At 41.2% G+C, this 72,089-nt stretch overlaps 1 protein-coding gene across 2 annotated transcripts; it reads right to left on the bottom strand.

Moving 5' to 3' along the window:
* Positions 1–13,746: 13,746 nt before the first annotated feature.
* Positions 13,747–59,842, bottom strand: MTPAP (mitochondrial poly(A) polymerase). Of its 2 annotated transcripts, XM_089668658.1 has the most exons (9): positions 59,671–59,842; positions 52,765–52,934; positions 50,371–50,589; positions 39,124–39,345; positions 38,142–38,353; positions 37,167–37,393; positions 21,104–21,196; positions 16,280–16,353; positions 13,747–14,308 (listed from the first exon to the last, which is right to left on the bottom strand). In XM_089668658.1, exons 1-9 carry the CDS (start codon positions 59,804–59,806, stop codon positions 13,970–13,972), a joined length of 1,692 nt encoding a protein of 563 aa, XP_089524784.1. In that variant the 5' UTR covers positions 59,807–59,842; the 3' UTR covers positions 13,747–13,969. The 2 variants fall into 2 exon arrangements, with proteins under 2 accessions (XP_089524784.1, XP_089524785.1); XM_089668659.1 differs by lacking the exon at positions 59,671–59,842 and having other exon boundaries at positions 50,371–50,479; positions 52,765–52,929.
* Positions 59,843–72,089: the final 12,247 nt, after the last annotated feature.

Here is a 72,089-nt window from a genome sequence, read left to right as displayed (position 1 = left end):
CTGGGAGGACATCATATGACGCCCTCCCAGAACTGGCCGGCCGCAGTGTAGCCGTCATTCAGCTATCTGCGGTTGGCAAGTAGTTAAACAAACAGTTGGGCGCAGGAATTTTTTTCTATTACAAAATAGACATACTGGGTTGATTTAATAAAACTGGAGAGTGCAAAATCTGGTGCAGCTCTCCACAGCAACCAATCAGCTTCCAGGATTTATTGTCAAAGCTTAATTGAACAAGCAGAAGTTAGAAGCTGATTGGCTGCCATGCACAGCTGAACCAGATTTTTCACTCAAGTTTTAGTAAATCAACCCCCTATTTCTCTGTTTTGAAGTAAAAGCTTCTTACTTTGCTCCTTGCAATCTTCTTTACACTGTACAATGCCCGCATCTTCCAGATGCTGGAATGAATTAACTCCCATGTGCATGCACGGGAATTACGTCATCCCGTAGTGGCCAAGGCCCTGCACCCTACAGAAGCAGCGAGTAAGCTCACGGACGTTGCATCGCTGGGGTGGAGGTATTGGCAAACTTTAGTTCTGCTTTAAGTTACTAAATTGTAAAATCTTGGAAGGCTGCATTATAATGAGGTATAACAAAAACACTGGGACCTTTATTAGGTTTAAATCCTTTGACTTTCTGTATGAAACTTCTTGATGGGATGTTTGATGTGTAAGCAGATTCACTTCACACTAATACATTAGGCCCAGAGAACCAAACAGATGAAGTTTTGTCCAAATATGGGAACTTCTGCATAAATATTAGTGACTGTTATAAGAAGCTTATATTACACCTATGTAAGGTTCATGACAGAAGCATTCAACTGGCTTGTGCTTCAAGAAGACTCCAACTAGGTTCTGCAGTGCACAAAGGGTACAGTAGAAAATAATGTAAATGGAGTGCCCTCTAGTGGAAAAACACAGAAATACAATTCAACCTTGTGGCTGGTACTTTGCTCTTTAAAAGCAAAAAAAAAGGCTAGTTTCACACTGATCATACAAAATAGGAATTTTTACTGCGATTTTGCCACGGTTTTTACAGGACATGTGACTAAAAAAAACCCTGCTGGTGCGTTATTACATTTTATGATGCATTTTCCATTTATTTCAATGGAGAGGTGCATTTTTGATGCATTTTACCACACCAAAAATGCAGCAAGCAGGATTTTAAAAAAACGACCTGCAATAGATCAGTGTGAAGAGTTCCATAAGAATACATGGTCACATGTTTTTCTTTCCTTTTTTTTTTTTATTAACAAGAAGAAAAACAGATCAGTGTGAAACCAGATTAACAGATTACATCTGACAAGCTCCCGTGAGCAACACATTTCACTAGTCCCAATGCACCTAAAACTACTATTGGTTTTGTAGTGGACAAAAATAATGGCCACTGCAAAAACCATTACTGAGTGCAGTGCAAATGAAATGGACATTTTTCATAAAATTATGCCCTCATTAAGACTGTGTGTAGGTCACATGGACGTTTTTTTGCAGGTTAAGCTTCCTGCAGTCCATTCATTTCCATGGGTACCCTACATGCGATGAACACAGCAAAGAGGCTCAAGCATATTTTTAACCTTGATGCATTTTTTCAGCCACAAGTTGTGCCATCGTCTTTTTTATGCGCATCTCACTTGCTGTGTGTGTGGGGTACCATTAACAACAAAATGGCACCACAAGCGCAACACACACTTTTGATGAACATGCACAAAATCGCTTGATTTTACACAGATTCACAAGCTACCCAAATGTGACCTGAATTACAACAGGACTATGCACACTATATCAACATTTAAAGTGACACCAATTTTCAGTTAAAAAAAAAGTTACACCAAACTCAGGTTTAAAAAGAAAAAAAAAATCTAACTCAAAACGTGCCTTCTATTGCTCCAGCCTCCTTCAAATCTCCAGATTCCTTTTTAATGCTGCTGTGGTCTGACTTCCAGTTAAAGGGTGGCTCCATTGGTTCTCCATGGTCCCGTTGTATGTAGGAACTTTGCAACCCTCTCTCGCTTGCTCCTAACAGGGACTAGGGACAGTGCAATATGGGACTTGTAGTGCACATAGAACACCACAAACAGGAGCGAGGGGAAAAGCAGAGATTCAGAAGCTCATGGACGAGGCAGAAAAATAAAGAAATTGTTTCATTAAATACAGATTACAGGGCCACTTAGTATATGTATATCTAGTATATATAGTATATAATATATATAGTATATGTGTATGGATTTTTTGTGAAAATAAGGATATTGTTAAGTGTCACTTTAAAGAAAAACTCAGCCAAAATGAAATCTGCAATTTTATGACATGATATTCTGTACCTGCTGAGATCTGCCCAAGTCCTCAATATACAAATGAATATCTAGGGCAACTCAGCTAGACCACTCATCGGCACTTGAGTCATAAAAAACATGGGGGAGGAGGTGCTGAAAACAGATCCTTAAAAAACTGGAATCAGTTAACAAGTCAACATAAAAACTATTAAAAGAAAAGAGTGCCAAACAATCATTTCAAGAGTCTAAATTGTTAATCACATGTGATGACAGGACAGCAATAGAAAGGGCAAAACGTTTATGGACCAAAAGTCCCCCTTCATCAGGGCTTAGACGAGAAAAAAAAAAACAAATTATCGGACTCAAAGCAATAGCTTTTGGATATGAACCTGACAGGAGAAAGAACGGATGTGCAAATGTGCCTAAGACTAGGACCGATTGATTACTCAGCCGAAGAGGCAGGATCAAATACACATCAATTCTTTCCCTCATAAGAGAATTATATCCAGGAGCTTTCAGTCCAATGGATGCGCTGTAACTCCACTGTCCAAGCGATAAGTCTAGGTTCACACTTGTGCGGGTGGTTGTTGGTACAGCACAGTGTGTACATTGCATCTGTTCCCGCACCCATAGCCAAACCGCACTACTCCTGGCAGACACAGAGGGCTGTCAGTCATTCTTACATGGAACCTCATGCATCTGAAAGCGTAGTGCATTTTCAATGGCAGGAAATCGCATGGTGCAGAAGCACCATGCAATGTCCCTGAAGCTTCTTTTTTTTATTAAAAGTGCAGGAACCTTTATCCTGCATTAAACACAGGCACAGCAGCCCATTCAAATGAATGGGCTACCGTGCCGGCGCAGATGTGGCGTGCAGGGCCATATAGATGTGAATCTAGTCTAATAAAGGGGCATTTTTCTTGCCCCTGATATATATGTTGGCTGCCTTTTGTCAAGTGTAATTAACAATAAAGGATTTCAGGCTCTTAAGATGATTGTTTGGCGCTTTTTTAGTTTTCACAAAATATGAGTCTTTTTTTCTGAAGATATATTATGTGAGATTCAGCATCCAAGCTTTAAGGCTTGCTATTGGTGCTACACATCTCATACTTCCTGAAAGCCCTGCACCCTCTAGTGGCTAAAGTGGTGATTTACATTTCCAGGACAGCAAGGGAACCCCTGGCTGTATCTATGCTGGCATGACTTGGAGCACACATATACCTGTATATTCTTCCCTGTCAAAGGACTTTGAATTCTGTACAGCCACTTTTGTTTTGCATCCTCTGCCACCCAATAATGCCAATTAATTCACTATGCTATGTTCTCCCTCAGCTTTCCTGTTGCTTAGGTCATTCCTATGCTGATCAGACACAGGTGATGATGCCAATACTCCATCCAATAAGCAGTCTGGAGGTGAAGTGATGTTGGAAGCTCCACAACTAAACTAGGAAAAAAGTGTCACCTCCTTGTCTGTATTTAATAGCAAATGTTTGTAACTGCAAGACTGGCTAGACAGAATTATAAGTCATTTGGTAGACAAAATGGTAAACATACCTTTTATATGTAATTGAACTGTGAATCAATTTGTCTGGAGTTCCACTTTAATGTTGGAAACCATATTCCTTTCCATGCAGCAAACTGTTTTTGGGGGACCCCGCACCATCGAAACACAAGTAAGTATAGCCATATGAGCCTGCTTTGTCATAACTAAGCAGTGCTAAAAACAGCAACATTGTATAATGCAAATTGGACTTCCAGTGTGTTTTTGCTTCATTTTCATCCATTAACCTGCAGGGGATGTACCTAACATTTCAAAAAGAACTAAATAAAACTTTACTCTGTATAAATCTGTTCCTTTTATCGTTCAGTATAGAAGTGCGTAAAAATTCAAGTAGGCCATCTGTTATCTGTAACTTTCCTGTTAAAATCACTTTCAAATGTGCCATCATCGTTTTCTGTTCCATAATCTATACATCTGTCAAACCTGCCAGCACGCGTTATACATAAAGAACTTTTTTCATAAAAAAATATTTTCTATTTGATTGAGTAGATCAGGGGTTTCCAAACTTTTCCAAGAGCCAGTTTACGGTCTTTCAGACTTGAGGGGGGCTGGATTGTGGCCAGTAGCTGTAGAAAATGTCCCCAGCCCAGCATCCGTGAGAATAAACATGGCCTCAGGGTTTGTGGTCAGCAGGAGGAATAGTACCCCATCATGGGTATTAGATGGAGGAATAATGCCCCCATCGTTCGTGTCCATGGGAGGGATAATGCCCCCATCGTTCGTGGCCGTGTGAGGGATAATGGCCCCGTTGTTCGTCTTCGTGGGAGGAATAATGCCCCCATCGTTCGTGTCAGTACCCCACTCTTGACATTCAGTGGGAAAACTGTGGCTCAGATTGTTGGGAGGAAAAGTGCTCCAAGGGCTGAATAAAGGCTAGCAAAGGGCCGCATCTGGCCCTCAGGCTGCAGTCTGGAGACCCCCTGGAGTAGACCATACTGTTTGAGGAATAGTTACAATTTCCATAGCACTTCCAAAGCCCAGATTCACCTTTTTTTTTTTTTTTTTAAAACATGTATTACCTGCAAGTGGAATTGCAGGTGAATATCTAAATTCATAGTTGAAGCACATGTATAATCTCATTTACTTGCCAAAAGGAGGGGGTAGAATAACTCAGTCAGGCTCAATGCATTGCTCAGTGCGATTCGTCCAGTACTGTGAGTGGTTTACGGAGGCAAGAGTACAGGGAGGAATGAGGCAGCACAGGTATAACTTGGTTCACCACCCCCAGTCTAAGATTGGACAATCAATAAGCAGCCACTCTCCGCTGTGCTCTCTCTTCTAGTAAGCAAGCTCACAGTATTAGACTGGCAGCACTGACCAATGCATTAGAGCCTAAGGCCAGCTTCAAATGGAACGATTTTCTTTCCTGCAACCATATCCCCAGCAGGAAAACACAGTGATTACTGCAGTGGTTATAACAGCCAATAGCAATAATCAAATGTAAAATCCAACAGGCTAGTTGTACCTAAGTTGATCAACTTGGGTACATTCAGCCTGCCCATACATGGTTTGAATCTTGGCCAGTCCTTGTTGAACCAGCCGAGATTTGAACCATCTATGGCCAGCTTTATTGACTTATACTTCCCCTTCATTCTTTCAGTGCTGTTGTGTGTGCGCTACAGGAGACTAATCTGTAATAAGTAGAGATGCACCAATACCTCTTTTTTTTTTTAAATCGACGAGTACCAATACTTTCAGTCAAGTACTCGCAGATACTTTGTGGTGCGATTTGCGTCCATACAAAATGAATGACAAGCCTGGGTTCACACAGGAGCACTGGGGAAACCACATGTAATTTATAAGGGAATCACACCGAATTCCTGTTCAAGTTGCATGCTATTCTTTGCAGTGAGATTTGCGCCCATTCATTTTGTATGGGCGCCATCTGCACTGCAAAGTTTCAGGTATCGGGAGCATTTTCACGAGTAAAAGTACTTGTGAAAATACTGAGTATCGGCACCAATACCTGTATCAGTGCATCCCTATTAATAACATTTTTGTACTTACAGTAAAATCTTTAGTCCATCAAGGGACATAGGAAGATGTTAATTCTTAGACATACATACAGTATGTTTATACTGTCGCCTTCTGGAAGTTAGACATAGCCTTTAACATGTTTTGTTTGCCAAAGTACACCTTTGTAAGGAAAAAAAATATATAAATGAATGCTTATGTGCATTTATTTATTTATTTTTCTACACAGGAGCATGCAAAGCAGTGCACCCGTGATCAGTACAGCATTGGTGCAATGTCAGGCTACTTACTCCAACTTTCTGCCCATACAGAGGTACGGGTTTTCAGTTAGAAAGCTAGAGGAAGTGTCAATGGACTACAGGTGCAGTGATCAGATACTCTCAGTCCACTAAGAACTACAAGCCATCTGCCACAGTGGTAGATGAGACTTGTAGTTCATTAATTCAAACCAATTGTAAATGTAACAGCAGCTCCAGGGGAGAGGAACCCCCCACCCACTTGGAGGGGGGATTTTGGAACATGTTGCATGTTATATCCCAAATATTGGTGAAACGTGTTCCAAAAGTTGAACCAGTCCTTTAAGCCAGCCTCCATAAAACAAAACCTCCTCCAATTGTCATGCCTCAGTTTTGTGAGAAACAGAAGTCTGTAACACAGAGGGACATTACCTGTGTCCCACAACCTCAAAAAAAAAAAAAAATGATTTTATGGTAAGTACACAATTTTATTTTCCTTATCATCCAATGAGGGACACATGAACAGTAATTCTTAGACTTTTGGGATGTCCAAAAGCAGTCCAACTGAAGGGTGGGCAACAGCCACTCCAGTTAATGTGGAATCTTAGAACACGATCTGAAGCAATCAACACCTGATGAAGGCTAGATGAAGACAAATAATAATATTGCCATGACCAAGGTAAAGGTTACTCAGGGTTGACCTGGTGTTCCAGTTTAGAGAGCTAAACACCACTAAGGGGAACCTGCTACTTGAAATAATGATGAGCCCAACTGACATGTGGAGGGCAACAAAAGATCTACCATATGACAAAATGGTGGAACAATAAATTACCTCAACAAACTGATGGTCAACAAAAAAGGGAGTTTACTGGGGAACAGGCTGAAGCCTAGGATACCCAACCTTTGTATGCAGGGAAAGGAAGAGTGGACAGACAACGTATGTTTAGGCAAAAAGACCAACCAGCTAACGGCCAAAAAAAAGCTGAAAAGCATTAAAGTGGCACTAAACAATATCCTTATTCCCCAAAAATAATCCATATACAAACATTTATTACTTAATGGTCATGTAATCTATTTTTCATGAAATTGCTTCACACGGTTTGTCTCCTTGTTACATCCACTGTGAGCTCTTGAACCTCTCCTTTGTCTGGAAGGAGCAGTGCATGTTCATTGGCAACATAGGCACAGCTCTATGGACACTACAAATCCCACAGTCCCTAGTCTAAGAGCGGCTGGCTATGTTCCTATATGAAGTGGGACCACGGAGAACATATAGCCACCCTCAAACAGGAAGTTGGATCAGAGGAGCCAAAAACAGAAATTAAAAATATTTGGAGGAGGTTGAGTGCAAGAAAAGGTACTTTTTGAGTTAAAAATACATACTTGAATATAATTTTTTTTAAACCAGAGTTTAGCGTCACTTTAACCCTTGACTAGTTGGACAAATGAGGTATCACCAAATAAAATGATTAACCAGTAAACATCCAAAAGGGATAAGTGAAAAAGGGGAGAGGGTGGATAAAGTTCCAATAAAACAATGAATCCCTTAACAGCCGTAACCCTTAAAGTTGAACTACACTCCAAAAGTGCTATTTAATTCATTTTTAATATTCAAAGCAAACTCACCCATCCATCCATTTCTCCATGCTTTATTTTACTGAGAAATCACTTTGAAAAAACAACCGCTATCATTTCTGGTCATGGCCATCTTGAGTTAGGGCATAACGATCATCATATAGCAATTACTTCCTAGAATCCATCTGCCCTTGGCTCAAGCATGCAGACAGGAGGCTGTGTTTAGTTGAGAAAACCCATCCTCCCCTCCTGAAGACTCCTGGGATGTATGAAATCATTTGCCTAGGCATGGATTGAGAGAGTGAAGTTCCTCTTTAAAGAGGAATGCCAGGCATGGTATATTTTTACATAATTACATTAGTCCAGCTTGGACCATTGTAACTATGTATATACCATACCTAGCTGATGTCCCTGAAAGCTAGAAATCATTGAGGAATACACCACTACTTCAATGAACTACACTTGCTTCAGTGTCCCATGGTGAGTGGTCTGATGCATTGTGAATACAGGAGGTCAGGTGCTCAGCATGGGCGCCATTCAAAGAATGCTTAAAATTTTCTCAATGAATGGAAGGCATTCTCTGATTGGATGAGGCGGCGATATGTATAGATAAGACTCTCAAAGAGAAATCTAGAGAGAAGGAAAGAATCAAAATGGAAAAGAAGAGTATTATTCCTCAATCCCTTCAAAAAATACTCTGCAGCACTAATATAAAAGTGTAGACAGAGAAAAGGATGAATTGTTTAAAAGGACATCAAGACCAGAAAGGTGAAGAAACCTTTCAACTCACACCCAGGAGTGTGTCAGGACAGTGGGGACCATTGTTTAGTCTCCTTAACCTTTTATCAAATACATGATCATAAAATGGAGCCTTGTAATGGGCAAAAATAACTTTCCCAATAGGAGCCAAGAGGAAGATCGATGTGCTAGCACTTGGGGCAATTAATAGAGAACAGGAAGAGATTCAATCTGCCAGTGATTAGGACCCTAGAAGGTTTCTGACATTATATCTATGCAACTGGGGGAAACTCAGTAGCTGGGTAACAGTGTCCTGTCTGGTGACCTTACAGGAAGGTACAGGACTAATAGATGGATATTTCTTCATGAGGAAGGAGACACACCCATGTGCAATATACCCCCCACTGTTCTACGTGGGGAACAACAGATGCAGGAGTCTGACAGAAACATTTCAGTTTAGAAAAGGAAATTGTGTGGATATAAAAAAACGAGTAACACCAGGTAGAGTAGCGAGTCAGCCATTCAGTCAGTTACAAGGGGGGTTCTCAATTTTTTCTGAAGGTGAAAAATCTTGCAGCCCTCAGATGAACAGCATAAATAAAATCTTAGAAACTGACCAACAGAGAGAATCCTCAAAGATGGGAAATGGAATGTGGTGATGAACTAAACTTAGGGGAGTAGATCCCTCTGTAAGGAAAATCCTCCCAGGAACGAAAAAGAAATAAGCATCTCATAGGGATGATCCTGGAATCTCTTACGGATAGTACGGATGGTCTTGCCGACATAGAATGACCCACAGCTGCACAGAATAATGTATACAACTCCACACGGGCCATAATTGGCTCTTTGTCTGCACTTGAGGGTCCTGCCAGTTGGCAAGGTCAAACTATCACCCTCAACCACAGAGGGGCAAACAGCACAACATCCACACCTATGCATACCTGATAGATGACGCAACTTGGGGGGGACCAATTAATATCACTGTGGACCAATAGATCTGCTAGGGATTTAGCCTTCCTAGAAATCAGGTTAGGATGTTCATTTACATATTTCTCAACCGAGGAATTCTCTTTAAGAATGTGGCAGTGTTGGGCACAAATCTTTTATATTTTCTGGTTGTTCTGTATATTGTATATTAAGCTTGTTTCTTGATTTCCAGAGTCTCCCCTTAGATCCAAAAATTATTTTTCTTTCCTTTGGGAATAACATCTCTTTAGCACCATATTTACTTTTATGCATCTTGATATTTTTCATTGATTATTGTAAATTGTGCAACATCTACTAGATGGTGTATTGGACACTTTTTGTGACTCACCACTATTTTAAGTATGTATGTGTTTTGTTCACTGCGCGTGATGTCATTGCGCACATTTCGTCATGACGTGATGACGCTATGCGCAGTTGGAGTGGAGCGGCCATTTTAGGCACCCAGCCAGGAAGGCATGTCAAACAAACTTGAGCCTACCTTTAAGGCAGCCGGTTGTACCAGCGAAACCGGTCAGGAAAGGGCTATCACCACACTCCCAGTTCTCTCCAATGAATCTCCACAACACAATAAGTACCTTCAACTCTGCTCTAATACTGTTCTGATGTTCCAATTTCATCAACACTGGAAGAACTCTTTTGCTAATATCCACTAAAGGGGACTGCCACTATTACCTTCAACTCTGCTCTAATACTGCTTTGATATTTCAATTTCATCAACATTGGAAAAACTCTTTTGCTAATATGCATTAAAAGGGATTGCCACTTTTACTTTCCATGGATGTGAAGTTGGTCATTTCCCGGATCAAGACTACTTATTTAAAGGAGGTTCACCTGATATATACGTTCTCACTTGGATGGTGCTTTAAGTGTTGGGCACCAGAGGGAGGTGAAGCTACCTCTGAAATATATATATATATATATATATATATATACACACACACACACATACATATATATACACACATACATACACACACACAGCTTTTGTTAACGGTTTCCTCCTCTGGACTACATGTATATTGGTGTACTGTCTGGGACTTCCTCATGGCTATTCCCAATGTGATGTGTCTGATTCATTATCCAGTGTAAGAGGGAGGTTTACAGAGCCTGCAGCATCCTCCTCTGGACTACACAATTTCCCTTAGACATGGGATGCCAACTACTTTTCCATTCACAGTGATCTTCTTTGGGTGGCAGATATAAACATATACATGATGCAGAATGTGTTCCCTTCAAAGAGGATTGTAAACGAGCAAGCTTTTGAACCTTATGCATTGAGCAATATATTTTCTCTAGAAAGAGCTATCAAATGTCATCAACTGCTTATCTACTGATTTGATGGGGGATCCCCTTCAATCCCCTAATGGGGGATATTATATAGGACCCGTGGAGTGTGGTGTGATTTTGTTGTTTTTAGAGATGTCTGTCTAATAAAAGAATCGTTGTGTGCCTTTGACCACCAGCCATTCTATTTATAATAATTCATTATTTATTATAATCACATACATAAACTAACCCAATATCCTGGTTGAGTCCATAACTAATCGGTTTTTGTTCAGTTTGCCATTGTGCTGGAGATTAGGGACTCCTGGATCACTGAATTAATATTAAGGACCTTGAGGCTCCAGTTTGGAGGTTTTGCAATAGGATACTCGGCTTAAACGGTAAGTAAATCAAATGTTCCTTTTGCACATCCGTAGCATGCCACACAAAGCCAAAGAGCTCTGCACATCTAAACAGATAAAATGCTTATGCAAGTCCCAAGCTTAGTTGCTTGCAAGAGGCCATCACAGTTGAACCGCAGGGCTCTAGACAATTGACCCAAAAGCTCCAGCATATGAGGGTTCAGCCTTGGGATGGAGCAGTCACGTAAAGGAGAACTGATCCACACTGACATGGATTCACAAATCTGAGTCACCACCAAAAAGAAACAGACAACTATAAAAGATAACTCAAACTGACACCCAAGTAGTAAATCTGATAGTGAAATTACTAAATGGTAAAAACCATCATCTAGCGGTTTGAAAGTAAGTTTGTTGATGTGAATGACTTGAGCGTCATTGGTCGGCAAAGCCCAATCAGTTCCCTTTCAAAAGGAAAATGCTCCTTCACATTGACAGTAATGAGCCATGATTCCACAGGTTTTCCAGTTCCCATTGAAGAAGGCCTTACATAATTGAGTGCATCAGGAAGGTCTTTGGAGCAACATCCCTAAAAGACCCTATACCTGCAATAACAGGCTGATTCTCCAATTGCAGGGTAGAATGCACTGCATCAGTCAGAGTATCAAGGCCTCGTTTGTAAGGCTAAGTTGAATGGAATTTAACCCCTTCATGCCTAAGGGTAAAACAAATCTAAATGCCTAAGCACTATTTTGCAATGTTGACATGTGTTAGAAAAACCGTACATATCATCACAACTACTTTGTACATCCAGGTGAATTATACCGCGTTTTGTTTCAGGACAAATTAGGCTTTCATTTGGTGGTAAATGGTAATGGATATCTCCTGATTTTTTTTTAATTATCAAAGGAAAACTGGCCCCAAATTTTTTTTTTATTTAGCTTTGTGCTTCTTGTTACTACCATAACCTACCACCAAAGAACAACCCAAAATAAATTCTCCAGCTCTTGACGATCGCAGCGATACCATATATGTTGTAGTACAGCCCAGAAACAACAGTGTGCATTTTGTTTTTGTCTTTTTTTTAACCTAAAACACACTGACATTGACACTAACACCAATTTTTTTTTTTTTAATCCTGACCTTAACCCAGACAATAACCCTGGCACTGAACTAGATCAAACCTTGATCTAGGTATTTTTTTCTTTATTTTTTAATATCTTTTTTTTTTACAAACATTTTTTTCTCTCTATGCCAGGAGTTAGAGTGATACAATGTATCTCTCTTCTCCATTCATAGAGAGAAAAAAACAAGAGGGCCGGGCTGCACAGTGACTGATCACAGCAATCAGAGGCTATCACAGCGATCATGTGACCCACAATCGGGAGACCCGCGTCCCGATAGTTAGAATGGGACCCGGGGCTCTCAGTGACACTGCGGTCTTTGTGCTGGGAGCGCGCAGTGCGATGCGCTCCCAGCACAGAGACATGTACGCAAATATGTGGCCCCATGGAAAAAAGCCCAGTTCCATGAGGCCGCATATTTGTGTTACGTCGGTGTCAAGGGGTTAAATAACAGGGATACTGAGAAACTGCCCCTTTGTACGATAAAATATGAACGTAGGTCACCTGTTGCAGCAGGACTGTCCTCTATGTCTATTAAGTGACATATTACACTTTGCTAGGAAGAGCATGTAGTCTTAGAAGGAAAGGCCTTGGTCACTCACAAATCTGGGCAGCTTATGCTAAGGATATTCAGAGATAGACAAGGGCACCCAAGTCATGGAAGGTGGGCATTGGAGTGCGACAAGAGAATGGTGAATCCACAAAGCATTAGAGCAGCAGTGGGAAGTTGCTTGCTTTAGGCTGAAGCGATAATGCCTAGAACATGTATGCAATCTCGTCCTAGCAGATGATGTCAGGGCTCAGTTCTTTCAGCATTGACTATTACCATGGTAAGATAGCAGTGGCAGGTTATTTAAAATGACATCAAAGGGTACCAATTGTGAGGTAACTCCCAGTCCTTTAGCCCAATTGGCTTTACTCACTATGTGAGTCTGCAGAGACTAGGTCTCAGCAGAGGCTGTGCCACAGCTCTGGATCTAGAGAGAGCCCTGTGGGCAGCTAGTACAGTACACAGAAGTCTAGAAACACCTTAATGCACAGTCCAATTCCCAAAGGTCACATTCCAGGTTAAAGCGGAGCTCCAGTAATTTTTGTGTTTATTAAAAGTCAGCAGCTACAAAAACTGTAGCTGCTGACTGTTAATAAACACACACTCCCAGGGTCCAGCAATGTGCTTACCCGTGCCATCCCTTCTCTGCCTGACGCCAGCATCTCAACTGTGGGCACCAGGCTGTGACAGCATGCGGCTTCACAGTTGGGTGCCCACTGCGCATGCACGAGGCGCGTTTCGCATCCTGATTGGTCCGGCAGTTTTCTAGGACCTGTGAAATGTCCCAGAAGACTGCAGGAGGAAGGAAGGGGGCCGAACTTCCGTCTCACTTTGCCGCAGCAAACTGACCCAGAAGTGGGAGTGGGTACCTGTCAAACCCCTCCCAAAAAAAGTGCCAAATATGACAATGGAGGGGGAGAGGAGGCAAACAAGTGGAGCTTCCTCTTTTGGGTGGAACTCCGCTTTAACCCTGCAATCTTCAATCCAGTGTTGTTCGGTTAGAACCTTCAAAAATATAGAAACACCAGCTCAATGGCTGCTGTGCAGAGAATAGCTACAGCGCATCTTCACAACAGCCCAAAAGTAAGTATGCCATACAATTAAATGTACTAATCTTTTTCCCAACAATTTTATTGGGCTCCTATAATCCAATTTGATTTAAGTATAAAATAGATATTTAATGTTTACAAATCCAAGACAGTCTGTAATGTGTTGATGTCAATAAACCATACTTTATCAGATCACTTGCACGCGAAAAAAAAAGGTGACGTTCTTCAGGATTCTAAAGATGTTTAAAATTTGAGTGCAATATGCACAAACATGGCAATACTAGAAGTTAGTGTTTTGTCTGCTTCTGGGTTGTCGTTTTTCTGTTGTTATTACTGACTTTTAAAGAATCTAGGATACTGCCTAATCTATTAGCGTCCAGTCTTTTCTTTGAGCGGAATAATCCATCAGAGTCAGTAGGGAATAGTATTGAGGCAAGTCCCCAGTGTTCTTTCCCTTTCTCCAATGGCTGACTGGCTTGCTTCTGCAGAGTCCAGGAACCCTCCTGAACTAAATGGACAAATCGCTCTAGTTGACACTTGTTGACATTTTTACTTATGTTCAGCGACTGTTCAAAAGGATTCTGGATGTACAGAGGAGAGGAATCTGGCTTGTTTTTCTCTACACCCTAGAGAAAAACAAAAAGAAAAACCTTGGATTATACCAAATATGGCAAAACGCTGATGTAAAAAATTTTTTTCATTTCACAGAAGTATGTGCCGTTAAAGGAAGATTAAAGATCATACCGCAAAAGTCCCCACACTGATACACAACTAATGCATATAGTTCTTATTTTTCAATAACATTTTATTTTATCCATACAATTAACAGTAAAATATTTCAGAAAAAGTGCATATACAGTACTAGTACTGCATTTTACAGTCATAATGTGGTATCTCTTTCACATGTATTCTATTACATCTGAATGCATTTGTGTTTTGTGAAGGACGTGACATAAGTATCTCAGAACAAAGGGAAATAGTTCTTCAAACCTTGTACATTTAGGGCTAATGCTCATGGGTGGTTTGGCTGATAAAGAGTAAAATTACAGCATTTTTTCTAGCAGGAGCCCACTGCCAGCAGTCTGTCGAAATCCATGACAGGCTGAATTACACTGCGGCTGTAGGCGACTGGGACTGTTCCAGGGCGTAATCGCTTTTGGGGTCGCATGTTCTGAATCCACTAATTTTGGCATACAACCCTGATCGCATACAAACCCTAATGCTCAGGACAGCTTACAGCTGCACGTTTTTCAGCCTGTCACGGATTTTTAACATGCTGCTGGCAGTGAGCTGTTTTTTGCACTTGTGCTTCCCTTGCACCCAAACACGTTGAGACATTACGCTATATGGGCCAACCGCCCATGTGAACAAGTCCTTAACCACAAAGATGGTGGGAACACAAAGTAAGGAGGGGCGCAGAATCTGTGCAATAAAGGATGTCAGTTGTTGAGTTTGACTGTATTCACAGCGTGCTTTAGTAGATTTAAATACTTCCTATCAGTGACCAGAGCGGAGTTTCCTCCCTAGTGTGCCTTCTTGTTGGCCAATAAGGATGTCCATCATAATGTGCCAACAGAAAGGTGCAGGAAACAGAGGGAGTGTGTCAGCTTTCAGCACACAGCATCAAGATACAGCCAGTAAAAACACTTAAGTAACTCGAAATACTGAGCCAGTAGATTGGCCCGCAACTATCCATGTATTTCTCTCATAGCTGCATAGTCCTAGCAGAGATTCTGATCTGCTGGTATGTGGTATCAGCAATCAATCTTTGTCCCAGCCAGGCAAGGAAAGAAGCTTCACTGCTGACTTCTGACCGTCTGCAGTCTTGTCAGATTTCAGAGGCAAAAGACAGTCCAATGCACAAGGAAAAACTTATCCTGCTCAATGTACATTCAAGATATGGCAGACACTTTATGCAAGAGGAAATCTTATCCAAGAGCTTGTGCACACCATGTGAGCTGAACTGTATTGATCTGCACAGATCAACACAGGCTTAACACAAGGGCACATAGAAAACTACTGTGCCCTGTTCACACTACACATAAGTGTTGATGTGCGTTGAATAAAAATAAAGCAAGTCTGCATTTTTGCACACGGCAACTCACTGCGCTACATGTCACTGCACCGCAATATGCAATGTGTAGAGTTAAAGGATAAGTTCACCTGTGGAACACATCACATCTGTATTTAGGTTGTAACATGTTCCATTACCTACAGCGCTCACTCTCGATCACTGTCACAGAAAACTTTGCTAGCCCCTCTGACATTACGTGGTCCTGATTTACTAATCCTGGAGAAAGAAAAGAATACGGATGTATATAAAGCTTTCTAAGGTAACATATGCTGAAAGGTTAGTAGGGGGTGACAGGGAGAATGAATTTTGCCTAGAGATGAGCTGTAAGTTGACAAAAGAATGTTTAGATCTGATTGCTATAATAGATACCTTCACATTCCTTCCTGCCACTTTTCATAACTGTAGATATAAACATACTGCAGATAAATGCTGAATACTGCAAACCTCAGGGTGCTGCACTGATCATCAAGCAAAGTATGTATATTTAGCTTTGTACACATAGAACACAGCAGATGATATTTACCTTGCGAATATCTATACAATTCTTGCTGAAGTCAAAAGTTCCATAAAACTCCATAAACTCTATTAAGAGCGTATCTAAATAAAACAAAAAAATACATACATGTGTAAATCTAACATTATGGCTTAAAAAAAAGAAAAAAGAAAAAAAGTTAACTCACCAAGTTAATAATACAAGGCAACAAGACAACAATATTGCTTCTTACGGGTCAAAGCAGCTTGATCTATGCCTATTTTAACAAGTCTCTATACATCCCATTGATGCCCTTAGATACATTATTATACCGTGCCCTGAAAAAGTATTCATATCCCTTGAAATTTTCCACATTTTATCAAATGTAAATGTATTTTATTGGGATTTTATGTGACAAACCAACACAAAGTGGCACCTAATTGTGAAGTGAAAGGAAAATGAAAAATGGTTTTCAAATTTTTTTTACAAATAAATATCAGAAAAGCATTGCATACATTTGTATTCAGCCCCCGAGTCAATACTTTGTAGAGCCACCTTTCACTGCAATTACACAGTAAGTCTTTTTGGAGATGTCTCTACCAGCTTTGCACATCTAGAGAGTGATATTTGTGCCCATTCTTGTTTGCAAAATAGCTCAAGCTCTGTCAGATTGGATGGAGAGCGTCTGTGAACAGCAATTTTCAAGTCTTGCCACAGATTTTCAATTGGATTTAGGTCTTGACTCTGACTGGGCCATTCTAACACATGTATATGCTTTGGTCTAAACCATTCCATTGTAGCTCTGGCTGGATGTTTAGGGTCGTCCTGCTGGAAGGTGAACCTCTGCCCCAGTCTCCTGTCTTTTGCAGACTTTCTTTCAATATTGCTCTCTATTTGGCTCCATCCATCTTCCCATCAACTCTGATCAGCTTCCCTGTTTCTGCTGAAGAAAAGCATCCCCAAAACTTGATGCTGCCACCACCATGTTTCAAAGTGGGGATGGTGTGTTCAGGGTGATGAGCAGTGTTAGTTTTCTGCCAAACATAGCGTTTTGCTTTTAGGCCAAAAAATTTAATTTTGCTCTCATCTGACCAGAGCACCTTCTTCCACATGTTTGCTGTGCCCCCCACACGGGACTTCTTTTGGCTTTCTTTCAACAATGGTTTTCTTCTTGCCACTCTTCCATAAAGGCCAGATTTGTGGAGTGCACAACTAATAGATTCTCCCACCTGAGCTGCGGATCGCTGCAGCTCCTCCAGAGTTACCATTGGGCCTCTTGGCTGCTTCTGATTAATGCTCTCCTTGCCCGGCCTGTCAGTTTAGGTGGACAGCCATGTCTTGCTAGGTTTGCAGTTGTGCCATACTCTTTCCAGTTTCAGATGATGGATTGATCAGTGCTCTGTGAGAAGTTCAAAGCTTGGGAAATTTTTTTATAACCTAACCTTGCTTTAAACTTCACCACAACTTTATCCCTGACCTGTCTGGTGTGTTCCTTGGCCATGCTGTTTGTTCACTAATGTTCTCTAACAAACCTCTGAGGGCTTCACAGAACAGATGTATTTATACTGAGATTAAATTACACACAGGTGGACTCTATTTACTAATTAGGTGACTTCTAAAGGCAATTGGTTCCACCAAATTTTAGTTAGGAGTATCAGAGTAAAGGGGGCTGAATACAAATGCACACCACACTTTTCAGTTATTAATTTGTGAAAACATTTTAAAACCATTTAGCATTTTCCACCCACTTCACAATTATGTGCCACTTTGTGTTGGTCTATCAGATAAAATGCCAATAAAATACATTTACGATGTTGGTTGTGAGAAGACAAACTGTGGAACATTTCAAGGGGTATGAATACTTTTCTAAGGCACTGTACAAGTCAAACACAACAATTAGCCACTAAATGCACATACATTTTGCCACAGATCAAAAAGGGAACTGTAGAAAGTCTAACAACCTACAGGCCTGCCTATTGGCAGGAGTCACATACTGCATACTAGGTTCACTATTATAACTTTTCTAACTTGTCTTCTTGATCATTACTGTCCGTCAATCACTGGAACTGCTGATGTTCACCATCTTGGGAATTCTAATGCAGGTAAAATCAGATGGAACTGGCAATGATTCCCCTTCTCTATTTCTAGCACATAGCTGCCAAACAAACAATAGCTCTGGCACACTAACATTAACTACTTCCCTGCTGGGCCAATTCTAACACTTTTCTCCTACATGTAAAAATCATAATTTTTTAATAGAAAATTACTTAGAACCCCCAAACATTATATTTTTAGCAGAGGCTAAGGAGAATAAAACAGTGGGTTTTTTCAATTTTTTTATGTCACATGGTATTTGCGCAGCGGTTTTTCAAAAACAATTGTGGAAAAAAGTAAAATTTAATGAAGTTTAGTGCACGCAAACAATAGAATACCCTTTTTAAGTAAAATATAAAAGATGATGCTGTGCTAAGTAAATGGATGCCTAACATGTCGCCCTTTAAAACAGTCTACGTCTGTAGAATGGTGCCAAGCTACAGCATCCATTGGCGACACTTTAAAAACCTCTAAAAACCTCCATTGGCAACACTTTAAAAAAACATTTACAGGTTACCAGTTTAGAGTTACTCTGGAGGTCTGGTGCAAGAATTATTGCTTTCGCTATAACATTCACAGCAATATCTCACGTGTGATGCGAACACCATTTACATATGGGTGCATGACCTATGTATGCAATTGCTTTTGCAAGTGAGCAAGGGGGGACAGGGGCACTTAAAAAAAATATTTCTTATTTTCTCTTTCTTTCTTATGTCTTTAATTTTTTCTTTGATCACTTTTATTGCTATTACAAGGAATGTGATAGCAATAGGCAGTAACAGGTGTTCTTTACTGAAAGATCAAGGGTCTATTAGACCCCAGATCTCTACTCTGCCCTAAAAAGCATCTGATCTAACCAAGATCAGTGTGATCAGATGCTTTCCCAAGCCAAAAATGGCTTTGTTTACATCTGGTGAAACCAGAAGTGACTAACTAAATACTCATCGCTTCAGGTTTCTAATACCATAGAGGCAATTAGGGACATTCTGGTCCATATTAAAGCTCTATGGTAAGCTCGTGTCAGTGCTGCCTTCAGTCTCAGGCTCCCCAATGAAACTATAGAGCAGGGGTGGCCAACCTGCGGCTCTCCAGCTGCTGCAGGACTACAAGTTCCATCATGCCTCTGCAAGTCAGTAACTTCCCATCTTTGCAATGCCTCATGGGAAATGTAGTTCCACAACAGCTGGAGAGCCACAGGTTAGCCACCCCTGCTATAGAGCCTGGGAAAGCACCAGAGCGCCCCCTCCCACCGCTTTTAAAAGGAATCCAGCAGCTAATTTGCTACTAGGATTGCTTTCACATTACAGTGGATTGGCCGCTTAAAAAAAAAAAAAAAAAGATACCAGGATTATCCCTGTAGCTGCAGTCATCATCCTGGTATTTCCACTCAAAGTCCAGGACGTCATGTGATGTCCTACGTGCGGGAGGTGGTTAAACAGCAAAGTACAAGTTACCAACAGCACTGGTTTCTATGGAGTCCTGCTTTTTGTCTTAGTAAATAAGCATGTTTATGTCTTTAAAGTGTTGAAAAGGTTAAAAAGGTTTTTTACCTAAATGCATTCTCTGCATTAAGGTAAAAAAAACCTTTCCATGTCAGCTCCCCTCAGACCCACCATAAATACTAATCTGACCCTGATCTCGTCCAGCACTGTGCACATCTGCAACAGCAGGAGAAATTGGCTCCAGCTGCTGTCAAAGAAATCCTGTGAGCAGAAAGCTGGGGTGGGGCTGAGCAATAAGGTCTCAATAGACACACACAGTGCGGCTCGGAATCAATCCCGCACGAGTGCCCCCATAGCAAATGGCTTGCTATGGAGGGACTCAGAAGGCATGGGGAGCCAGGAGAGCTGGCAGGGGGCTTCAGAAGAGGAGGATCGGGGTTGCTCTGTGCAAACACAGAGCAGGTAAGTATAAAATGTTTGTTATTTTAGAAAAAAAAAATTCAACCATTACAATCACTTTAACCACTTGCCTACCGGGCACTTTTCCCCCTTTGTGGCCAAGCCAATTTTTAGCTTTCAATGCTGTCGCACTTTGAATGAGAATTGCGCAGTCATGCAACACTGTACCCATGTGAAATTTTTATCATTTTTTCACACAAATAGAGCTTTCTTTTGGTGGTATTTAATCACCACTGGGTTTTTATTTTTTGCACTATGAACAAAAAAAGAGCAAAACATTTTTTAAAAAAGTTTCTTTGTTTTTATTATAAAATTTCGCAAACAGGTAATTTTTCTCCTTCACTGATATGTGTTGATGAGGCAGCACTGATGGGCACTGATGAGGTGGCACAGATAGGCAATGCTGATGGGCACTGATGAGGAGGCATTGATATGCAGCAATAATGGGCACCGATAGGCGGCACTGACTGGTGGCACTGACTGATGGCACTGCTGGACACTGATCATCAGTGCCGATCTGCTCTGTGACATTTTCTGGATATCAGCAGTACTTTCCCCATGCTGTGACAGCGTGAGGAAAGTGCTGCCGATGACCAGCAATGTATTTACTCTGTGATCTGCTGTGTCATTGGACACATCTGATCACATGGTAAAAGGCCACTGTGATTGGCCTTTTATGTCACCATGTGATCAGCTGTGTCCGTAGGACACAGCGATCATGGAGATCGCCGTGTGCGCGACGTGCATTCTGGGAGGACCTCCCAGAACTGGACAACCGCGCTGTAGCCATCATTCAGTTGTCGCGGTTGTGAAGTGGTTAAACTCTTCTTACTGACCTCGCTTTTAGTTCAGGTCTGCTTGCCTATTTATAATGACTTACCTAGTGGTTCTGTGTTTTCCAAAGGCTTAATTTTGCTCAGGTCACTGACAAATGTGCAGTCGTTGTCTTCAATGATGCGTTTGTCATTTTTACCTAAAATAAGAATAAGGTAAACATATTTCAGTAAACTGATGGTATCCTTACCTGAACATATATACATTGTTAAAAAGCAATACAGCCATATACACAGTGTTAATACAAAACAAATGAAGCCTTTTCAATGGTTGAAACAATACCTAGAGATATGCTTAGCACAAAATAAATTACAGCTATGATAAGAGGTTATACTTCACTGGCTGGATTTAAGAGACCCTGTCACCAACGTAAAAAATTGCAAGTAAAGCAAGTATCCTAAATTCTTACATACAGAGTTTTCCGTAAATTATTTTTTAATTCACTTGCAATGAGCACGTGCTAGAAAATTTTACTACACCAGGAAGAGTCAATTCCTTAACATGGCTTTAGTTCCCCCTTGTCAGTTTGTCTAATTCTTACTGTACTGGCCCAGCTCCTCTGCCCCTCCTCTCACCTCTCTTCACGACCTTTTTTTAGCTGTCAGGGGAGGAGAGAAGAGTACTATAGAAGAGAAAGGAATGCTATAGACGGTCACTTGATTAACAGTTGAGTCTGCATGAACTGCTGACATCACATACAAGATGGTGGCACCCAGTGGCAGTCTCAGGGCTTTTGAATGTATACACACTTTTACAGGTAAATAACGTGCAAAAAATACACTAAACTCACATAATTGAAAACAATCAATAATGCTGTTCATACTCAGTCACAATGGGATTCAGTTTTGGTATTCTACAAAAAAAAAAAAAACCTGATAGAGAACAGCAGAATCAATCTCCCCCTTCTGTCCATGTCCGCAGTGCAATGAGGGTTTCGCAGAGTATTGTTGGTTATTCCACGTGCTCAGTTTTCAGTGAATTTCTGTGCTGAGCATTTCCTCCCTATCATATCTGAGCAGCCTATGTGACTATAGAGTCACACAAGTGGGTGTATATACAGTGCTAAATGACAGCCCACTCCCTACCTCCTGCTCCATGTCCACTAACCAATTAAACACAATGGGGGTGGAATATTACTTCTTGATTGATGGAGACTTTACCTCCCTGTTAAACACAGGCTGGAGGGGCGTGACACAGCTTGTGACTGGCAGAAATCTGCCCGCACCATGTTATTGCCAAAAAAACATTAAAAATTTCAAATAAAACAGTTTATTAATATTAATTTTATATTTTTACTTTGTACAAAGGATGTGACCAGCAGTAGAGGACTAAAAGCTGCCCCTGCTTATGTTTCCCTGCAGACAGGCTGAAAAAGATCTGGGTCATGTGACAGCTGTATAATGATCAGAACATTATAAACCTCTCTTTTCCCCGATTTATAATTCTCTCGAAGATCCTAAAGCAGCTAAAAACAGAGAAATGGGGAGGAGAAAGTGTGTGTGTGTGTATAGATAAGTCTGTCAGTCATAGGAGAACACACTGAGTTAGCACTAGAACACCAACTGTGCTGTGCTCTCATGCTTAGTGTGGTCGGTTTTTAATAGGAAAGCAGAAGGGACTTGCAGGAACACCAGATATTTCAAAAGCAGGCAGCAATACAAAGAGAACAGGATACATTTTCATAAAAATACACAGGTGTCAGTGACTATGTCAGCTCTGCTTACAGCACAGGATCTGTGCGAATCAGAAGAAAGCTGGTAGGAAGGGAGTAATGTTAAAAAATCATAGAAATCCTGCAGCCTAAAGTGGCAATGTGGACAAGGAAACATTCTCATGTAAAAACTCTAAACAGCAATTCACAAGCTAGGTGCTGTGAATACAGGACAACAATCAGCTGTCAGCAGACTTACCTAGATAACTACAGCATTACTGAAGTGATGCCGATCTATGTCATAAATCACTGGTGCTGAGTGCTCGGTCTTGTGATGGCAGAGACCAGCAGGGAGCGGACATCCGCTCCCCCATCCCTTTGCAGTGTATTACATGGAGCCTCATGCTAGTCTCATCTTCAGCACAGCCTGTCACTCACAGGCGAAGGGGAGTGGCGAAACCATTTTTCTGATTGTGTCGGATTTATTCTGTTCAGAAGAGAAGGGAGGATTTCTGGAGAAGGGGATTGCTTCAAGATACCAAACTAAACTCAAATGCTTAGTAAAGGTAAAATCTATTCAACTCTAGGATTAGATGGATTTGTGCTTTTTAGGTTTACAAAAACTTTATCTCAACAATAGCACCTTCTATTGTTCAGTCTTTTTATTTTTGCTGCTGTCAAAATACTTTCTGTTAAAGGGTGGCTATGTTCACTCTCCAGGGTCCCACTGTATATAGGAATGTAGCCAACATCGTATACTCACTCCCAAAAGGGACTAGGGACTGTGGACTATGGCACTGTAGTGTACACAGCACAGTGCACATGACTGCCACTAATGTGCACTGCTTGTCCCAAACAAACGTAAGCAAGGGGGAAAGTAGAGCTTTAGGAGTTCACAGAAGATGTTACAAGCAGGCAGAAAAACACAGTAAGAAACAATTTAATAAAAAATAGAATACAAAGCCAATAAGCAGTGGATGTGTATGGATTGTATTTAGTGAAAGAGAATATGGTTTAAAGTCCCTTTAGGTAAAAGCACAACCCCAGACCACAAGCAAAACCAACCAGTGAACTACTATTCTGGTCAAGCAAACACTGCAAATATGTTTCAAGGGACCCTGCCACAAGACTATGCATTTTAACAACTGCATGGGCCTTATTACATTGTTCCTCACATTACTTGGATGACTGGAGTGTGGCCAGTCAAATGTGTTGTGAACAATTCTTGTAACTGTAGATCTTTATTCAAAAAAAAGCATGGGTGTTGAGGGACAGAAGACAAACCTCTTTTACGTTTTGTGGGAATCATGTTTGAAAACAGTCTATAGTTTTTCTAGATACACTATATTGCCAAACATATTGGGGCATCCCTTCAAATCATTGGATTCAGGTGGTCAAACCACCTCCATGGCCACACACACAGGTGTATAAAATCAAGCACCTAGGCATGCAGACTGCTTCTACAAACATTTGTGAAAGAATGGGTCGCTCTCAGGAGCTCAGTGAATTCAAGCGTGGTCCCGTGATAGGTTGCCAACTGTGCAATAAGTCCATCCGTGACATTTCCTTGCTACTAAATATTCCACGGTCAACTGTTAGTGGTATTATAACAAAGCTGAAGCATATGGGAACAACAGCAACGCAAAATGACAGAGCATGGTCAGTGCATGCTGAAGCGAACAGTGTGCAGAATTCAGATTAGCACAACAACAGTGCGTAGAGAGCTTCATGGAATGGGTTTCCATGGCCAAGCAGCTGCATCCAAGCCTTACAGAACCAAGTGCAATGCAAGGCGTCGGATGCAGTGGTGTAAAGCACACCGCCACTGGACTCTAGGGCAGTTGAGACATGTTTTCTGGAGTGATGAATCACGTGCTTCTCAGTCTGGCAATCTGATGGACGTGTCTGGGTTTGGCAGTTGCCAGGAGAATGATACTTGCCTGACTGCATTGTGCCAAGTGTAAAGTTTGGTGGAGGGGGGATTATGCTGTGGGATTGTTTTTCAGGGGTTGGCCTTGGCCCCTTAGTTCCAGGGAAGGGAACTCTTAAGGCATCAGCATACCAAGACATTTTGGACAACTTCATGCTCCCAACTTTGTGGGAACAGTTTGGCGATGGCGCCTTCCTGATCCAACATGACTACGCACCAGTGCACAAAGCAAGGTCCATAAAGACATGGATGAGCAAGTTTGGGGTGAAGGAACTTGACTGGCCTGCACAGACCCCTGACCTCAACCCGATAGAACACCTTTGGGATGAATTAGAGCGGAGACTGCGAGCCAGGCCTTCTCGTCCGACATCAGTGCCTGACCTCACAAATGCGCTTCTGGAAAAATGGTCAAACCTTCCCACAGACACCCTCTTAAACCATGTGGACAGCCTTCCCAGAAGAGTTGAAGCGGTTATAGCTACAAAGGGTGGGCCAACTCAATATTGAACCCTATGGACAAAGACTGGGATGCGTGTAAAGGCAGACGTCCAAATACTTTTGGCAATATAGAGTATATATTTATGTATTATGTTCAGGAAAAAAATGCATTAACACTTCATATCTTTCCTATTTTCAATTGGCAAGTTACAAATGTGAGCCTGGTACAGGATAGGACGCATCTTCATCCTGCTATTCTAGCAGATACAATGCCATCTAGATTCTCAGTCTGCATGAAAAGTCAACAAGTGAAGGGGCTTTCTTATTAAACATACCAAAATATGCATGCACCCCATACAATAAAGATTTTATATCAATAAAAATATGTTTGAAAATCTATATTGAAAATAAAATTGACAATGGTTTGGTTCTCTTTAAAGACAAACTATAGGGTGCACTTGGTGTGTTGTGAAATGCAGTAGTGCCCTAACTGGTTAGAGTGCTGCATGCAGCGGACTTCATGTTACTTTCAAGACAAACTGAGCAGTTTATACTAGTTCTACGTAAAATATATTAATCTTTAAACACATCCTAGTGTTCTTAGATCTGCACAGAGTTCACCTTCAAAATATTTAGACACAAATTTAAAATATTAAAGGCATGAGACCCCCTTAGACCAAAATAGTAGAGCATGCTCTGCCTGTGCAATGGCTGTATTATTACACAGTGTGAGAAGGACAAGTGACTCATATCTCTGGGGGGTTCCACATGAATGGCCCTTGCACAAAGTGCTTGGCAAACTGTCACTTTCGTTGGAAACATACACTGACAAATGACTCACTGAATGCACACATTCTAAACAGAATTGGCTTGAGATATGTCTGTCTGCTATTCAGTGTCCACTTCCTAGGGAAATAGGCTGAAAAATCTATAAATAGAAGCTGTGTCCAGATAAAAATGTATATATCAGTTCAAATGCTAAAGAGCACTAGTCATTTTTAAGACAGATCCTTACTCCTGTTCAAGACGATAAACAAATGGCAAATAATGTCCCATATCCTTAACCGCTTGCCGCCCTGCCACTGTGTATATACGTGTGCAGGGCGGCAGTGGAGCGCAAAACCACGTTTAAAAATGGGTTCCGCGCTCCCGACACTTTCGCCGGCAGGGGGCGCGCGCGCGCGCTCCCGCCGACCCGCGGGTGACACTATTTGATCCAGGAGGGATCAATCATTAGATTTCAGCCAGTGATTTCTGGCTGAAATCACATGATCGGTCCCTGTCCTATCCTGTCCTGTGTTGACATACACAGGGCAGGATATGATGTCATTCTTCTCTGCCTGGACACATTCCGTTCCAGACAGAGAAGAAGACATCCAAAAAGTGAGTACACAAGCACTACACTACAGTTAGAACACTCTAGGACACATTTAACCCCCTGATCGCCCCCCCCCCTCCAGTTAACCCTTCACTGCCCTGTCACCAGTGTTACTGATCAGTGAAGCGATTTTTACTGATCAGTGTCGCTGGCGACTTCCGATAGAGTTAGCGCCCCTCCCAGATAGCGCCAGATTGCCCGCCAGTACACCAGTAATCCCGTTTAACCCCTTGATCACCCCCTCCAGTTAACCCCTTCACTGCCCTGTCACCCAGTGTCACTGATCAGTGAACCAATTTTTACTGATCACTGTATCAGTGTCGCTGGCGACTTCCGATAGAGTTAGCGCCCCTCCCAGATAGCGCCAGTTTGCCCGCCAGTACACCAGTAATCCCGTTTAACCCCTTGATCGCCCCCCCCTCCAGTTAACCCCTTCACTGCCCTGTCACCCAGTGTCACTGATCAGTGAACCAATTTTTACAGATCACTGTATCAGTGTCACTGGCGACTTCCGATAGAGTTAGCGCCCCTCCCAGATAGCGCCAGATTGCCCGCCAGTACACCAGTAATCCCGTTTAACCCCTTGATCGCCCCCCCCCCCCCTCCAGTTAAACCCTTCACTGCCTGTCACCCAGTGTCACTGATCAGTGAACCAATTTTTACTGATCACTGTATCAGTGTCGCTGGCGACTTCCGATAGAGTTAGCGCCCCTCCCAGATAGCGCCAGTTTGCCCGCCAGTACACCAGTAATCCCGTTTAACCCCTTGATCGCCCCCCCCAGTTAACCCCTGCACTGCCCTGTCACCAGTGTCACTGATCAGTGAACCAATTTTTACTTATCACTGTATCAGTGTCGCTGGCGACTTCCGATAGAGTTAGCGCCCCTCCCAGATAGCGCCAGATTGCCCGCCAGTACACCAGTAATCCCGTTTAATCCCTTGATCACCCCCCCCCCCCCCCCTCCAGTTAACCCCTTCACTGCCCTGTCACCAGTGTCACTGATCAGTGAACCAATTTTTACTGATCACTGTATCAGTGTCGCTGGCGACTTCCGATAGAGTTAGCGCCCCTCCCAGATAGCGCCAGTTTGCCCGCCAGTACACCAGTAATCCCGTTTAATCCCTTGATCGCCCCCCCCCCCAGTTAACCCCTTCACTGCCCTGTCACCAGTGTCACTGATCAGTGAACCAATTTTTACTGATCACTGTATCAGTGTCGCTGGCGACTTCCGATAGTGTTAGCGCCCCTCCCAGATAGGGCCAGTTTGCCCGCCAGTACACCAGTAATCCCGTTTAACCCCTTGATCACCCCCCCCCCAGTTAACCCCTTCACTGCCCTGTCACCAGTGTCACTGATCAGTGAACCAATTTTTACTGATCACTGTATCAGTGTCGCTGGCGACTTCCGATAGTGTTAGCGCCCCTCCCAGATAGCGCCAGATTGCCCGCTAGTACACCAGTAATCCCATTTAACCCCTTGATCGCCCCCCCCCCCCCCAGTTAACCCCTTCACTGCCCTGTCACCAGTGTCATTGATTACAGTGAACAGATTTTTACTGATCACTGTATTAGTGTCACTGGTGACTTCCGATAGTGTTAGCGCCCCTCCTAGATAGCGCCAGTTTGCCCACTAATGCACGGGATTTTTTTTACCAAAAACATGTAGCAGAATACATTTTGGCTTAAATTTATGACTAACTTTGAGTTTACGATATATTTTTTTATAGCTGAAAGTAGAAAATATTGTTTTTTTTCAAAATTTTTGTGGTTTTTTTGTTTATAGCGCAAAAAATAAAAAGCGCACAGGTGATCAAATACCACCAAAAGAAAGCTCTATTTGTGTGAAAAAAAGGACGTAATTTTCGTTTGGGTGCAGCATTGCATGACCGCGCAATTATCATTTGAGTTAGTGCAGCGCTGTATAGCAAAAAAAGGCATAAATTACAGTATCTATACCATAGTTTGTAGACGCTATAACTTTCACATAAAGCAATCAATATACACTTATTGGGATTTTTTTTACCAAAAACATGTAGAAGAATACATTTTGGCTTAAATTTATGACTAACTTTGAGTTTACGATATATTTTTTATAGCTGAAAGTAGAAAATATTGTTTTTTTTCAAAATTTTTGTGGTTTTTTTGTTTATAGCGCAAAAAATAAAAAGCGCACAGGTGATCAAATACCACCAAAAGAAAGCTCTATTTGTGTGAAAAAAAGGACGTAAATTTTGTTTGGGTATAGCATTGCATGACCGCGCAATTATCATTTGAATTAGTGCAGCGCCAAACAGCAAAAAAAGGCCTGGTCATTAAGGGGGGTAAATCCTCTGGGGCTCAAGTGGTTAAAGGATAAGTTCACCTTTTGAAAATAAATGCACATTTTTTTTGCAGGTAAAAAAAAAAGTGCATTTATTAATTTTTTTTTTCTAAGGAGCCTGCAGAGCATTGCACTTGCAATCAGCAGACTATGAGTACCATGCAAGGCTCCTGCAAACTCTTGGGATAGCTGTCTGTACCTCTGATGCAGGCAGTTGTCAGAGTAGGAAGATCAATGAACTACGACAGCGCTCATCAGCGCCTCGCTGTTCATTGAGAACTACAAGCTGCCAGCTGCCATGGCTCACAGTACTTGTAGTCTATTCATTCACAGAAAACTGTGAATGAACAATGCGGCTGTGTGGACAGAGCCGTATGGCATTGCTGTTTTTAAGTTGTGACAGCAGATGCGGGGAGAGGATCCCCCATCCGCTTTCACAGTTCGAGGAGCACTGGCGGCAGGAGGTGGGTACATAGGAGCATGGTACATGTTAAACCCCAAATATAGGTGTAACATGTTCCTAAAGGTGAACTTATCCTTTAAAAGGAACAGGTAAAGGTTTGGGCTTGACATTATTTTAGTTATAGAATTTCCATTAATGGTTTTATTTATTTTAGGGTTGCACTGATACCAATACTAAGCATTTGCACAACAACCCGTGCAAATGGTCAGACACCTGAAACTGATACCTTTGCTGTGTGATTTCAGCCTAATCACACCACATTCCTGTTTAAATCCCATGTGATTCTTTGCAGTGAGATTTGCAGCCATTCACTTTGTATGGGCTCAAATCGCACCGCAAAGGTATCAGCAATCAGTACTCATACTCACTCATTTAAAAAAGAAAAAAAAAAAAAAAAAAAAAAAAATCGGAGCAATCCTAGTTTATTTTTTTACTTCCATTCATTCTTTGTTTTATAAGTAACTTCAATCCATGACAAAAGGATTCCTGTGCACTCCAAGTTAGATAAAGCAACAGCACTTGGAGGCACCATTTCTATGACTGGAATTTTGGACTGAGCCATTTAATAAGTGATGCGTCGCTGCGATGAGGCATTTAGCGGTTTGTGCAAGATGTCACCTTGAGCTGTTGGTATCGGTAAAAAGCAGGCTTTTTTTTTCAGACTACAAAGTGACAGAAAAAAATGCGGAAAGGAGCTGAGTGCTCCCCCTACCAACTAAAAACATACAAAATACGTATATGCAATATTTTATATCCTCCTGAAAAAGAAATGTAAACAATATTCTTTTTATTCCTGGCGATAATAAATATAGAAAACACAAAATGGACTAGGCCAAAAACATTCCTGCTGCTATGAATCCTACACAGTTCTTATCTTCAAAGCTCAGACACTTCCAGATAGTGCTGAAGCCTTTCCACTCCCTCCAACAAAGTCCAAGTGGCCCATTGCGATGATGATTTGCCTCAATGGCCAATAGCAATGAGTGCAGATTGGGGTGGGCAAGTTTTAACACTACCAGAAATGCCAGAGAGACCCTGCTGTAACAATTATGCGCAATAGAGACATAGAAGCTGTATGCGACAGCCATCTTGTTAAGGTCTCAGCCATTTTGGTTTCATGAGCAGTGTTCCTATTCTTTCCCCCTACTCCTTTGCAAATTATGGAATTTGTAGCTGTAACTTTTAACAAACTTCAAAAGAGCCTCTTATCTTAATTAAAACACAAATAGATGCCAGCTCCAAAGCTGTAAACCACTAATTAGTCTAGGCAGGATGTCTATTTTTCAAGAACCATGAAAACCACTTTCCCCTGCCCTGTCGAAAAACAATAACTCAGTCCAGCCGTCACACATGACCTGTTAGGCCTATAGAGCTCTAGGAATGCAGAGCGTACCATAAAATGTCTATTCCACATGCAACAATTCCACATACAATTCACAGAATTCAACAGGAACAGGGCACATTAATATTAGCAATATATTTGAATGGGGAGTATCATACCGAACCAAACAAGGCCATACCGGACTATGTTTGCACATAGGAAAGGGGAGAAAGTGGTCTCTTCCCTCCTGGGTGATAAAGGTACGCTGTGTTTGGTATCTCTGGGTTTGAAATATTATTCTGAATATTAACCTGCCAGTTGCTAGAATACCAACTGCACATACTGGAAGTTATTAATATTAGTATGAACTTCTAGTTGGGACTTGGTCATGAATTTAGTGACCTCCTAGCACCCATCCCCTAAACTGGATGATTGGTCAGTTGTTCTCAGGCAACACCCGTTTAATATCATAGAAAAGAACTGACAGGCCTTGTGAAGGGAGCTCTCGTTTAACAACAACCAAGAAACATCTTAATGGACTTGGGAACCAAGGAAACATTTTTGCTCGGACAATTGGAATCTGCTAAACCAGGACTTTGCAAGTATTCTGCCTTCTTAACTCCTTTCTTTTAATTCTCTGTTGCTTTATTGATCTCTTTATGTCTTTGTAACATCTTTTTCTATAAATATTTTAATTGCACCATTTTAACCTTTTTAGTAATAAACCCTATTTTGAAAAGTGTTGAAACGGTCTCTAAAGCTTTTAATGCAAACTAAAGAATCCCTGTCTCTTGAAGAGTGCTACTGTATGTATTAATCCTCTGCATACACTTGTCCGTGGTGATAGATGCTTATGCCAAAAACAGTGTTATTGCTAGGATTTGTGAGTTTCCTCCTGCTCTGTAAAAAGGCGGTGGTGGCAGTGTGAAGGGTTAATTGCGTAATTAACCTAACCCAGTGACAATCGCTCTCAGGCTGTGGGCACATTGTGGTCCCGTGAGCTGAAAAATCTTTGTGCAGGGTGCAGCTGAGAGTGGCATTGTTACGCAAGTGACAGCGCGGTGTGAGATTGGCTGGTCTTTTGTCACGAGTTGATGAGAAGGGCAGGGATCGGGCACGGTGTTCCGTAAAACCTGTCACCAACTTAAAAAAATGCAGGTAAAAATCACATTTTTAAATGCTGATTTAAAGTGTTTTTCCTTTGCATAAACTATTTTTTATTGATTTAAAATGTGCCTTTGAAGTTAATAAAACACCTGAAAGCTCCAGGAGAATTCACAGCCCCCACCCTCCTACCATGGCATAGCCCTGTGCTCTTCATGAATAATCTAAATACTCTCTGCTGGTCCAGTTCTTCCACCCCCTTTCCTCCCTACATAACCCTTGGCTAGATGTTCATACAAGGGAGGCTTTTATACATTACATCAAGTGCACATATAATCTAATGGGAAGATTTTTGCTAAAATAAATGTTCTGGTGGCATGGTCTCTTCAAGCACTTCAATACCGGCGACACTTTCACCCCCTTACTGACCAGGCCAATTTTCAGCTTTCAGTGCTGTCACACACTGAATGACAATTGCGTGCTCATGCAACACTGTAGCTTTATTTTGGTGATATTTAATCACCACTGGGTTTTTTTATTTTTTGCTAAAGATAAAAAGAAACTTTTATCTTCGTTTCAGTTATAACATTTTGCAAATAAATAATCTTCATAAATTTAGGCCTAAATGTATACATTTCTTTGGTGAGAGAAAACCCAAATTGGTATTTATTATTTAGTATGTAGGAAAGTTACATAGTCCACAAACTATGGGATATATATCTGAAAATCTCATTTCTTGAGGCCATAAAATGTCAGGACAGTACAAATACCCCCAAATGACCCTTTTTGGAAAGTAGACAGTTCAAGTTATTTAGTAAGAGGCAAAGCAACTTTGACAATTTTGTGAAAATTAGTTAAATTTTTTTTTTTTACTCACATTTTTACATACTGTCACCAGTGCATGACAGCATCATCATCATAATTGGTGTGGTGGTGATTTCAACTTTTAATAATTTTGTTCCATTTTTAAAAAAATTATTTACATACTGTGACACGAGCAATATCGTGTTACCATAAGTATTACCATAGTAACACTGTGCTACTATGGGGTGACTGGACAGCTTTTTTTCCACCTTTTTTTTTTTACACACACTATGATTGCTTATAACAGTGATAATCACTTTTATAAGCAACCATTTTTGATGAATGAAATCCATTCAACCAGTATGTGCTATTGTGATTAGCTGTTGGCCACAGCTAATCACATGGTACAGATGGGCTGATTGGTCCTGTCTGTACCATGTGATCACCGTGACTGACATGGAAGCTGTTAACTGTGTACAATTGCCATGTGATTTGCTGTGATTGGTCACAGAGATCACATGGTACCGACAGCGGCCCGGTACACTGATCTGCCATCCCATTTCCGGTGGAAAAAGCAGGTGACAGATCGCACCTCAGAGTGGCCCGTGGGGCACACGAGGCGAGATTCTGGGAGGACTTCACATGACTTCCATCAGGATAAAACGCACTCCTGCTCAGTTGTCATTTGTCTATAGGCCAGGTAGGAGGCAGCCAAAGATCTATCATGCTGGTCTGAGACTTGTGCTGAAGTTCTAGAAATTGTAGTGGTAAAGTCTTCCTGCAATAACTGAATTTTCTTTTTACCAAAAGGTTGATCACCATCAGTGTCAATATAGATATCTCACAGGACACTTAATAAACCAACATCATTGCGCCAATGTACCTCAACGAAAATTATATATAGTAGGAGCTGCTATTAATAATAATAATGACTGTAAATAATGAAAAATGAGATGACAACCAACCACAAATAATAGTGCAACTCTACACCTACAATTAAATAAATATGTGAATGTTCATATATAAATTATTAAATAAATAAATTCATCACCACATATGTGCACATAAATAAATATCACAAATAAATAAATAAATATCAAAAATAAATAAATAAGTCTATTAAAAAAAAAAGTCCATGAATGATCCTTTCATAAATGAAATAATGGGATTATGAGATCCTCCTTCACGAACGTGACATCCAGTGCTCAAAACACCCCATCAAAATGCACACTCACCATGTGCTGGTGATAAACCAGCATATCTTTATATATCCAGCAATCCACCACAATGCTCCGGTTATTAGGAAATCCTCTCATATCCAATTAGCACATGAATAGAAAACATACTCGCCATTGTGCAATATCATCCAGCTAGTTGTTTGGTAACAAAACCCCCCTTAAAATCGCACTCACAATGAGGAAAAGACTAGCAAACATTGATTGGGAGCCACAGGCTTTGTTTCCGGCGTCTCATCCGCCCACCCTCAACCAAGATGACGATGGTACAACCACGTGGTCCGGACACATGGGATAGCGTGCAGGATGACGTCACCGATAGCCACACTCTAACGCATTTCGTCAGACGACTTCTTCTGAGGGAGTGGTCAACAGTGCATGGAGAGCGCTCTTATAGATACCACTCCTTCCTGATTGGCCCAATTACTACAGCAACAGGTGCAATGTATTAACCCTAATATAAATGATCTAATCCATACACCGGACTACCTTGTTGCAACAACGCCATCTTGTGCATAGATAGTATAACTACAGGGTAATTATAATACATATCAATGTAATAACAATCAACACAATTATAATTATACATCCAATAACATTAAAATATTAAAATAAATATTAGTCTGCATCAATAATCAAAAAGTAAAAAAAATTATAAATAAATAATAAAAATAATAAAATTAAAAAAACTTAGGCATCACGAAAAAAACAATTTAAATCCAGTTCCACATTCAATCCCTTAGGAGTCAAAGCTTCAGTTAGATATATCCATTTAGTTTCACATTTAGATAGCTCTCTCACTCTATTGGAACCCCTCCAAGCTTTAGGGATAGATTCAATAGCCCAAAATTTCAAACCGGTGGGGTTACAGTTGTGATATTTCTTAAAGTGTAATGACACACTATGATATTTATAACCCTTACTAATATTCCTCAAATGTTCCAATATCCTGACTTTAAGCTGTCTCTTGGTTCTCCCAATATATATATTAAACCACAAGGACATTCCAAACCATACACCACATATGTGGACTCACATGTCAGAAAAGAGGATATCTCAAACTCGCTACGATTGGAATTGGAGATAAAACTTCTCAATCCCTTGAATTTGAAATTAACCAAACTACATTCATTTTTGTGAATTTTTGGTAGAGTGTAAATAATAGGAATTCTATTCACACTAGGAATTAAATATGAAATACGAATTTCTGGTCATCCGAGGATATATTTAGTTACGGCAGATGTGTCGTCTTTGTACACTATTATACAACATGATGACGCTTTGCTGGCCCTCAATTGGGCCTTAAGATGGAGAGAAGACTTACCGCATAACCAAAAGAAATTTTTGAGAGACACTCTTGAATTCTGTTTATCCCACAATTACTTTTGGTATGATCATAATTTCTTTTCCCAGAAAAGGAGTGTAGCGATGGGAGCTCGCTTTGTGCCTAGTATAGCGAACCTCTTTATGTCTGAATGGGAGGACAGATTTGTTTTCAACCATCGACGTGAGCAGATATTGCTTTACAAGAGATTTATTGATGACATTTTTATGGTCTGGGCTGGTGATGGAGAACTATCGAGTTTTCTTGTAAGCCTGAATAATAATCCTAATAATATTAAGTTGGAATATCAGTATAGCACTGAATCAATACATTTTTTGGATCTCACGATCTTTAGGGTTTTTGATTCACTGTTTACTAAGACCTATTTCAAGCCCACCGATAGGAATAGTTATCTGCCAATAATTAGTGGACATCATCCCCAATGGCTGAAGAACATACCTAAGGGTCAAATAATGAGAGTGAGGAGGAATTGCAGTCAGGACGAGGTCTTTCGGGTTCAAGCAGATATTCTTGCCAATAGGTTTGTAGATAAGGGCTATAAATTAGATAAACTTCAGGACATAGTGGATCAGGTTCAATTGATACCTAGAGATCAGCTGTTGGAAGAGAAACCGAGACAGATCTTGAATGATAGACATCAGTGGGGGTTTATCTCTAATTACCATATACAATTTAAGATGGTTGAGGCTATTTTCCACAAACATTGGCATATTTTGAGGCTTGATAAAGTTATAGGGAATGTTATCCCCGAAAGACCAGTATTTATCTATAGGAAGGCTCCCACTATTGGTGATAAAATAGTTCGGAAAACTTTGGACCCTCCTAGGTCTTTGAAATTGTTTGCTGATAGGAAAGGTTTTTACTCTTGTAAAAAATGCACTGCATGTAGTTTGGTTAATTTCAAATTCAAGGGATTGAGAAGTTTTATCTCCAATTCCAATCGTAGGGAGTTTGAGATATCCTCTTTTCTGACATGTGAGTCCACGTATGTGGTGTATGGTTTGGAATGTCCTTTTGGTTTAATATATATTGGGAGAACCAAGAGACAGCTTAAAGTCAGGATATTGGAACATCTGAGGAATATTAGTAAGGGTTATAAATATCATAGTGTGTCATTACACTTTAAGAAACATCACAACTGTAATCCCACCGGTTTGAAATTTTGGGCTATTGAATCTATCCCTAAAGCTTGGAGGGGTTCCAATAGAGTGAGAGAGCTATCTAAATGTGAAACTAAATGGATATATCTAACTGAAGCTTTGACTCCTAAGGGATTGAATGTGGAACTGGATTTAAATTGTTTTTTTCGTGATGCCTAAGTTTTTTTAATTTTATTATTTTTATTATTTATTTTTGTTTACTTTTTGATTGATGCAGAATAATAATAATATTTGTTTTAATATATTAATATGTTATTGGATGTATAATTATAATCGTGTTGATTGTTATTACATTGATATGTATTGAGATTGTGCAGATTGCTATTGCATTGATTTGTATTATAATTACCCTGTAGTTATACTATCTATGCACAAGATGGCGTTGTTGCAACGAGGTATTCGGGTGTATGGATTAGATCATTTATATTAGGGTTAATACATTGCACCTGTTGCTGTAGTAATTGGGCCAATCAGGAAGGAGTGGTATCTATAAGAGCGCTCTCCATGCACTGTTGACCACTCCCTCAGAAGAAGTCGTCTGATGAAACGCGTTAGTTGTGGCTATTGGTGACGTCATCCCGCACGCTATCCCATGTGTCCGGACCACGTTGTTGTACCATCGCCATCTTGGTTGAGGGTGGGCGGATGAGACGCCGGAAACAGAGCCTGTGGCTCCTAATCAATGTTTGCTTGTCTTTTCCTCATTGTGAGTGCGATTTTAAGGGGGGTTTTGTTACCAAACAACTAGCTGGATGATATTGCACAATGGCGAGTATGTTTTCTATTCACATGTGCTAATTGGATATGAGAGGATTTCCTAATAACTGGAGCATTGTGGTGGATTGCTGGATATATAAAGATATGCTGGTTTATCACCAGCACATGGTGAGTGTGCATTTTGATGGGGTGTTTTGAGCACTGGATATCATGTTGGTGAAGGAGAATGTATTTTTTTTTTACCTGCAAGATTCTTCAGCTGATCTAGAGTTGGGATAACAGGTGAATTTCTCTTCTGTAAGAAGAACAAGATCATCGTGGTGAGGGAGAAGTTAGTGATCCAGTGTCCAGACACAGAGCTAGTGATCCCATGCACACGAGCCCAACAACGCAAAGTGAAGACAAGAGGTCGCACTCGACTATCAATGTTCCCAAATATGTACAAAAGCTCTGAAGTTCTCAGCGCAATTCTACATCACAGAAGAAAAAAAAAAAAAAAAAAAAAAATCAGCATTTAGGAAGACAGTTATTGTATAGAAGATATTATCACCTTCACATTTCCTGGAGTAACTCATTCCAGCCCTATCAGTCAGCTGATAGATTTAGGATCTGTTCACACCATAAACAAAAATGCATGACATATTGTACGTCATTTGACGTGCGTTGCAATGTTTTTTCAGATTTTTTAAATCAATTTATATAGAAAGTCCCAGCAAGAGAGCAAAAAATACTGAATATACTCACACCTACTAATCATAGGTTTATCCTTCCCTATTATGTAAATCACCTGGCTCTTTAGGGTTGAGATATGTGCATTATTAAACTCAAAAGTATATCCTGGACAGCATAGATGTAAATATAAAACTCATGCCTAATGTGTCCTCACTTGTCCAGGTTAGGTTCCAGTGGCCTCACGGTCAGGTACGCAACATTTTCATTTACAATCCCGACTTCCATCAGTTGTCTCCATATAATAAGAGACAAAAACCTATCGCCTATGCTACACTCATCCACCAATACTCGGTGAGTGGTATGAGGTGCTGCGTTAAGTCATGGGCACGTTATCAAACGGTGTCTTATCACAGTACTTCATCAGTGTGTTTGACGTGGGCTTCTCCTGGTCAAGTGTCTACCTGGCTCCAGGGTTTTCTCTTACCATATACAAAACTAATTCAAAAGAGCATTCAAACGTAGAAATGAAAAACACGACATACTTACTCATTGTCTGCTGTGAGGTCACAGTGAAGACCCGCGGACTGGTGGTAAAAGCGTACCAGAGGGCAGCGTGCACTCAGGATTTTATGCACTTCTGTGCACCCAGGGCCAAAACTTTCAATACATTCACCAATGACAGAAAGAACCTTCTGCTGGGCTACTCTGCCAGAGGAGACCTGTCTCATCCAATATTCTGTGACGAATGAACTAGCAGGCTGACAGAAACAAAAAGAAAATCCATGAGGAGAACATAAAAAATAAGGACACTTCTTCCGAGGTCAACAGGTATTGTTTATGCATGTAGAAAATGTAATTACCCAAAAAATGAATGCACCTACCACATAAATGGACCAGTGAGCTGAAATATATTATATTTTCATATATTATTGGGTTCAGATATCCTTTATGTACATTAGCATGCAGCTATGCTGGCAATATTCTCTGGACCAGTGCAATATCACTAGACTAAATACCCAATATAATTAAAGATAAAGCTGAACTCCAGGCAGACAGAAAAGCCAGTTATGTTTCATCAGACAATCGCTCAATGAATTTTAGAACCAGTAAAAGTACCTGAATCCGTCTTGATATTAAATTCCGGTGATCCCCAGCAAGCCAATTGTTGATCCATTGCTTTGGACAGTACTACTAGTCACTGAATTACCATGCTTACAAGATGGGAGAACAGAGGGATTCCCTTATCAGTGTGTTATTTTATTTTCCAAACAAAGGTCAGGGTGGATCTTGGGCCAGGCTGTATTGCTTGCTTGCTGTGAAGTCAGCACAGGACCTCGTTGTGCTGTCTGGAAGGGATGCAGGGTAACAAGACTGGCTGAATATAACTACAAATACCATGCCAGGTTAACCCATCCCATTACCTATGTATTTCAACTGTGTATCAAGGCGATTGCTTGGATTTCAGCTTTAAGTAACCAGAACGTTATGAATGCCAAGTACATCAATACCCAACCAAAAGTGGACTTACCTTTCCAGACACATCTTTTAAACTATCCAAATTTAAGAAGAGGTCCAAGTCACATCCCATCTTTCCAAAGGAATTAACACTGGAGCCATAGAGATGAACAGTGGCTTCAGGGAAGTAGGCAGTGGCGATGTCACTGACTAAAGAGCTGACCAGATAACGAACTCTGATACTTTCCTCTGTTAGCTGAAGTTCATCTAAGATGATATGAGCTTGATCTACAATCTGACAGCAAAACATACAAGTATACAGTGTAAGTAGGCAGCTATTATGAAAAACATCTCAACTGTCCAACATTAAGATACATAGACAGTTCTGTCAATAGAAAGCTGTGCTGCAAATGGACAAAATCTATTAAATTAGAACAAACACCAGCACAAGCAGATTTTACACTTGACATTAAGGAGACACTGTTATATTATAAAACATCTCAAATGTCTTTTGGTGGAATTATTTTTCGCTGTTTCATGGTTTCAGAACTACATTTCATATACAGCTTTGCAGGTTCTGTTGTTGTTACCTATGTGGATCTGAACTTGCCCAGTCATGCTACTTTTCTGCCTCTCTGATGTAGCATCCTTACCAGTCTAAGTTCCAGTGTTGGAGCTTGGACAGTGAGATGACATTGTGGTATGCCACATGTGACACTGTTCAGGCTCTGTAACAGGCTGCTCAGGTCTGAGCACTGTCACACATTCCCCTGTATCCAGAAGCAAGCATAAGCTCCATCAGAATGGGGAGGCAACAAGCAACAGCTTCAGCAGAGTGGGGAGGCCGCAAGGCAGCTTGGATGGCTATGTTCATAACTGGGGATGGGCTATTTGTAGACACTGGGGTTGATTTACTAAAGGCAAATACACTGTGCACTTTGCAAGTGCAGCTGCACTCATTTTCCACAGAGCTTAAAGTGGTTATAAATGCAAATATTAAAAAAATTAACTTTTTGCTATAAATGAATACATTTTAATGTAATCATACATACATCTGAGAGTATACCTCAGAAAAAAGCTCCCGTAACATGTCTCAGTCCTCCAAAAATTGCTGGTCTGTGGGCTTGGCTTAGGACCAGAAAATAGTAGGCAGAGATGTGATGTCACACAATCCCTCAGTTATACACACCCTCCAGCCTCAGCTATCTGATATATCTATAGCTGCGAGCATGTCTCCTGAGTGCATTCAGGGGAATACACAGGTGTCAGTGACTATGTCAGCTCTGCTTACAGCACAGGATCTGTGCTAATCAGAAGAAAGCTGGTAGGAAGGGGTTAATGTTAAAAATCGTAGGAATCCTAAAGTGGCAATGTCGACCAGGAAACATTCTCATGTAAAACTCTGTAAACAGCATATCACAAGCTAGGTGCTGTGAATACAGCAGGACAATAGTCAGCTGTCAGCACTTACCTAGATAACTACAGCATTACTGAAGTGATGCCGATCTATGTCATAAATCACTGGTGCTAAGTTCTGATCTTGTGAAGGCAGAGACCAGCAGGGAGAGGACACACTCCCACCCATTTGGAATGTATTACATGGAGGCTCATGCTGGTCACTCACAGGAGAAGGGGCGTGGCGAAACTATTTATCTGCTTGTGTCGGATTTATTCTGTTCAGAAGAGAAGGGGGGAATTCTGGAGAAGGGGACTGCGTCAAGATACCAAACTAAGCTCAAATGCTTAGTAAAGGTAAAATCTATTCAATTCTAGGATGCCGATAACCGGCAATTGTCAGAGAACAGATCGGCACTGATGATCAGTGCCCAGCAGGGCCACCCACCTGTTCCCAACAGTGCCACCCACAAGTGCCAACCACCTGTGCCCAGCAGTGCCGCCCATCAGTGCTAAGCTGTGCCATCAGTCAGCGCCAATCAGTACCGCGTATCAGTGCAGCATCATCAGTACTGCTTATCCGTGCCCATCAGTGCAGCCTCATCAACGCAGATCAGTGAAGGAGAAAAATTACCTGTTTGTAAAAGTTTTATAATAGAAACAAAGAAAAACTTTTTTTTTTCAAAATTTTTGCTCCTTTTTTGTTTATAGTGCAACAAATAAAACACCCAGGGGTGATTAAATACCACCAAAAGAAAGCTCTATTTGTGTGAAAAAAAATGATAAAAATGTCATATGGGTACAATATTGCATGACCGCGCAATTGTCATTCAAAGTGCAACAGCGCTGAAAGCTGAAAATTGGCCTGGGCAGGAACGAGGTATAAGTGTCCAGTAGGCAAGTGGTTAAGCAATGTGGTGAAGCTTTGCTTTGTAAAGAATAGCCAAGCAGGTACTAGGAAAATAAAGAAAAAACGCATTTTGCTTGCACATGATGAAAAATCATGGATGAAGGAAATCAGCAGAGCTTCACCACATTCACTAAACTCTGAGGAAACTGAGTGCAACTGCACATTCTATTTGGCTTTGTAATACGCATGGTATAATCTGCATTTTTTGCTAGAAAATTACTGTGACACCCCCAAATATTATATATTTTCTGAAAGCAGAGGACCTGGAGAAAAAAATGTTGACTGTTGCAATTTTTGTATGTCACAAGATATTCGTGCAGCCATTCCATTCATCGAATGCAAATTTTCAGGAAAGCACATTAAAATGAATTTTAGTGCACACAAACACAATATAATACCCATGTTTGGTAAGATATAAAAAAAAAAAAAAGATGGGGATGCAGCAAGTTAATAGATAACATGTCAAGATTCAAAATTGCGCACACCTGTGAAATGGTGACAAACTAGAATACCTAAAATGTTCCATAGCGAACACTTTAAAAGTCTTTATAGGTTATCAGTGTAGCGGTAATGAAGAATGATGACCCTGGAATTATTGCTCTCACTCTGACATTTGTAGTGATACCTCGCATGTGATGGAATTGCTATTTAAACGTGTTTGGGACCTATGCACATGTCTGCTTTTGCAAGTATGCACGATGGAGGACAGGGGTGCTTTAAAAAAGTTTTTTTTTCATGGTTTTTATTTGCTTAAAATTAGTTTTTTTTAACCACTTGCCCTCCTGAGGATTTACCCCCCTTCCTGACCAGGCCATTTTTTGTGTTACGGCATTGCGTTACTTTAACTGACAATTGCTCGGTCATGCAAAGCTGCACCCAAATTAAATTTATGTCCTTTTTTCGAATCGAGCTTTCTTTCAGTGGTATTTGATCGCCTGTGCAGTTTTTAGTTTCTGCGCTATAGAAAAGAAAAAAAAAAAAAAAAAAAGGCCGACAATTTTGAGAAAAAAAACCAAAACAATATTTTTTACTGTTTGCTATTAAACATGTCCAGCAAAAAAATTTAAAAAATCAAATTTTGTCAAAAATTTACACCAAAATGTATTCTGCTACATGTCTTTGCTAAAAAAAATCCCAATGCGTGTAAATGAATTGGTTTACGTGAACGTTATAGCGTTTAAAAATGGCGGTATATATACTGAAATTTTTGTTTTCACTAGTAATGGCGATCAGTGACTTTTAGCGGGACTGCGGCGAGCATTCCGGACATAGTGAAACACCGATCGGACGGGACCTCTGTACGAGGTCCCGATCATATGATCACTGATTGGCCAATCAGTGATCACATGCCAAGTAGTAAGCAAGATGTCACTTGTGACATCATTGCTTACTACGTGTGAAATCTGTGAATGATCACAGAGGTCACATGGTACAAGGCTATTCACAACAGCCTTGTACCATGTGACAAGCTCTGACCAATCACAGCTCACACAGTATTTCTCAATGGCTGCAAGAATGCAGACAGAGAGAAAGAGAAATGATTGCTTTTACATCCTATATGGGTGTGAAAGCAATCACTGTAGAAAAAAAAAATCTTCATCACCCCCCACAAGTAGTACAGTGACACTGTACTGCTACGGTGACAGTATGTAAAAAAAACAAAAAAAACAAATATAAAAAAATAAAAATTAAAAAAAATGTTTAAAAATTATAATTTTTGGTTATAAACTAATTTGGCGTATTTTTTTTTTTTTACTAAAAAGATAACGGAATAAATTTTGGCCAAGATTTACGATGAAATATTATTTATTTGCAAAATTTTATAAGAAAAACACTTTTTTCAAAATTTTTGCACTTTTTCATTTACATAGCAAAAAAAATAAAAATCATAGCGGTGAATAAATACCACCAAAATAACGCTTTATCTGTCTCAAAAAAATGGTAAAAAAAATCATATGGGTACAGTGTTGCATGACCGCGCAATTGTCATTCAAAGTGTGATAGCGCTGAAAGTTGAAAATTGCCTTGGACAGGAAGGGGGTAAAAGTGTCCAGACAGGAAGTGGTTAACATGAGGAACGATCAAAGGGTTAACTGTGTGCAGGGAGTGTTTTACTGGATGGTGGTGTGTTGGTGCGTCACTGTACGCTGCTCTGGATGGCTGTACTGTGCACAGCCATCCAGAGCAGTATGCCCAAGCTGACAGGGAGGAGAAACAAAGTAGTCCTCCTCCCCATCGGAGATGCTCGGTAATCACCGGGCGCCGGAGCATAATCACCGGCCGGGACCCAGTGATTGACAGCTGCGGCCACGAATGGTGGTGCGGGGTAGGGTGCGCGCCCCCTACCCGGAAATACAAAATCAAGTATATATACGTGATTTTGCGCACTTCTGCCGCCCTGTAGCAGTATATCTGCTATAGGGCGGTCGGAATGTGATTAACTTTTTAAAAACTTATTTTCAATTAGCTTTATTGCTATCACAAGGGGGCTACCAAGCCCCCATGTGATAGCTTTGGGCAGGTGAAAGACACTCATTATGGAGACAGCAGGGGTCTATTATCCTCCATTGTCTCTCCTTGCCCTCCAATGCAGCTAATTAAGCACCGACTGTGCTTGATTAGCCACTTCCATGGCTGCAGCAGCTCCAAACTCAGAAGTGATGCAATCATTGTGCATGTGGCTTCATTAGGCACAGATGGGGGAATGGATGTTTACCTATCCTGGTCATTTAGTGCAGTCCCAGAGCTGCCCAGATCACTTACACTGAACAGCTAATCACCAGCTGTAAAAAATGACACCAAACAACTGCAGCCATGAACCTGTTATAACCTTTAGCTGACAGGAGATATATATATATATATATATATATATATATATATATATATATATATATGTACAGCGGTCAGCAAGCGGTTAAAGCTGCTCTTCTGCCGCCCCCCAATTGCTGGCATAAGAAAACAAAACTAATTGACTCTTTCAGCCACCTAAGCAATGGTCATGTGAAGCTCCATCCCTGAGTCTTCTCTCCTCTTCTGCTGACAGGAGGCATGATCTATCTTCGGGGATGGGCTATCAGCAGGGGATGGGCTCTAGGGAAAAGATGCTGAAAACACATTTTGATTTGTACACAGAGCTAATGTCAGTAAAATTTACAAAGCTGTGTATAAAGTGTAATCATGAAACAGAAAGTAAAAATATGAACACTGCATCAAAAAACCTTCCAAGAAAAGTTTCAATTCTGAACTCAAAGTGGCAGTTTCACTTTTTCAGCTATATTGTGAGAAGGAATGAAGGATTTATAGAACAGCCACATACATGTTCTCATGCATCCATTGTATGATCATATTTTCCAATGTAGCGATTTTTTATACTGAGCAAATATTCTGATATATCCTGCAAATACCCAGGATCTTCAAACATTTATAAAGGCTTTGAATATTTACATTAAACACTAGCTCCAATTTCCGTTTTACCAACATCTCTATTAAAAAAACAACAACAAAAAAAAAAAACTTTATACATATCTTCAAGTGCCCTTGTGCCCAGATTATGCACACAGTTTCTACAAATACATAACAAGCAGTATATTAGTTTAAAGGGCCCTTTACATAAGAGTTCAGTCTGGATTTGTCTGTCCGTTTGTTAGACGGATCTACCCTGAACCACAATGTAGGTCTACTAATAGGTAAATGTAAGCAAGGATATGAACGTTTACATCGGATTCCATTTACGTCCGTAGAAAAATAATGGAAAAGGTATGTGTCTTTTTTCATTTTTGCGGACATAAACAAATGGTAGCCATAAATATTCATGTTTAGGCAAAAACATTTTTTTGGTAAAACTTTTGTCCGTTTATGACTATTTTCTTCAACAACTAAAAAAACAGATAACTGAAAAACAGATGTATACTGATGAGATGGATGAACAAAACAAATGTATAAACTGATGTAAATGGATTCAGTTTTCAAGTGTTTTTTAATTTAATTTTCATAATAGAACTGATAACGCTTACGTGAAAGGACCCTTAAACAAGCCATAATGAAAATCTATAGCTTCATGTACTGTAGAGAAATTAATTTTCAAAGTTCACAATAGATGCTCTGTAATCATAGCTCCTTTCCCTCTATTTTATTTGGCAGTAGTGACTTGTCAGCCTGCTACTGTAAACAAACAGCAGGTGCTGTAAGATGTACTAAACTTTTGAGTATTTGCTGTGATCCTTAAAGTAGTATTAAACCCTGTGCATTTTTTTTTAGCTGAAACACTGACAAACATTCCCCAGTAAACTATGTTTTAAAAAATTCTTACCCCAGCACTGGAAGTTTACAAATTTTCAGTGCTGCAGTTTGCTCTCAGTGCTGCTTCCAGTTTTTGTAGCTGCTGACTTTTATTTTTTTACAGAGTGAGTGGAACTCTGCTTTAAGTCAGTCTGATAGTTTGGAGAAGGGACGAGCAGGGGACTGCTTGTCATTCTATGCTTACATGCTTTGTGCTTCAGTGTAGAGACAGACAGCTCTGGTCACTGCACCCAATGGTAGCTCTCTAGGATGCTGTAAGAGAAAGGAGCCAGGAAAACTGGGGCATTGGTCATGGCACCAGCTGAAACAGGAGCATAAGGAAACATTAAAGAATGGAGAAGATGACTATTTTGTAAAGTACTAAATCATCTGCTGAAAGTGCTTAATTTTACTTAAGGCCTCATTCACACCTGAGCGCGAAGCTAAAAGCTCCAAAACGCTCAGGGGAAAAAAATCAATATTACTCTATGGAGATGGTGCACATCTTCACTCAAAGTCTCCTGAAGCAGAATGCCTGAAACTCAAAAAAGTTTTGGAGCTACTTTTGTAGCTCAAATTGGGCAGATTTGCAGGTTTTTGCCGCCTTTTTATACCCATAGAAAAGAATAGAAACGCGCTTTCAAGCGGGTTTTGGATGATTTTCTGCTCAAATGACAAAATGTAAAAAAAAAAAGTAATACTATATGAATAAATACATTTAAAATAAATCAAATAAATGCACATATAAATAAAAAAAATCATGATAAATCATAAACAAATAATAATTAACCCCTAACCTTAAAAAAATGAAATTATTATTAATAATAAACACCCAAACAAAAAAAATACAATAATTACAATAAAGATAAAGTATTATTTTATTATGTTTTTAGCTTTTGGGGGTTAAGGTTATGGGTTAATTATTATTAATTTATTATTACAAGTATTTATGAATATTTTCATGTATTTGTGTATTTATTTTACATTTATTCATTAATATTATTATTATCACCCTAACAATAAAATAAATAGAAAAAAAAAGACAAATAAAACACTATAAATAAATGAAGCAAGAATAGTTGTATTCAAAGGGGAACTCAACGGCACCACATCCCCAATTACTAGAAATTATCAAGAGAAGAGGGAAAAAATACAAAGAAAGAAACAGAGGAGAATAAACTCCTCACATAGAAAAAGGGAAGTGAACGGGACATTAAAAGGTGCCACAAATAGTAGAACACCACCCTAAGCTAAAATTTACAATGTTTATTGTCAAATCAATAAAAGTTAATTTAACCATTTGCCTACAGGGCACTTACAGTATACCCCCTTCCTGCCCAGGCCAGTTTTCAGCTTTCAGTGCTGTCGCACTTTGAATAACAATTGCGCGGTCATGCAACACTTTACCCATATGAAATTTTTATAATTTTTTTGAGACAGATAGAGCTTTCCTTTGGTGGTATTTAATCACTAAAAATAAAGTGCTAACGAAACCAAAAACAACTTTTAGTTTTTGTTATAAAATTTTGTAAATAAGCGATTCTTCTCCTTCACTGATGTGCGCTAATGAGGCTGCACTGATAGGCTGCACTGATGGGCACTGATAGATGGCACTGATGAGGAGGCACTGGTAGGTGGCACTGATGGGCATTGACAGGCATCACTTATAGGCACTGAAAGGCAGCACTCATATATGGCACTGACTGGCAGCACTGATAGGTAGCACTGATATATGGCATTGATGTGCACTGATATGTGGCATTGATGAGGAACTGATGGACACTGGCAGGTGGCATTGATGGACACTGGCAGGTGGCATTGATGAGCACTGACAGGTGACACTGCTGGGGCTACACTGATCATCAGTGCCCTCTCTGTGGAATGCTGATCACGGCTCTCCTCTCCTCTCGTGACAGCTCGTGAGGAGAGAAATGCTGATAACCGGCATTTCCCTATTTACATGTGATCAGCTGTGATTGGACACAGCTGACCACGTGACCGAGCTGACATCTTCGGCTCTTTCCGTTGATCGGTGATCCGCTGTGTCCAAGGAACACAGAGCACCACCAATCGCCGCGCTTTGAGCTCCCGAAGCCGCGCATGCACAGTTAGAGTGGGAGGACGTTATATGACGTCCTCCCAGAACGAGAGAACTGCCTTACGCCCGTCATTACCTTATATGGCGGGCGGGAGGCGGTTAAAAAAATATATTCAAGTACGCCAACATTAATGGTAACACTTGTTCAAGGACATATATCCAGTGCAATATTTCTCAACATGTTTCGCCTATTTTAGGCTTCTTCAAGAGATAATAGATATAGCACCTACAACAACAAATTTATGTTGATTACACAATATGCCAACAGATTACATATCTTGGATACATAGGTCAAAAATAGAACAGATATCAAATTGAACACATCAGATGTGGTATACATCATATAAAACATTTTTTTTTTTTAAATTGATGAAGGGCAACTTATCAAAAATGCCATAATGCCTCAGATGGATAGGTAGTGTGTAGAGCAATTATAGTGCAGTTAGATAGGACATAAAATCTTCAAAATAGCTTGGACAACATGGCGCCTCAGGTGGCTGGTAGAAGAGCGCACAAGCTGAATATAAGAGTGACAAACATCACCACTGAAAAAAGTCTCCAAAAACAATTGCTCACGAAATTGAACAAAGAATTATGTACCTTTGAAAGCTAGAATAGGCACCACTGATTAAGTGCTCGGCATGCACAATTATAACCAATAAATTTGATTGTGTTACATCGGAAAAACCGAAAAACAGAGGTCCAAATTGGAGACTGAAAAATAAATGTAAAAGACATTGCAAACATTAGGACCTTATGTCGGACGCAGCGTCGGGAAGACTTGGATATAAAAGGAGCCTGCCTGGCTCTAAAACTTTGTGGTTGATGAGGAAGTGGTATTACGGTGTTGGTGCCTTATTGGTGAGACCTTGTTGATATTTTTTGGAGCTTGTGGCTGGTACTGTATACTGTTGATCTCCCAATATTTTTCTTTCAATCTCCGTGTTATCTTTACTCATTAGCATACATTCCATTGCTTGAGGATTGGTTCTCCGATATGTGTTTTTGCTGTCTCCACCTCCCCCTGGTGAACTAATATTGCTCTGACTGAGGTAAGCTCAGCATCCACACTATACCTATAGTGTATATTATACCACTGGCAATGATAATAGGTCCTAATTTTTGAAATGTCTTTTACATTTATTTTTCAGTCTCCAATTTGGACCTCTGTTTTTTGGTTTTTCCGTTGTAACATAATCAAATTTAATGGTAATAATTGTGCATGCCGAGCAGTTAACCAGTGGTGCCTATTCTACCTTTTAAAGGTACATAATTCTCTTTGTTCAATTTCGTGAGCAATTGTTTTTGGAGACTTTTTTAGTGGAGATGTTTGTCACTCTTATATTCAGCTTGTGCGCTCTTCTACCAGCCACCTGAGGCGCCATGTTGTCCAAGCTATTTTGAGGATTTTATGTCCTATCTAACCGCCTTATAATTGCTCTACACACTACCTATCCATCTGAGGCATTATGGCATTTTTGGTAAGTTGCCCTTCATTAATTAAAAAAAAAAAAAAAATGTTTTATATGATGTATACCACATCTGATGTGTTTGATTTGATATCTGTTCTATTTTTGACCTATGTATCCAAGATATGTAATCTGTTGGCATATTGTGTAATCAACATGAATTTGTTGTTGTAGGTGCTATATCTATTATCTCCTGAAGAAGCCTAAAATAGGCGAAACATGTTGAGAAATATTGCACTGGATATATGTCCTTGAACAAGTATTACCATTAATGTTGGCATACTTGAATGTATTTTTTTAAATAGACTTTTATTGATTTGACAATAAACATTGTAAATTTTAGCTTAGAGTGTTCTACTATTTGTGGCACCTTTAATGTCCCGTTCACTTGCCTTTTTCTATGTGAGTTTATTCTCCTCCTCTGTTTCTTTTTTGTATTTTTTCCCTCTTCTCTTGGTAATTGCTATAAATAAATAAGAAATAAATAAAATGCTACCCCTATCCTTAACTCTAACCCCACCCTAACAAAAAAAACAAAATGGTAATAAATAATTAAAAAAAACAAAAAACTGAAAGCTGGTGGAAAAACTAAAAAAAACAAAAAAAAAAAAACAGAAAAAACTAGCAACAAAGGATGCAATAGATGATAATTTTCTCTATTGGCTAATAAACATATGCCACAGCTCAAAATGGCTAAAAACTCTGTATATAAACGTGCAAAAAACACGGTAAAATCGTAGTAAAATATGCGTGAAAAATCGTGCTAAAAAACGCTACGCTCAGATGTGAATAGAGCCTCATGGATAATTTTGTCCATGGTGCCTATAACAACAGAAGTCAGTGAGGGAAGTAATATGTCCACAAAGAAAATTACAAATTACTTAAACTGTCAGCAGGAGTTAAAGCAGACACCAACAGCAACCAGCATGTGTCTGCACCACCTCAAAACCCAGATTTTTTTGTAACCTAAACACTAACCTCACTTCACTTACGGGTTAGTAAAGGCACCCATCACAATAAATAACCAACAGTGTGAAGTGAAAGGGGCCAGCACGAGCTTGACTTTTTTTTTGTAAGTCTATCTGCACATAATCACTCTAGCTTCTGGCTTAAAAAAAAAAATATAATAGTTTTAGAGCCCATATCACATACAATACATTGTTAACTTACATTTTTAGCACCACTTAGTTTCTTTAATAACTGGTTGATAGAAACAGAAGTCTGTGGGGTGCATTTGACATGATGTAGATCCAATTCTTGTGACTTCACTTTAATAAATCTAGATTTAAATGGCAGAACACAGGTATCTTCATTGTCTGGAACTTTTGTAGCAGAAAGAAGTGAAATAATACTTTCTGTATTCACAAACTCCACCAGTGCATGAACCCCCTAAAAAAAGCAACACAATGAGAACAAAACATGATTTTATTGGAAAATAAATTGGCGTAAAGGGTGCCAGTCAGTGGCAGTTTCTTGTATAGATTGCATGAAAGGAAACAAGGATTCCTGTAAGTACCTCAATCTAAAAGTGTGTGTTGCGCCAAAAACCTTTTAGGTTTGGGTAGAGTGGAGAAGGATTAGAACCTCTGTTGGGTTTTTACAGCTATCCACGGCTCTGGTAAAGAGAGACAGGAAGCAAGAGAACATCTGCAACAGGTACAAATCCATAAATAAAAATCTGATAGGAGTTCGAGCCTTCTAGTCTACTAAAAAAAAAAGTTGTTTTTCTTATCAGCAGACTGGAAGTAAGGAGAAATCACTTAAACAGAGCCACACATAGCAGTAAAAACCTGACAGGGGATCTCATCCATCCCAACTGAGCAAGATGTTTCAACTTTCCTACTGCATTCTAGACAATGTAAAATAATGTAGTAATAAAGGCTAAGGCCACATGCACACAGGGCATTTCTGCAGCCAATTTTAGGGGCGTCAGGTGGTTTTTTTCTTTTACAGCTTCCAAACACCCCTCTATGTTATCCTATGTGTCCATGCACAAAGACTTTTAGAAGCTTTTAGTGGCAAGGGCTTTTAAAAGTTGTAAGAAAAAGAAAAAAAAAAAAACACTTACAGTGCGCAAAGAGGCAGCAGCGCTTTGGCAGAAAAAACCGCTTGACGCGTGTAAATGTTTCTAAACGCATTTTAACGCTAGGCGCGTTGATCAATTTCAATGGTCAGAATAAATTATAATTCTGGCCAATTAAATAAATTAAAGTACAAGCCCTTGACAGCTGTAAATGTGCCTAAATGCTTGCAAAAGTGTTAAAACACGTTTACAAGCATCAAGAGTTTTTTCTACCAAAATGCTGCTGCCAAGAGGAGCAGCGTTTTAAAAAAATGACTTGTGTGTATAAAGTCTAAGTGTTTTTTACCTAAATACATTCACAGCATTGGAGGTAAAAAAAATATCCCAGTACATTCGCAGCCCCCCACCTATTTGCTTACTGTTGTTTGTCACTACGATACTGGTCCTTTGATGATCTGTGCTTTCCCAGAAATTCTAGCTTGAAGATAAAAGGTGAAGGTAAAGGAGTGACTGGCTCCTGAAGCTGTCTGTCAGGGGCTGGGAGCAGGGAGCAAGGGCATGGCTTGCCAGATGCTGTGTGTTTCAAATGACCCACACAGCCTCGGCGGGATGTGCACGGGCATCTTCTTAGCAGCCAGCTACCCAATGGAGACACCTGCAAACAGGAGTTTGGGCCAGCGGTTTGGGGACTGACCAGGAAAACAAAAAAAAGACTAATTCTGAAGAAAGACTTTAATTCAAGGAAGTCCAGGCTTACATAGTATATAAAAAAAAAAAAGATCGCTTGCATATTGCTTTAAGCAACAACTCTAGCCAAACAACAGAAAAAAGTATACGACAAAGCAGTATTTCCACATGAAAGCACAGAGAAAAGCATCTTAGGTCTGTGGTAAAGAAAAAGTTCACCTTTTGAGAAAAGTAATAAGTGCACATTTTTTTTTATTAAGGTAAAAAAAATGTGCATTTTTTATATTTTTTGTAAGGAGCCTGCAAAGTATTGTAAACTCTCAGAATAGCTGTCTGTCCATACCTCGTACAGGCAGGAAGATCAATGGACTACAAGGAGTGCTCCCTAGCTCCCTCGTAGTTTATTGAAAACTACAAGCTGTCAGCCAGAATGGCTGATGGTACCTGCAAACATTAATTCACAGGAAAAGGTGAATGAATGCCGTGGCTGTGTGGACAGAGCCCCTCTATTTTCAAATTTGTAGCTATAGTATTTGTAGCTGCTGACTTAATTTCTTTTAACAAGAAATTCATTTTTAAGTTGTTTAGAAGTGCAATGAAGAATTTAACTCTAATGGCAGACAATTTTTTGTTGGGAAAGAATGATTTTCAAATGCTGCCCTGCTAGTGACAGACAGTGGAGAGATGATCCCTCATACCTCCTTGATTAGATAGGCAGGAAAAAAAACAATAAAAAAAAAAACAAAACAAACAATCAGACTGTAACTTTCTTCTCCTCTAATCAAAACAGAAAGAAAACATTTTTGCTGCAGAGGTTAACATTTTAAGCACCAAAATACTATGAAATTACTTACATGGCTGTCAAAAAAGAAGTGATTGGCAACTTCTCCATGTCGTGATAAATGCTTTAAAAATTTCTTCTCATTAATCTTAGAGGGACAGCTTATTAATACAGAGTTCTTGGCTTGTTCTTTTCTTTCTCTTTGGACATCTGCAAAGTTCTTCCTTGTGACTTGATCTTGATCTGTGAACAGTAGTGTTAGTAAACAATTAGCACTAGATATCGCAAACTAGAGTTTGATAAGAACAGAGATCTCTTAATTACTGTTAATGTGGTCCTGTCCCTCTACTCCGTTCGGGGCAGTAGAAATATTTTCTGTATGCTGACTGCCGGGACCAGCTTCCTATGTTACTGCAATGAGCCTTGTTTTTGTCTTATTGCAGAAACCACCCACCTAGATCCATCCATTTTAGGTCTATGACTCAGAGAAAAATAACAGTAATAATAATCAATACAGTTTCAAGGGTGACCACTTAATTTCATGAAGAAACTTAGAAGAAGCCAGCACCCCAATTATGTGAATTAAAGTAGAAGAAAAGCCTAACACCACAGGGATGTTCAATTCCTATTGCCTGACTCCTGGGACATGCAGTTCCGGGCGCTGGTCAAGTAGTTTTCATTCTACATTTAGCCCTGCTGCAGGAAGGCAACAGGGCTTGTCACGAGGAAGTATTGAAGGGGGCTACGCTGTCACCCGAATGCTTCCACGCATGTCAATAGAGTGCCTCCTGTGCGCCCTCCCCTGCCCGCTGTATCCTCGGCTTCACTTGCGCTTCTGTGGGCCTGGGACTGGCATAGCGGGTGTCGGCAAACGTCCACTCTCCTACCCTTCGTGTTCCTGACCTGGAAGTGACGGTATGACGTCACTTCCGGGTCCCTGTTGTCAGTATGCAAGGCAGGGCGATCTACACTCCATTACATTAGTGGAGCACAGGGGAGACCTGCAGGGTCTTTTAGACCCTGCACATCTCATTAAAGAGAACCTGTCACCAAAAAATCATCACATGTGATGAAAAAAAAAACATTAAGTAAAAATGTTTTTAAGTTAAGTAAAAACATTTTTTAGAAGCTTGGAAACACCAGCGATCAGCAGATTGCTACCCAGACTTCTAAAAATATCCAGCGGGAGAATATCCTCATCCAATTTTTCCATTAACCTCCCTAGCGGTCTGATTATGTCAATATTTCTGTGCTCAAAGCAGTACATTTTTTTGCATGGAAATATGTAATTTTTTTTATTGTAGGCCTGTAATTCTTAGGAATAACTTACTGAAATCTGTCCGAACAAGAGTCTAGTAAACATCCCGGGTATGATAAAATTTGAAACCCGAAATCATAAATTATAATTTAATAATCATAAAAAATAATAATATAATAATAATACATTTAATTCAATAATGTAATCAAACCAAAAACACTGAAATTTGAAATATAGCGCCAAGTTCGCACATCACTGAGCAAAGTCGCAAAATCATTTTCAATGTCTGATGATGAATTTCCCCACGAATCATTATCATTCAATTCTGCAAGTAGTTCAAATTTACTATCGCTGTTCTCTAGCCGGTCTAAAACCACTTTTGACCTAAAGGGACGCTTTTTGGACGCCATGGACATTTCTCAGTTTCCAGGCAGAAAGAACAGTAAAAACGCAGGCAGGACACAGGACAAAGCACTCGGGACAAAATGTATGTGAAATGGTTTGATACAGTAATGTTATACTATGTGATTTTAGTGTATTTAGTGAATGTCACTTTTTAACATTTTTAAATTTCCTGCCGGTTCTGTCCCCGTACGTATGTGCTCGCAGAAAATGGAACCCGGATGCCGGCATCGGCCGGAGGAGATGGCTGGGGACGCTGCAGGGGGGGACATCGAGGGAGTGAAGGACAAGGTAAGTGCAAGAGGGATCCCAGAGCAACACTGCAGGGCAATCCCGAGTGTAGCTTGGGGTTACCGCTTTTGGTACTTAAAGTTAACCCCGAGCTACACTCGGGAATACCAGCAAGGGGGTTAATACCTGTTATTAAGCACTTCACGTGGTCCAATTTGTAAGTGAGCAACCAGCATTTCCTAATATACTTCTAAAATGACACTATGTTACCTTACTGTTTATGTTTTTCTGATATGCTGCCATGTTTCTAGAACTGACATATTTAGTTCCTGAAGAAGGAAATGAAATTTCCTGAAACGTGTTGGTTTTGTCTGAAAAACATCACTGTACAAGTCTGGTTGGGCTGCTTGCCCATTAGTCATTTGATGTGTTATAGACTATATATAGATTCCATGTACACTGTGTATGTTTTGTATGTGATACAGGCATTATTGTACTACAATTTATTACATTGAATCTTTTGATTCGTTTTATCATGCTTATGTGTTTCAATAATTATCGTTTCATACACTTTCTGCATACTCATTGAGATTTTTGCCATTAAAGTCCCAGGGGAATATTTCCAGTTTTTTTCCTAATTCATGTATATTGGGATTCTGGCAAAAACAGTTTCATGGTGGGACACTGTACCATGTTGTTTGCTTTTATAAGGCTGCAGCAGGTTAACCCTTTCACTGCCAGAGCCGATTTTGCATATTTTTTTTGCACACGTTTAAAAAATAATTTTTAGGCCTGAAGATTATTACACAACCCCCAGACATTATACATTTTTTTGAAAGCAGACACCCTAGAGAATAAAATAGTGGTAGTTCCAATTTATTATGTCACATGATATTACCGCGAAGGTCTAAGAAACTCAGAATTTCAGTAAAAAAAACAAAAAACACTAAAGTGAATTTTAGGGCAAACAAGCACAATAAATTACCCAAATTATTGGTAAAATATAAAAGATGAGGTTGCACCAGGTAAATAGATACCCATCATGTCAAACCTTAAATTTATCTGTGCCTGTGAAATGGTGACAAACTTCAGTACCCTATATTTTTTTTTTTTATAGGCGACACTTCAAAAGCCCCTATAAGTCATCAGTTTAGTTATGGTGGAGGTCTTGTGCTAGAATTATTGCTCTCACTCGTGTGCGGCGATAAGTAACGTATATATCACAAACTACGCTTTCACGTGTAGGCACCCCCCTGGACGTGTGCGTTTACATTCGCACATGTGTATATGTGGGGGTTGGGGGCCTTAAAAACTTTTTGGGGTGGGGGAATGTTATGTGCTTGGGTGTAACTATTTTTTTGCAAAAAAAAATAATTTTTTTTTACATCACATAGAGGACCCAGAGTCCCCTATATGATATTTAGGTAACATATTCTCTTTAATGAGTCATAAAATACCTTGCATGTTTCCTCCGAGCTCCACTGGATGTAATGCAGATTGCATTGCAATACATTTCTCCTCGGCTATTCTAGCTGGGGAAAGTGACAGTGGTGGCCTGGAAGTGATGTCATACATGTCGCTTTCTGAGTGGAGAAGGGGAGAAGAGTGGATGTGTGTCTGTTCACCTGTTTCCCCTCCACCTGCCCAAACTCGCCATGCCGGCCCCGCAGACGGACAAGCAGAGCCGGGAATACATGGCAGGAATGTGTGCGCAGGGAAAGTGGGCACCTTTACCAGTTTCAGTGGAAGCAATCGAGCGCCAGCACAACCACCTGAATGCTTCTGCCTGCCAGTTTTAGACATACTCCTGGTGGGCCTGTACGGACCTGGCAGCAAAATGATTAAAAATTGGTAAGTACACAGATCTTTTTTTATACAGGTTAGGTAGAAGGAGGGGGAGAGAACATTTTTTAGAGACTTCAATTTTTTTTTCCCACTTACCCTAAAGCCCATAAGAATGTGCCACTGGCATTTCAAGGATTTTCACTGCACTGAATTATTCACTTTGTTTATTGTATTTAAGACGTTCTACGACTCCCCAAGAATGTTGCATCTCTGATGTTCTCATGTTTGTTAAACCATAGTTTACCTCACTGGACTGCTGGTTTCTTAGAAGTAAATTATATGGAGCCCCTCTGACCTGCGTCACCCACTTTTTTTGTTAGGAATTCTGTTTCAATCTTCTTATTGGATTTTAACAAGAGTAATACAAAAGTTTAAGTCAGGCATTTAAATCGCCCACACGGGGGGGGGGGGGGGAGGGGGCTGAATAATAGATAACCAGAATACACTAAACAATACAATTCAGTCAAACATGTCAGGTATCAAAAATAGAAGAAATCTGGGACGTTGGGATGGGACTAATAAATGGAATATGGAGAGAAGTCAGGTCCCACAATTCTCTCGCAGACCCCAAAGGGGAGGCTCTGCACCTGCAGCCACCTCCAAAAGGCGGTGACTACGTGGGCACAGTCAAGGAAAGCTAGACAGAGGCAAAGAAGGAAATGTAAGAAAGGGAGAAGAAGGAATGGAAATGGAAGGCGGTAATGGGAGTAAGCTGGATATGGAAGCCCCAGACGTCACCCACGTTTTAAACCATAAAACTAATATTTGCCAAGATCCCTGTGCTAAGTCACCTTATCTCAAGAAAACTTTGAGTTGGGCACATTTCTGGTCTGCAGGGGGGAGAGCCGGCTCCTCAGTCTGGAGAGAAAAGCTGGGTCGAAAGTTCGTATGAAAATTTGTACACAAATTCTTAGAACATTCAAAAGTAACTGCGGGAAATGCAGGAAAGTTTTTTGTTTTTTTTTCTTCAAAACGCACCCACAGAGAAGGTGCTGCATGCAATTTCAGACGCATTGGGGTGCCATTAGGAATGAACAGCGCCTCTGCATGTCTGTTATAGAGCAGCGTGTTTTGTGTCAGGAAACGTGTGGTTTACATGCACTCCTGCACCCGCTATAATGTGAACCTAGAATTGGCCAGTCGGTTACAAATAAAAAGCTGTAAATACACAATACAGGGGTACCTCGGTTTACGTATGTCTCAGTTAATGAATGAAAATCCATTGAAAATAATGGATCAGTTTACTAATTTTTTTTGCAATATGAACGGATTAATTGGTTTTCAATGCATTTATGAATTTGTTTTTAATCATGTCCCTGTACAGTATTTATGCCTTTAACCGCCTCCCGCCCACCATATAAGGTAATGCTGGGCCCAAAGTGGTTCTCTTGTTCTGGGAGGACATCATATGATGTCCTCCCACTCTAACCACGTGTGCGCGACTCCGGGAGCTCGCAGAGCGGCGATCAGTCGTGCGCTGTGTCCCTCGGACACAGTGGATCACCAATCAACGAAATGAGCCAAAGATGTCGGCTTGGTCATGAGATCAGCTGTGTCCAATCACAGCTCATCACATGTAAACAGGGAAATACCGGTTATCGGCAGCTCGAGAGGAGAGCCGGTAATCGGCATTACTCGGAGGGGACATGTACACTGATCATCAGGACATTGATGATCAGTGTGCTCTGATGATCAGTGTAACCCCAGCAGTGCCACCTGTCAGTGCCCATCAATTCCAGCTTCAACGGAAAGAGCCGAAGATGTCAGCTCGGTCACGTGATCAGCTGTGTCCAATCGCAGCTGATCACATGTAAATAGGGAAATGCCGGTTATCAGCATTTCTCTCCTCACGAGCTGTCACGAGAGGAGAGGAGAGCCGGTAATTCCACAGAGACGACATGTACACTGATCATCAGGGCACTGATGATCAGTGTAGCCCCAGCAGTGCCACCTGTCAGTGCTCATCAATGCCACCTGCCAGTGCCCATCAGTGCACATCAATGCCATATATCAGTGCACATCAATGCCACATATCAGTGCCCATCAGAGCTGCCAGTCAGTGCCCATCTGAGCTGCCAGTCAGTGCCGCCTATCAGTGCCATATATGAGTGCTGCCTTTCAGTGCCCATCAGTGATGCCTGTCAATGCCCATCAGTGCCACCTACTAGTACCTCCTCATCAGTGCAGCCTATTAGTGCCCATCACTGCAGCCTCAATAGCGCACATCAGTGAAGGAAAAAAATCACTTATTTACAAAATTTTTATAACAAAAACTAAGAAAAAATGTTTTGGTTTTTTTTTACTTTTTTCTGACCTCGGGAATGGATTAATTGGTTTTCAATGCATGTATGAATTAATTTTTAAGCATGTTGCCTTTTGCCCTGGTTCAAATATATGCAGCCTCGCGGGCTGCGTTTTGCGCGGGCACGAGAGCCCATTCATTTGAATGGATTCCTGTGCCCCGTGACACGCAGGGAAGACGTTCCCACACTTCTTCTGAAAACGCAGCCTGCACAGGAACCTCGGTTCCCAGTACGGTTGTGTTTTCCAGTGCGGATGGCATGCCATTAGAACTAGTGGCACCCGCCTGTGGGTCCGCTTTCCTATGTGTGGGTGGTGCGGCTGCGTGGATTTTCATGCGGATCCACAGCGGCACCACCCGCACATATGTGAACCTAGCTTTAAAGTGCACTTTATAAAGAGTTCTGAACAGATAGAACTCTTTTTCTGACCTCCGGAACGGATTAATTGGTTTTCAATGCATTCCTATGGGAAACCGCATTTCGGTTTATGAATTTTTCGCAATAAGAAAAGTCCTGCAGAACGAATTCAATTCATAAACCGAGGTACGCCTGTATATACAGGTGCGGTTTGCTTCTTATAGTAGAACAGGGAAGTACGTATTGCAGCATTACGGGCGTCATTCACAATGAATAGCACCACAGTGCATGTGAATGCATGGGTTAGTGCTGTAGCTTGGGATGAATGAGTCCAGCATGTCATTTATACAATACAGGACAGACACACAGGGTCCCTATGGCTGTCCCTCTCCCCCTCCATCCTAGAAATGATAGCACACTGCTAGAACCTCCACATAACAAAACATACACTTCTGTAGGGCCTGCTCCTCCCCGGCCCAGCAGCAAAGAGCTCATGGAAGAAGGTAGGACTCTGGTACTGGTGCAATGACCTCATCCAAGCAGGAATTCACCCCCAATGTCACATCCCCCGACCTCTCCTCACCCGCCGTTTCCGCCGCCAGCGCCCTCCTCTGCTGCCTCCCGGCCGCCGTACTCAAGGCCCGGCCAGAGGCCCTCACCACCGGGCCCAGCTTCATACAACGAACCATGACACTAGCCGGGCACATTGTACTACGCATGCACACAGCAGGCCATGCTAGGGCACCATTACACTACGCATGCGCACAGCAGCCCAGACTACGGCGCACATTGTACTACGCATGCACACAGCAACCCAGGCTACGGCACCCGCGGCGGACCAAAACACCGCCAGAGTGACCGCTTCGCGGTCTTCCTGTAGAAGTTGTGACCTCTATTTTGACAGAGGTGCCGTGTACTGGTCTCCTCGCTGTCAGTGGGGTACAAGTGTGCAGTAAGTCCCTGGTCACACTGGGTGCGACTTTGCATGCAATTTGCAAATCCCATGCCAAGTCTCGCCCTATTGTCCGCAATTGCAGCGGTCATATCGCTGCGGTTCCGACTTGGTGGAAGCGCACCGATTTCCAAAGTAGTACATGCACTACTTTTGGTGCGATTTGCATAGACAACTGTGTCAGATGTCTTGCAAATTGCACCTCAAATCGGCGTGATATCAGACTTTGAAATCGTGCGACTTCAGTGTAAGTCGCTCGATTTCAAAGTCGGGATCGGTGTGACCGGGGTGTAAGTCTAGGTTAACACCTATGCAGGTTGTTTGTGAGGCATTTCTGCTTTGCGTTGCGTGTTTGCTGTGTTTTTGATGCGTTTTGCGGGATGCGGTGGGGATTCCATCTTTTTTATTTTTCTTGTTGCAAGGCAGATTTTAAACACAAAAACGCAGCAAAAACGCAATACATGTTTTTCTGCAGCGTTCCCATTGAAGTCTATAGAACCAAAAACGCAACGTTTTGCGTTAAAAAAAACTCCCTGACCCTTTACAGAAACGCACCGGGTGAAAACGCGGAGATATTAACCTGTCCCATAGGAAATCGTGTTAAATGGACAGTACTGCGTTTCTGCAAAATGCTGCAGAAAATGCTTAGGTGTGAACCTGGGGTAAAGGAGAGTACAGATTTCTAGTAATTTGCAAAGCATGCATACTGACTCTGAGCAGTTTATCTACATTAAAGTGTAGGGGTTGGGCAAAAATATGGAAACACTATATGATTTGCAGGTGTGAAAGTGATGGATGTAACATTCTTTTTCTTCTGCTGTGTGATGAGACACCTAGCTTTTGTCATTCACTGCTAGTAATACAGATGTCAGAGCTTACTGAGCTGCAAAGAGGGCAAATTGTTGGCGCCGCTTAGCTGGTATCTTTGTGATCGAAGCTGCCAATTAGTGGTGTTGCAAGGCACAGTATCAAAGGTTATGACGGCATATACAGTTTCCAGGAACATGTCATCTGACAAGTATAAATACGGTGGACATGGTCAACTGATGGAAAGAGACAAAGGGATATTGTGCAGGATCGTGACCCGGAATAAGAAAATAACCGCTGCAAAAGTGACTGCAGAGCTCAATCTCAGTCTTCCAAAATCTGTGTCCACAAAAACTATACGGAGGAAACTCCATTAGCAAAACATTCATGTGCAAGCTGCATTGCCAAACCACTAGTGACCGATATAAACCACTTGCCAACCACAGATAGCCGATGCACCCGGCGATCTCCGTGATTGCTGTGTCCTATGGACACAGCTGATCACGTGATATGGTAAAAGGCAGGGGTGCGCAAAATCACATATATATGTGATTTTGCATTTCCGGGTAGGGGGCGGCCGCGGCTGTCAATCACTGGGTCCTGGCCGGTAATTACCCTCTGGCACCCGGTGATTACCGAGCATCTCCGATGGGGAGGAAGACGGGGCGCGCACTCGGCGATCTCCGTGATCACTGTGTCTTACGGAAACAGCTGATCACGTGATGTGGTAAAAGGCCAATCACAGCAGCCTTTTACCACGTGATCAGCAGTGTCCAATGACATTCACCGGTAAATGCAGTTGCCGGTTATCAGCTGCACTTTCCTCAAGCTGTCACAGCATGAGGAAAGTACTGCTGATAACCTGCAATTGTCAGAGGAAGGATCAGCACTGATGATCAGTACTCTGATGATCAGTGCCCAACAGTGCCACCCACCTGTGCCCAGCAGTTCCGCCCAAAAGTGTCCATCAGTGCCACCCACCTGTGTCCATTAGTGCCACCCACCTGTTACCATTAGTGCCTAGTAGTGCCACCCACCAGTGCCCATCAGTGCCACCCATGAGTGCCCAGCAGTGCCAACAGTCAGTGCCGTCAGTCAGTGCTACCCATAAGTGCCCATCAGTGCCGCCTATCAGTGCCCATTAATGCTACCTATCAGTGCCCCATCATTGTTGCATATCAGTGCAGCATCATCAGTGCCAGCTCATCAGTGCCGCCTATCAGTGCTGCCTCATCAATGCACATCAGTGAAGAAGAAAAATTACCCATTTGCAAAATTTTATAATAGAAATAAAGCGCAAAACATTAAACACCCAGCAATGATTATATACCACCAAAAGAAAGCTCTATTTGTGTGAAAAAAATGATAAAAATTTCATATGGGTATAGTGTTGCATGACCGCGCAATTGTCATTTAAAGTGCGACAGCGCTGAAAGCTGAACATTTGCCTGGGCAGGAAGGGGGTAAAAGTGCCCGGTAGGCAAGAGGTTAATAGCAAAGAGTCCAAAATATTGTTTTTTTTCTCAAAATTGTTGGTCTTTTTTTTATAGCGCAAAAGATAAACGCACAGGCAATCAAATACCACCGAAAGAAAGTTCAATGCGCGGGGAAAAAAGGACGTAAATTTTATTTGGGTGCAGCGTTGCATGACCGCGCAATTGTCAGTTAAAGTAACGCAGCACCGTAATGCAAAAAGTGGCCTGGTCAGGAAGGGGGGTAAATCCTCAGGACGACAAATGGTAAATACTCTCCACTTAGAGGTTCACAACATGTGTAAATTCCAAACATAACTCACATGTAGACTCAACGCGTTTCAGAAATTCATCTTCAGGAGCACATGAGAGAGACTCTGTACATTGGAACCCACACTTGATCTTTATAGAAAGGTACCAAAAGGCATGAATAAATGGAATTTACAACATGACAATGTTTTCAGTGGAGATGCATCTGAAAAAACCCAGGATGGAACCACTGTCTCTCAGGTAAGGATACCCACATATGGTCACAAAGCAATCAAATTAGTCTTCACAAAGAGGACCAACCCCCTAGTACTATAGCTGTAGAATAACAACACAAATGGGTCATCAGTATTGTGGCAGCACCCAAATATTTTAGAGTTCCCCTTAAGTTTTAACATTTCTAACAGCATCTGTTTGCAAAACAAGGTCATCAGCTCACTTCCCCCCTCCCTTATTTCCTGTGATATAATGTGTTCCAGTCTGTAGCTGACACCCTTTTTTTCAGCTGAAGATAATTTATCGAGCAAGGCCATATTCTGCACTGCTTAGAAAGACTTCTAAATGTACAGAAAGTGAAAGAGCAAATAATTGCTGATATGTAGACCCTGTAAGATGCTTTTCAAGGCACTTAGCTTGCAAACACGAGTCCTTGCTAAGTCAACCAGCACTGGTAAATAAAAAAAATTTTTTCTCAAGTTCGTGTCCAGATTTTTACTTGGAATTCCCAAAGTTGCCATTACAGTATAACAGTCTAGACCAGGGGCGGACTGACAACTCATGGGGCCCCCGAGCAATAGGGGATCATGGGGCCCCTGTGTCCTTGTCCAAACTCAAAAAAGCCTATGAAAAGGTACCAGGGGCATCTCATGGGGCCCCCTACTGACCTCGGGCAGTGCCAAATGGTCAGACCGCCTCTGGTCTAGACTTGTATATTCAAAAAGTGTCAAGGGTTCCCAGTTCATCCCCATCAAAGTGGAAAAATCGCCAAGTCCAGCAAAGTTCACATCATTCCTTGCAATAGTTTGGGCCTTTTGTTAATGTTTGAAGAATCCAAAATAACGTACTGACAGAATGCAGAATCTCTAACACACGCTAATACAGGAGGTGTGTTACTGGCCAGATCACCAGGTGATAACAGATGTGAAAAAAAAAATGAAAAAAAAAGAAAACTAAAGCTGCCACCACATCAAAGGATTGGAAAGCTGCAATATATTACATTTTTGGTTTTGGGTTTAACACTGCTTTTACATCTCCCAATCAGGAATTTAGACAGCAATAAAAAAAAATGGAGGTTCTAACCCCTCCCCACTTTTTCCAAAAGTATAAAAATGATATGCGGCTAGCTGTATGTAAACTTCTGCTGTGATATTTGAAATCTATTAGCTAATTAGAAACTATCTTTGGAAATAATTGTAGAAAGCTGCAGCTAAGCATAATAAAAACTAGATGGAAAAAGCTTGAGGTGATTGTAGCCGTATTCGTGCATTTGCGACAGAAACAATTGAAAGAGATGGAAACAGTATAGAAGGGAAAGTGAAAATGGAAATTGTCTACACCAGCCAATCAGAATGTGCCATTTGTACACTGCCAGCTAGAAAAATGAATGTAATACAGTTGCATCATCGTCATCATCATCCTTTACTGCTGAAAGTGGAAATCCAGTCTAAAACTACCGTAAACATGCTCTCACCCCCAATCTAAGTCCAATACTAACATACTAACTAGCCCAGCAATGGGCAAACTACGGCCCGCGTATACGGCCCGGCGGACCTTTTAATCCGGCCCGCGGAGCTAGGCTCCCGCTATGCTCCTCTCACAGTCTGCCCTGAAGACCGGTGTAGCATGAAAATCTGTCTCCTATGAGGATCTGTCCCCCTCGACGTATCTGCGCATGTGCCGGAGATCGCCGATCGGCTGCTAATGCCTGAAACTGGCACATGCGCAGATACGTCGAGGGGGACAGATCCTCATAGGAGACAGATTTTCATGCTACACCGGAATGGCGCAAGAACACGGCGAGAGGAACGCGCGGAGCAAAGGTAAGTGAATTGACACAGGGGGGACTTACTATAGGGGGGATGAATTAATATGGGGAATGAATTACTATAGGGGGGATGAATTACTATATGGGGGATGAATTACTATATGAGGGATGAATTACTATGGGGGATGAATTACTATGGGGGATGAATTACTATATGGGGGATGAATTACTATGGGGGATGAATTACTATGAGGGATGAATTACTATATGGGGGATGAATTACTATGGGGGATGAATTACTATGGGGGATGAATTACTATGGGGGATGAATTACTATATGGGGGATGAATTACTATGGGGGATGAATTACTATATGGGGGATGAATTACTATGGGGGATGAATTACTATATGGGGGATTAATTACTATGGGGGATGAATTACTATATGGGGGATGAATTACTATGGGGGATGAATTACTATATGGGGGATGAATTACTATGGGGGATTAATTACTATGGGGGATTAATTACTATGCTTACTATGGGGGAATATTACTATACTTACTATGGATGACACATACACATCATTCATCTACTCTTGGTCCGGCCCCCGGGTCCAATATATGAACCCATTGCGGCCCTCAAGTCAAAAAGTTTGCCCACCCCTGCACTAGCCTGTAGAGGAAAGATGTATATACTTACCTATTCTGAGAGTGCTCCGGTTCAGTACCATGATCAGCTCCCAGCACCCACTTCAGGGGATAGGGGGACAGCTGACAACAGCCCCATAGTAGGCCTATGGGTGACATCACCACCCAGCCATGGCAGTCGTTGTTGGGCATCTCTCCTCTCACCTGAAGCTGATGCTGGATGCTGATCAGATTTAGGTTGGACTTCCACTTTAACTTATTCTATTTGAGCAACGTTTTTACCCTGAAGAAACGCTTGAAATAATATGTAAAGCTTATGTTTATTTATGCATGGACCAATGTAAGTATGCATGTAAGGAAGCATTGTGACTTCACTGCCCCCACCTCATCCAATCAGACAACACTGCATTCATTGAGAAAATGCAGTGTTCTTGGTGGTCAAGGGAGAGATGCCCCTCACATTGATTGTCAGTAGAGAAGGGCCCCCTTACTGTACATTAGTGGTTAGTAGGGAAGTGCCCCCTTACATTGGTGGTCAGTAGAGAGATGATCTCTTACATTGGTGGCCAGTAGAGAAGTAAAAGCCCTTCATATTGGTGGTCAGTATAGAAAAGATCTCTTGCGTTGGTGGTCAGTGAATAAGTGTTCCCTTTACACTGGTGGTTAGTGGAAAAGTGTATACTTTACATTGGTGGTCAGTAGAGAAATGTCCCCCTACATTGGTGCTTAATGAAGGTGTCCCATTTACATTGGTGGTCAGGGGAGAAATGCCCTTTACATCTGTGGTCAGGGGAAACATGCCCTTTTCCAATGGTGTTCTGTAGTGTAGTTCTGTGGTGGTCAGTGTAGAGATGCACCCTTACATTGGTAGCCAGTAAAGAAGTGTTTGCTTACAATGGTGGCCGGTAGAGTAGTGTCTCCTTACAGTGGTGTCAGTGGAAGAGTGTCTCCTTTATAGTGGTGGCCAGTAGTGAAATGTCTTCTTATATAGGTGGTTAGTGCAGAAGTGTCCCTTTTACATTAGTGGTCAGTAGAGAAGTGTTCCTTTATATTGGAGACCAGTGGAGAAGTATCCCCTTACATTGGTGACCAGTGGAGAAGTGTGCCTTTCACATTGGTGGTCAGTGGATAAGTGTATCCTTTATACTGGTGGTCAGTGAAGAAGTGTCTACTTTACATTGGAGGTCAGTAGAGAAATGTCCCCCTACATTGATGGTTAATGAAGGTGTCTCATTTACGTTGGTGGCAGAGGCGTTACTAGAGCCTTCATTGCCCCAGTGCAAGATACCATAAAGGGCTCCCTTGACTCAAGGCCGGGGCCCTTTCCTCTGGGCCTGGGTCCCTTCCCACTGATCCTGGGGACATTTAATGCAATCACAGGACCCTTTATTATGGTCCCACAGCTGGACACTTTTACATGCTCTGCAGGCCTGGAAAGGGGTTTGGCGATCCACCCCCTCCCGAACCATACCAGATCACATTCCCTTAACATGGGGGGTTGTCTTGGGGGAGGGGGACCAAGGACCTCACCCTACAACCCTGGCCCAGTGATTGCGGGGGGTGACTTATCAGAATCTGGAAGCCCCCTTTAACAAGATTGTGCCCTCCCATGGTAATGAGCCCCTACACATTCACCAAAAAAAAATGTTAGAAGTAAACATCCTAATGGCCTGAGGGCCTGGTAGGGTTTTGAGGGGGACCACATGCATTTTTTTTAATGCCTCTTCTGTTTACCTTTCTGGTGTTATAATTAGCCAAGGTCAAAAGCAAGTTACATGGAACATATGCAAGCAAATCACATCAAACTTGCAAGCAAGTTGCATCAAAGTCACATGCAAGTCGCTGAAATAACATAACAACATCGATTCGTAAATAATGAATATACAAAATGAATCCGAATATATAATACAAAAAATGAATAATTTTAATATAACAAATATGATTAAGCAAAATTATTTATTTAACAAATGAATCTGAAATTAAACAAATGTTTTCATTGTGCACATTTCTAAATGTGATCGTTTCCTCTATATGCTGCCCCTCTTACAGTTGTACAGGGAAGCCACACGGGCCCCCTGGAGCATGGGGCCGGGTTCGCAATTGCAACCCCTGTAGGTAAGCCCCTGATTGGAAGTCAGGGGAGAAATACCCCTTTACACTGGTTTTCAGCAGAGTAGCTCCCCCTTACATCAGTAGTCAGTAGAGAAGTGTTCCCCTCCATTGGTGGTCAGTGAAAAGATGATCCCTTATATTGGTGGTTAGCAGATGAGTGCCCCCTTATATTGGTGGTCAGTGGAGAGATGCTCCCTTACATTGGTTGCCAGTGGAGAAGTGTGGTCCCTTATTGGAGAAAAATGGTCCCTTATATTGGTGGTCAGTGGATAAGTGTCCTCTTTACACTGGTAGTCAGTGAAGAAGTTTCTACTTTACACGGGTGGTCAATAGTGAAATGTCCCTCTACATTGGTGGTTAATGGAGGTGTCCCTTGTACGTTGTTGGTCAGGGAAGACATACCCTCTTACAATGGTGGCCAGTAGAATAGTGTCCCCTTACAAAGGCGGTCAGTGGAGGAGTGTGCCATTTATATTGGTTGCCAGTAGAGAAATGTCCCATTACATTGGTGGTCAGTAGGGAAATGCCCGTTAACATTTGATGTTCAGTGGAGAAATGCCCCCTTACGTTGGTGATCAATGTAGAAGTGAACCCTTACATTGCATGTCAGTGAGAAAGTGTTCCTTTAAAGTGTTTGAAAACCTCTGAAATGAATAAAGCAAGGTGTGTCCCTTACATCTTTTCTATTTTGGTAGAATGCTGTAGAGAAGAGAGGGCTTCAGACAACTGGGTACAACTTGTGTAGGAGATTTTGTTTCATCTCTATGTATTGTCAGTCACTTCAATGGGTATATGTAAAGGTTTACAACAACTTTAACCTCCCTGGCGGTATTCCCGAGTGTAGCTCGGGGTAAAGTTTCAGTACCAAAAGCGGTAACCCCGAGCTACACTCGGGCTTACCATGCAGCGCTGCTCCGGCATCTGTTCTTCTCTTACCTTGTCCTGCGCTCCCGCGATGTCCCTCCTGCAGTGTCCCCGGCAATGTAATCCGGCGGAAGCCGGCATCTGTCATCTAGGTTCCGTCCCCTGCAAGCGTCGGGACGTACGGGGGACGGAACGGCGGGAAATTTGAAAATGACCAAAAGTGACATTCACTCAATACACTAAAATCACATAGTAGTACATTACTGTATCAAACCATTTCACATACATTTTGTCCCGAGTGCTTTGTCCTGTGCCCTGCCTGCATTTTTACTGTTCTTTCTGCCTGGAAACTGAGAAACGTCCATGGCATCCAAAAAGCGTCCCTTTAGGTCAAAAGCGGTTTTAGACCGGCTAGAGAACAGCGATAGTAAATTAGAACTACTTGCAGAATTGAGTGATAATGATTCGTGGGGAAATTCGTCATCAGACACTGAAAACGATTTTGCGACTTTGCTCAGTGATGTGCGAACTTGGCGCTATATTTCACATTTCAGTGTTTTTGGTTTGATTATATTATTGAATTAAATTTATTATTATTATATTATTATTTTTTATGATTATTTATTAAATTATAATTTATGATTTCGTGTTTAAAATTTTATCATACCCGGGATGTTTAATAGACTCTTGTTCGGACAGATTTCAGTGAGTTATTCCTAAAAATTACAGGCCTACAATAAAAAAACTATATATTTCCATGCAAAAAAATGTACCGCTTTGAGCACAGAAATATGGACATAATCAGACCGCTAGGGAGGTTAAGCTGGCCATACAATATTAGAATTTTGTTTGAAAATGTGTTTTGTTCAATTTTCTAATGGTTAGTTGGGTCAAATCAATGATCGATTTGGACCTTAGGACTCATTTACACCTGCTTTGCTCTCTGAAGAGTGAACAATGTTTGGGTCACTTTTCAGAGAGCGTTTGACAGGTGGAGAGGAGACTTTGTATTGCCTCCTCACTGCCCTAAAATACTGGACAACCATGGAACAACTGCATGTGGTTGCAGGGCAGCTGTATTGTGGCCCATTCAGTTTAATGGGTCTGTTGAGTGCGACAGTGGGTATAATTCTGGCCACAGAACACGGAATGTGTACACCCGTGGCTGCTGCCTCTGCCCCTGCAGCAAAAGGGGGAGCTTTTTGGGGGGAGTAAAAATGCAGCTCAACCGCAGGGTTTTACCACCCCTCAACTGCAGATGTAAAAGAACCCTAAGTGATATGAAAAAAAAGATGATTTGTATACAACTAAGACTATAAACATGAATATACTTGTTTGGGATGGTTATGTTCATATTTGTGCACTAGGTGGCAGTATATGTGTATGAAAGTCCTGTGCGCTTTGTTTATATTTATTTATTTATTTCAGGTACTTATATAGTGCTGTCAATTTACGCAGCGCTTTACATATATATTGTACATTCACATCAGTCCCTAACCCTCAAGGGGTGTACAATCTAAGGTCCCTAACTTACATTCATACACACACATTAGGGCCAATTTAGACAGGATCCAATTAACCTACCAGCATGTCTTTGGAGTGTGGGAGGAAACCAGAGTACCCGGAGGAAACCCACGCAGGCACAGGGAGAACATGCAAACTCAAGACAGGTGGTGCCTTGGCTGGGATTTGAACCAGTGATCCTAGTACTGCCAGGCGGAAATGCTAACCATTTAGCCGCTGTGCTGCCCACTTCCTGTATTAATGTGCCTTCACTCTGGATGAAGGCGCACAGGAGGCACAGCAGACAGCAGCATTGTCAGTCTGGAGGGATGGGAATGTTAGATGGACTAGCAGACTTATGCCGGCCACAGACGGGTCGCTAATCAGCCGATTTTTCGGGCGAAAAAAAAAATCGGCCGATTTTCGCAGTGGATTAATTGGTTGGCCGTTTTTCGCACAGTTTTTCTATCAGTCATGTTGGAAAATTTGCGGCCGATTTTGATGATCGGCCGATTTTCCCTGCAATGATGGGCAAATCGGCCGATTGTTTTACCGATAAAAAATCCGCACATGAGCCGTGACCTGCAAGGGACAGAAGTTATGGGGTGAACTTTATGATTTTGTCAGCCGTTTTTTTTTTACCGTTGGTGGTAACGTTGGCTGAGCGAACGACCAATTTTTTTCTGGGGGTTTGTTTTTCCAAAAATTGGCCGATGTTCGACCCATCTATGGCCTGCATAATGCCCAGTACACACGATAAGAAAATCGTACTCAAAATTTTGCGGAACCACTGATCGAACGATTTTCTATTTGTCAAAGTATAACTGTACTTTGTATTAACGTAAAGTGATATTAAAGGTTTTTTTTTTTCTTAAAATGAAAAGAAGATGTTATACTTGGGAGTTCTGCTGGCAGGCACAAGCACAGAAGGATTAAAAAAAAAATATGGGGACCACATGGACCATTTGTCTTAGAGCAAAGGTTGATGCTCCTTAGATCATGTGGGCATGACTTATTCAGTCTGGCCCTGGATTCCAGACCCATTTGGATACCCTGTGCACAGGACTTACAGAACATGCACTTAATTTCCTGTTTTAATTTGTTTAAATAAAAGAAAAGAGAAGTAAAGATGTCATAAAATGAAAACACTTGTGACCAGAAGTCACAGGAGATGTCATATGGTTTCCAAATGTCGACTACATGCGGTGCATAGCGAGGGAGAGACCATAAGCCCTGGTTCACACTGGATCCAACTTTGAAATCGTGCAACTTCACTTGAAGTCGCACAATTTCAAAGCCGCATGTCAGTGCGACTTGGCAGATATCTGTGTGACTTCATGCACAGATGTCTATGCAAGTAGCACCTGAAAATCGCTAAAAATAGTGCAGGAACCTTTTTTTCAAATCGTCGTAGGCACACCAATTTGAACGGTTCCATTACCGACAATGGGGTGCGACTTGTCATACGATTTGAAACTGTCAAAACGCATGACAAGTCGCACTGGTATGAACCAGGGCTTAGTGAAGAGCAATTGAAGCGCTTCCTCCTGGATGATGGAATGACTCTGTGGTACCGATCCCCCCCCCCCACTGATTCCATCATAAAAAATAGTTTCTCTTTCTTTAAAATTATTTTATTTTGTCTTCTCATATCTGGCAGATGGAAGTGCAGAAATGTAAAATTGTTGTTCTTGCATGTGACTTATTAGTGATCACATGTAGACATCATCCAGCCTGCATATGATAACCAATCAAATCAGAACCAGAGTGAAAGCTTCAACTCCCGTGATGTACAGACAGTTTTCCTGGCAAATGAACAATATCAAAATTTCCCAGCATTTCCTCCTCATGGTCAGTAACAGGGAACCTAACCATCATCTTTATCTAACATTTAAAGCTATAAAAATATATTTAGTGCAGCAATTTATTCTTTTAAAGTGAAAGTAAAGCTAAATGTATTTTTTTATTAAAATAACAAAAATGTTATTTGTGTATACTAGTGTTGTACAGAGTGGCCCTGAGCCTCCTCCTCTGGGGTCCCCTGCCGGTGCTCTTGGCTCCTATTCTTCTCGGGTTGCCACCATAGGAAGCCACTTCCTATGGGGTGCACCTGCAGGCTTTCTCCCAAGCCAGGCTGTGTGCATCTATAGACACACACAGCACAGCTTAGCCCAGGACCCTGCTTTTTAGAATTTGACTGACAGCAGCAGGAGCCATTGGCTCCCGCTGCTGCCTCTGTGGCCTGTGAGGAGAGGAACAGAGAGCAGCGCTGCTGCAGAAGGGCTCAGTTAAGTATTTAGACAGGCAAGAGAACAATATACCGCTCTGTACTATTTGCTCCGCTGTTACCAACTCGGCCTGTCTGACTACGGTATACCTCTTCACGTCTGG

The sequence above is a fragment of the Staurois parvus genome, unplaced genomic scaffold (genome assembly GCF_062004578.1).
Source record: "Staurois parvus isolate SC_StPar_1 unplaced genomic scaffold, SC_StPar_1.0 ptg000061l, whole genome shotgun sequence".
Taxonomy (NCBI): Eukaryota; Metazoa; Chordata; class Amphibia; order Anura; family Ranidae; genus Staurois; species Staurois parvus.
Note: the sequence above shows the minus strand (reverse complement) of the source record. Positions and strands in the feature narration are given on the sequence as shown.

Coding starts and splice junctions, on each gene's coding strand:
- MTPAP (XM_089668658.1), bottom strand. CDS start 59,806: ATGCGTAGTACAATGTGCCCGGCTAGTGTCATGGTTCGTTGTATGAAG. Junction 37,394..38,141: donor GACCTCACAGCAGACAATGA/GTAAGTATGTCG, acceptor TCTGTGATGTAG/AATTGCGCTGAGAACTTCAG. Junction 14,309..16,279: donor ATTGTATAGATATTCGCAAG/GTAAATATCATC, acceptor GTTTTTCTCTAG/GGTGTAGAGAAAAACAAGCC.